This window comes from Nomascus leucogenys, chromosome 16 (assembly GCF_006542625.1).
Source record: "Nomascus leucogenys isolate Asia chromosome 16, Asia_NLE_v1, whole genome shotgun sequence".
Lineage (NCBI taxonomy): Eukaryota > Metazoa > Chordata > Mammalia > Primates > Hylobatidae > Nomascus > Nomascus leucogenys.
In genome coordinates this window covers 73,539,891-73,611,979 of record NC_044396.1, presented here as the reverse complement: position 1 = coordinate 73,611,979, position 72,089 = coordinate 73,539,891, and the positions used below count along the sequence as shown (strand labels likewise).

Below are 72,089 nucleotides of genomic sequence, written 5' to 3'. Positions count from 1 at the left end.
TCTCTCTCATTTTGTTTTTAATGATTCACAAGGTCTTTTTTTTTTTTTAACCAAGTTTTCCTAATCACAACTATCCAAAGTGCCAAGAGAATACATGACCCACTATTGTGATTTAATTTCTTTTTATGATGCAGATATTTATCTAGAGATTTTCTGGTCAAAAGTCACAACTTAATCATAAAGCTGATATGTATATATCTGTCCATTCTCTAGCTGTAGTTCATTTTATAAAGATTATGCACACATATAAGTGATAAAACATGGCATATAGCTCTGATTTCATTGTTGCATATCAAGAAGTACACAGTACTCTGGGGCTGGGTGCGGTGGCTCACACCTGTAATCCCAGCACTTTGGGAGGCCGAGGTGGGTGGATCATGAGGTCAGGAGATCGAGACCATCCTGGCTAACACGGTGAAACCCTGTCTCTACTAAAAATACAAAAAATTAGCCAGGCATGGTGGCGGGTGCCTTTAGTCCCAGCTACTCGGGAGGCTAAGGCAGTAGAATGGCGTGAACCAGACAGGCAGAGCTTATAGTGAGCTGAGATCACGCCACTGCACTCCAGCCTGGGTGACAGTGCAAGACTCCGTCTCAAAAAAATAAAAAACAAATATAAAATAGAAAGAAGTACATGGCACTCTGACATTACATACAAACAGCAACAACAACAACAACAATTCTTGGGCCCCCTCTATCACTAGACATATAAAAGGTATATGAGAAGTGATTTGCTAATTTTTGATCAAAATTAGCTTTAACAGAATATGACATAATACCCAATAGGATATCATCTATCATTTTCTACATGACTCAAATATTCTACTTCCTTTTTCACTTAGAAAATTAAAGAAATATAATTTCTATCTTTTCTTATATTTGTATGCCCTTCTCCTCTGTTGTCCAGCCCTAATTTGCTAAAGTGTACAAAATATAACTTACCTGGCCGGGTGCGGTGGCTCACGCTTGTAATCCCAGCACTTTGGGAGGCCGAGGCGGGCGGATCACGAGGTCAGGAGATCGAGACCATGGTGAAACCCCGTCTCTACTAAAAATACAAAAAAATTAGCCGGGTGTGGTGGCGGGCGCCTGTAAGTCCCAGCTACTCGGAGAGGCTGAGGCAGGAGAATGGCGTGAACCCGGGAGGCGGAGCTTGCAGTGAGCTGAGATTGTGCCACTGCACTCCAGCCTGGGCGACAGAGCAAGACTCCGTCTCAAAAAAAAAAAAAAAAAAAAAAAAAAAAAAATATATATATATATATATATAACTTACCTTTGTCCAAAATATGCTTACTATAAAAATAACAGCCAAGAGTCAAGATGCTTTAGTGCCTATTTAATTCAGTGTCTATATTTTAAAGAGATTGGAATGGATTTTTAAAAAACAAAAACAAGTTGTTTAATATGCTCAAATTGGTTTTTGTCCCACTTTATTGTATAATTTCGATCCTAATCTATTGTATCATTAAATGTACAACACTGAGCAAGTCAATTTGTCTCTGAGACTCTCAATTTCCCCATCTAATAAATGAAGAATTTCTAAAAATGTCCTACTAGCTATATCTCTCTATGACTCTGAAATTTAGAAAAAAAAAGTACTCAGTTTTTTTAAAAAAATGGTAATTTAACTATATACTTTGACCCTAGTTAATGCCACTAATTTGAGAAATCAATCAAGCCTAAAGTAATAATCCAAATGAAAGCAAGAACTTGGCTGGGCACGGTGGCTCACGCCTGTAATCCTAGCACTTTGGGAGGCTGCGGTGGGTGGATCACGAGGTCAGGAGATCGAGACCATCCTGGCTAACATGGTGAAACCCGGTCTCTACTAAAAGTACAAAAAATTAGCCAGACGTGGTGGCGGGTGCCTGTAGTCCCAGCTACTTGGGAGACTGAGGCAGGAGAATGGCGTGAACCCGGGAGGCGGAGCTTGCAGTGAGCCAAGATCGCGCCACTGCACTCCAGCCTGGGTGACAGGGCAAGACTCTGTCTCAAAAAAAAAAAAAAAAAAGAAAGCAAGAACCTACATGCACACAGATGTTTACCATATTGTTCTTTATAAAACCCCAAAAGGAGGAGGACGTAAATATTTGAGGACAGGAGAATGGTTAATCGAATTAGGTGGCATCCTCAACAGACTTTTTTTTTTTTTTTTTTTTTTTTTGAGACGGAGTCTTGCTCTGTCTACCAGGCTGGAGTACAGTGGCGTAATCTTGGCTCACTGCAAGCTCCGCCTCCCGGGTTCACGCCATTCTCCTGCCTCAGTCTCCCGAGTAGCTGGGACTACAGGCGCCCGCCACCACGCCCGGCTAATTTTTTGTATTTTTAGTAGAGACGGGGTTTCACCGTGGTCTCGATCTCCTGACCTCGTGATCCGCCCGCCTCAGCCTCCCAAAGTGCTGGGATCAACAGACTATTTTACAGCTGTAAATGATATTTAAGAAACAACATAAATTTTCTTATATTAATTGAGAAAAGCAGACTTTCATATTGTGTGTATTCTATGGTTTCATTGATGTGAAAATGTATATACATGCGGAAAATGGCTTGAAGGAATCATAGTTTATTCTATTTTATTAGAATGATGAGAAATATTTTTTAATAGTCCAGATATTCTGTGATATTATTTTCATATAAAAAATTAGTTCCCAGTTCTTTCTTCAAGGGGCATACTGTTTCCCTTTCTCAGAAGATAATCAATGACCCTCCAAGACTTGAGAGGAGTGATCTGAGTTTAGGAGATAGTAGAACCCACCTAGATCATGGTGAGTACTCTTGAGAAATCTAGATATGCAAATTAACTTGGTAACGGGTTTTGAATCTCTCTAGCTGATATTAAAAATGGAAAGAAGATATAATCCAAGCTCACAAGTTTACAGTTTGGAAGGGGAGACAGTTACACAATTAGCAAATCACATTATGGGCCATAAAATAAGAACTAAATTAGAGATGCATATATCATGCTATAAGAGCACAGAAATTTAAGAAGTGGTGGGGAGATTCTTTACAGAGAAGGGAGAATATGAAGGAATTATAGATAATACCGAAAAAAATTGGAGTGGAGTATGGGAAGGGCTTTATAGACAGAAGGAGTAGCACAAAGAAAGAAAAGGAGACTGAAACTGTCTTTATAGTATAAAACAATCAATGGTCCTGTGACTGCTCTAAGGAACCAAAAGGGAGAAACTGATTGTTAGCTAGACAAGAGTCTATTTGTGATAAGCCTTGTAATGTCATGTTAATTTAAAGTTTAGGCAATGAGTAGCCATAGACATTTTGAAAACCATGGACAGATCCCAGGAATTCAAGATTGTTTAACATTTGAAAAGCAATCAATGCAAAACCTTATTTATACAATACAGAATAAAAACCACATGATCATGTCCATAGACACAGAAAAGACATTTAACAGAATCTTACATCCTTTTATGATTTTAAAAAACACTCAGAAAACTAGAAATAGAAGAAAAAAATTTTAATCTCATGAAGGACATGTAGGTTAATATGACACTCAATGAGAAAAGGTTGAAACTTTTCCCCTACAATCAGAAACAAGACATTGAAATCTGCCCTAGCTACTTCTATTCAACGTTGTGTGGTGGGTCTAGCTGTAGAAATTAGGTAAGTAAAAGCAATATACAGCATCCCAAATGAAAAGAAAGAAAGAAAACTATCCCTATTTGAATATGACTTTATCTTGTATATAGAATATTCTAAAGAATCCACTAATTATTCAAACTAATGAACTAATAATCAGAAAGGTTGTAGTATATAAAATCAATATACAATAATTACCTGTATTTCTCTGTGCTACCAATGAATAAAAAATGAAATTAAAGAAAAAATTCTTTCATAATAGCATAAAAAATAATTAGGAAAAGACCTTAACAAAGTAGTGTAAGACTTGTATACTTAAAGCAACAAAACATTGTGTTGCAAGAAATTAAACTTTAAAATAAATGGAAAGACATCCTATGTTTATGTATTGTAACATCTAATATTGAAAATATAGAAATACTCCACAAATTTACAGATTTAACACAATCCCTATCAAAATCCCAGCTGGATTTTTTCAGAAATTGATAAACTGACCCTAAAATGTTTATGGAAATCCAAATAACCCAGAATAGCCAAAACCATGCTTACTAAGGTCAAATTGAAGGACTCACACTTCCCAATTTCAAAATTTAATACAAAGCTATACTAATCAAGAATAGTGGTACTGGCACAAGAATAGCTATTTAAATAGAATGAATTAAAAGTCTACAAAAAAAAAAAAACAACACCTCACATTTGGTTACATTTTTGTTAGCTGACTTTTAACAATGGGTTATAAGATAATTCAATGGGAAACAAAGTCTTTGCGACAAATGGTGCTGGGACACCTGTATATCCACATGCAAAAGAACGGAGGGGAGCCCGTATGCCACATGTACACAAAAATTAATGTTGATCATGGATTTAAATTTGAAAGCCAAAAATTATTAAACTTTAGAAGCCACCTTAGGAGTAAAATCTTTATGACCTTGGGTTTGGCAATATATTTTTGCATGCTACACCAAAAACGTTAGCAACAAAAGAAAAAATAGATATATTTGGTTAAAACAAAAATTTTATGTTGCACACTGTACCATCATGATAGCGAAAAGACAACAAACAAAATGGGAAAAAACATTGGCAAAGCATATATTTAATAAGGAACTTGTATCCAGAATGTATAAATGACTTGTAACCCGGTAATAAAGTGACAAGTAGCCCAATTCTTAAAAGTTGGCAAAGGATCCATACCTGTATGGATACTAAATATATGACAGAGATGAAATTATAGAACGATTGGAAAGAAAAGGCTTTTTAGTAAGTATGCTGGAACAAGTTTAAACTCATATGGCTGAAAATGACATTGAATCCCTATCTTATCCAATCAAAAAATTAATTTTCAATTTAACTAAAATCAATTTAGTCAATGTTCATAACTTATTGCCAAATATAAAAGGCAATCCTATAAAACTTTTAGAAGGAAATATGGAAGACTATCTTTACCATCTTGGTGTAGAAAATTATTTCACAAAAAATTATCAAAGGACTTTTATTGAAGGATAAAAGAATGATAAAGTTTACTACATTAAAATTAAGGGTCTCAATCATCATAAACTCCATTTTCAAAAGTGAAGAAATGGTCAGGCACAGTGGTTTACTCATTTACTCATTTACTCCTGTAATTCCAGCACTTTGTGAGGCCAAGGCAGAAGGATGGCTTGAGCCTGGGAATTTGAGACCAGACTGGGCAACATAGGGAGACTCTATTTCTACTAAAAATAAATAAATAAATAAATAAATAAATAAATAAATAAATAAATAAATAAAATAAATAAAATAAAATAAAATGAAATGAAATAAAAATGAGCTGGGCATGGTGGCACACACCTGTAGTCCCAGCTACTCCAGAGCCCGAGGTGGGAGGTATGCTTGAGCCCAGGAGGTGGAGGCTGCGGACAGCCATGTTTGCACCATTGCACTGCAGCCTGGGTGACAGAGTAAGACCCTGTCTCAAAAAAAGAAAGAAAAGCAAAAAAGATTAGGGCACTCATGAGTTAAAGACTTTTGGTGAAAGTGCTACCACCCTGGCTGCAGAACAAGTGCATAACCCAGAGGCAAAGGGCTCTGCACTGCTGAGCCTGCTCTTATTTTTTCTGAGCTTCCCGAGTGGGGACCCAGGATCTTTCTCTCCCTGGCTGCTGCTGCCACTGGAGTCACCACCATGGTGGCACTGCCTCTGCAGGGCCACCTTCACCTCTGTTGCTTGCACCAACTATTTCACCACTGTTTGCTTTGCCACCGCCACTACTGTAAGAGTTGTAGCCAGAAACCAGAATAAAGAAGAGAGTTTCTGATTTCCTCCTTCTGACTTTCAATCTTTTTCTGGTGCTTCCCAGAAAAAGCACTTTGAAAATACAGCTTACAGGATCAAAACTTCCCTAAAATACGTAGCAGAGTACAGAATAAAGGGAATCAAGCTGAGAGTAAATTAATAAATAATTGGCATACTCTCTTAAAGCAAGTTCTTATCATTCTTTATTCCTCAAATTTCAACTGATTACTTGACCCTCCCTCTGAGCCACTGTTGGTGCAGTTTCGTCCTTTTAGGAATCCTTAGCCTCCTGCCTGCGAATTCCTACGATCCAGTGTACCCTTCAAGTCCCCATTCAGATAATGTTTGGACATAACACGCTCCTCCCAATTTTGAAGATTATCTTTCCTGGCCCTGTTCACCCACTACACTTTCAGAGTGAACTCCTGTACATGCTAATTTAATATATAAATCTTCACAAAGAGGACTAAAAAAAATAAGGCCTATTCTTTTAATGAGATTGAAGTCCCAGCTGGGCGCAGTGGTTCACACCTGTAATCTTAGCACTTTGGGAGGCCCAGGAAGGTTAATTGCCTCAGCTCAGGGGTTTGAGACCAGCCTGGGCAACATGGTAAAACCCCGTCTCTACTAAAAATACAAAAAATTAGCCAGGCATGGTGGTGCAGCTACTGGGGACACTGAGGCATGAGAATTGTTTGAAACCAGGAGGTGGAGGTTGCAGTGAGCCGAGATCATGCCACTGCACTGCAGCCTGGGCAAAAGAGTGACAGTTTGTCTGAAAATAAATAAATAAATATAAAAATAAAGTCCCTCTATGTGGAGAATTAGAAAACCATATAAGCAAATATAGTGTGTTAAGTTTTATGTCAGACGTATGAGTTATGATTAGGTTTGGCCATGTGAATGGAAAATAAATCTCAGGATCTCAAAATCACTAAATGGAAGGGAAAAGTCAAGCTGGGACCTGCTTAGGGCAAACCTGCCTCCCATTCTGTGCCTAAAAAAGATAGCCAAGTACCTGTCTCACAATTTGCCCAAAAGGAGACAGAGGACAGACAGAACTCAAAGTCATCCCTCTGCTCACTGAGATAAATGCATATCTGATTGCTTCCTTTAGAAAAGCTAATCAGAAACTCAAAAGAATGCAACTATTTGTCACTCATTTACCTGTGACCTGGAAGCCCTCTCCCCGCTTCGAGTTGTCTTGTCTTTCCAGACAGAACCAATGTACATTTTATCCATACTGATTGATGTCTCATGTTTCCCTAAAATGTATAAAACCAAGCTGTGCCCCACCATGTTGGGCACATGTCATCAGGACCACCTGAAGCTCTGTCATGGGCCCATCCTTAACCCTGGCAAAATAAACTTCCTAAACTGATTGAGACCTGTCAGATATTTGGGGTTCACAGCTGCATTTAAAAGAAAACCCAACATAGCTTATAAAACATATAAATACATTTCTCTGTCATGCAAAAAATTATTGCCAGTAGAATAGTTCTGGTCTGATAGGGCGTCTCCACTAAGTTCTCAGGAATCTATAACACAGGCTGTTGAGGTGTTTAGTCCCATAGGAAATGGAAGATAGAAGCTAAGAGTCAAAGCATCACAGAGCTATGACAGACTTCAGATTTCTAATCCAACATTCTGTGTTACAGATGATGACATTCCTGTTTTTCTGCTCTGATATCCTCAATACATGGCTTCCACACTCAAGGTCATCTCATAGACCAAGCTATAGTAGCTCGTGGATATCTAGCCAACACATCTTATAGGATAGGCCATCACAAGGAGGAACACAAAAGGGGAAGTCCTCCTCACTGAGTCAGGTCCCTTTGGTAGCTCCCATACAGTACTTACACTCACATTTTATTGGCCAAAAATTAGTCACATGGCCACATCTAGTTGCAAAGGATACTGGGAAATATATTATCGTAGTATGTACAAAGTTACCCCAAATAAAATTGAAGTTCTGGTTCTAAAAAGAAGGGAAGAATGGATACCCATTGGCAACAGGCATTCTTGGCCACAAGCACAGTGTCCTGGGGTCAAAAACTCACATTTGGGAAACCAGAGAAGGATTCCAAGAGGAAATGATTTCTGCACTCGTCCTAGTTCACCCTGATTGAGAATTACATGTATACATGTCTGTCTTCCCCATAAGACCGTGAGCCCTGAGAGCAGGCACTCTGTCCTCTACATATCTATAACCTCTCAGAGGAGAGCTTTTTACAAAACAGAGCCTCTATTTTTGATGAACTGAGATGAAGGCGATGAAGTTTTTGAAGAGGAAGAGGAGAAGGTGTGTCAGCTTTGCTAAAACTCTTACTGTCTTTTAACTTCAGGGAAAAAAATGCCTCAGGTTTCATATCACAAAGGGAGCTTATAAAAATAACCCTTTGAAACATTTGTAACCTTGTAACAATTAAAATGTCTTCTTACTAATGGCTGATCCACTTTTTATTCATCTCAATGAGCAAAAGTCCTTCCTCCAGCACTGTAAACCCTAATCTCCACCCCCAGCAGTCCTAACTTAGCCTGGAGCCTTAAAGAAAAGCCAAATTCAAACTCAGGTTAAATCATAGGCTTTATGTAGGTAGAAATAGTGACTCAGGTTTGCAGAAACCATGACTTGCCATCCTTTCACAGAACACAGCTCTTGGAATAGGTATGACTATAAAACCACATTTGGACACAGGTCATTACAATAACTGATTCCCAGATGAATCACATTAACTATTTCCAGATTTATGGGGTTATCTAAAGTTGAAAATGGCAACCACTACTTAAAAGAGTTCAAAACCCAAACTAAGACAAGTCCTGACAACGGGGAAATTTAAGAGCAGCTGCTAACAGACCTTCTCTTATTTCATCCCATTTGTTTTAGCTGGTTTGAGATTATGCACAAAAAGAATATCTTTGTGAGATGACTACTGATTTACCCAGAAATGAAATCCAAGCTCTAACAGCTAGTTAACTTCCTATTTTGTTTCATTTTCTATGACTAAGAAATGATTCTCTATACAGATGTTAATTATAGCAAAGCTGATGGAAACTTGGCTGCCATGTTCAGACACTGACCAAGCCTGGATCTGGCTATAGACCTGGTTCAGTTTGAACCCTAGATTATATCTTGACTCTCTGAAATGCCTCTTCCCGCTTTCCAATTCCGAGACAGCTTGATAGAGGCATGCCACAGCTGCTTCAACTCCGACATTTTTGCATTATCAGTTGAGTGTGGAGGAGAGAAAGCAGACTGAACTCCTTCAGATTCTGCTTGGTAGATGTGGAGAGTCAGGCTGGAATGTGGATTTCTGAGGATCCCTAAAACGTGTTCTTAAGTGCTTTTCAACAAACGAGCTTCTTGGAGCTTTTTCTTATCTCTTGGGAATAAGAGATAATTTTTTCTATTATATTTCTGGTTTTCAAATGTGATGATTTGTGAGGAAGCTACAAAGCCACGAAGTCCAACTTACTGTTTAGGACAGTGGAACTATCAAACAGGACAAACTGATAAGCTCACAAAGTCAGGAAATCTAAAGATAACTAGGAGTTGCTCATTCATCTCTTCAGCATGAGAAACACTTTAAGCACATCTTGAGGGAGGAAAGAGACAAGCTGCCCTTAAGAACAGAAGATGCTCTTTTCTTTAGGTAGGTCTCCAAAAATCACCAGCCCAGAACCTAAAATCCATAACACCTAGGCTGTTGAGGTGTTTAGTCCTGTAGGAAACAGAAGATAGAAGCTAAGAGTCAAACCACCACAGAGCTGTGATGGATTTTAGATTTCTAATCCAACATCCTTGTGTTACAGATGATGAAATCAAGACCCAGAGAAATGTTTAAAATCTATTCCCAATACACATCACTAATGGAGAAGGATAGAGATCCAACACCAATTTCAGTACCTCAGGAAACCCAGCTATTTATTGCCACTTTTAGCATAAACAACGCTGCATGTCAACTGATGCATAATTTATCTGCTTTTGACTGGAATCACATCAGCTCGGTCCATTGGTTTCTCATGGTAAGATGAAATAAGAATCAGATGACTATAAGATGGTCTAATGGAAAAAAAAATACGAGTTTAATTTTGGCTCTATTAACCCTTAGCAAATTGGGCAAGCCACATAAAATCTCTAAGCCACAGCTTTTTCGTCTACGAAACAGAAGATAATTCTCACCTGAATTGAAAGGATTCCAGATGAGGTATGAAAAGAAGTCAACATAGCGTTTTGCCCTGTTTGTGCTCAACAAATAGTAATTATTGTTGTTGTTGTTAAGTACCAGAAAGACAAATTGCCAAATTGAAGTTGAGAGGGTAACTCGCTGAATCCTTTCTCTACAGATTGCCAACTTTACAGAGAAACTGTTTTTTCCGTTTTTGAAGAAACCCTAGCTTGTCTACCTGGGAGCTCTTATTCAAGCCTTCACTTAAGCTCTTGAATCCTCCAATGAATTACAAACCTTCTTGTCCCGAATTACACTGTGTTCTTGGTTACACTTGCATCCCACATACATTTATTGTGTTCTAAATGTTTCTGGGGTTGCCATGGTTTCAAATACTTATTTCTAATCTGCAGCAAAAGTTTGAACTAAGGTTACTAGTTAAAGGAAGGGAGGGGACATGATCATGACAGATTTTACTGTTTTATATATGGTCACAAGTTACCAATCAAACCTTATACTTTTCTTATTTATAAAATGGAATTATATACCCACCTCATGTTCTTCATATTTATAAAATAGGACCATTATATACCCACTTCATAAGTTTGTCATGAGAATTACAAAAACTAATACATGTTATAACATGTAGCTTTCAGTGTATCAGGTATTTAATACATATGATTATTCTTTATTCTCCAGGATGTCCTATCATAAACACTACATTACCATTAGTCTGGTTAGCTCATCCTATCATAGACACACAGATATTTTTACCTTTCTTTTCTCTGCTCTCTTTCCAGGCAGGTTTCTCCCCCTCTCCTTTTTAACTACTTAATCATTTGTGATTAACAAACAGTAAGATTTCTTTTACTACTGGCTTTTTGTTACTGGCTTTATTTCTTTTTATTACACCACCTGAACTAAACTGCTAAATCATTGGGTACACAAGAAAAGGTCCCAGAGAGGACAGACTGTCAGTCTTAGTCATTTACATAATTCCACTGTTGAGCAAAAAGCCAGACATGTAATAGGCATTCAGTATGTATCAAGAGTTACACATGTGACTTTAGAATCTGAAATCTTCTTGCCACCTTTGGACCTCAGACAGGTTACTTAACCTTTTCCATCTCAATTTCCTTATCTGGAAAATAGAGAAAACGGTGGAACTTTCCTCTCTGCTGTGTTGAGGATTGTGAACTGAAATTTATGGGAGGTCATTGTTTTGGGCTGAGCCCCAACAGAATGGACAAAATCAAAATGGAGCCACTTACACTAAGATTCCACACCATCAAACCAAAACCACATTGTTTATCTGATCTTCTGAGAAATCAGGAGACAGATCATAGTCAAATTCCCACGCAGGCCAGTTTTAGCCAGCATGAATGAGGAAATCCCCTCTGCTTTAACACTAATAAGGAAAATAACCAGAAATAACCTAATGTCAGCCAATCTGCTTTTTGTATTATGCATTTCCTTATTCCTGCTCAAGGTATCTGATAAAAACCAACCATTCTGCCATGACCGTAGGAGTTCCTTATCTAAGTCTTTAGATGAAATGCTGCCCAGTGCATAAACAGCTAACAAAGACCAATTAGATCTTTAAATTCAATTTGTTGAAATTTTGTGTGTGTGTGTGTGTTTTTTTTTTTTTTGAGACGGGGTCTTGCTGTGTCACCCAGGCTGGAGTGTAGTGGCATGATCACTGCTCATTGCAGCCACTAGCTCCTAGGCTCAACTAATCCTCCAACCTCAGCCTCAAAATTACCTGGGGCTACAGGCACATGCCACCATGCCTGGCTGATTTTTAAATGTTTTGTAGTGATAGGTCTCTTTGTGTTGCCCAGGCTGGTCTCAAACTCCTGGGCTCAAGTGATCCTCCCACTTCGGCCTCCCAAAGTGCTGAGATTAAAGGCATGAGCCACCATGCCCAGCCAAAATTTTGTTTTTTAATAAGATAAAATGTAAAATGCTTAGCAGGTTGCGTATGTAAAACTTTTACATATTCATAGTCATTATAACTAAATAACTCTTAAAGTATCACACATAATTGGCAGAAAATGCGCAGGTAATATGATATTATTTACCCTCTAGATCAAGGATTAGATGAGCTAGCTCAAGGCTTTTACAAAGAGGTTTAGATGGACAGCTCTCTCCTCTGACCCTTCACAAAAGGGCACCCCAGCCAAACCACACTTTCCTGTTACGATAACAATGCGTTTGTACTGGCACTTTATTTCATTTTGAATGCCACTTCCTTTTCAACTTTTAGAAATCCTATCCTCCTTTCAAGATCCAAACTGAATACACAGATCATCATCATGTCTTCCTGGATTCTCCAGCCACCTGCCTCCCACAGTCCCCTTCTCTCCCTTCAAAATACGTCTCCCCAACTTCCACTATTCCGTGACAACCTGCTCACACCTCCCTGGCAGCACTGAATATAACTACTTGGCTGGCTTCTATGGCTTATCTCTATTAGATTATAGAGACTTCCTGTCAACCAAGTCATCTTCATTGTTTATCTCTCAGAGTAGAGAACACAGCAGGCCTCTGTTCCATTCCATTGGATACATTGGATTGATTTAGTTGGAATTGACAGCAGCTTGTGAAATCATTTGCCTTTGCTGTGTCTCACTGCCTTGTTAAATTGACAATTTAGCCTCATTACATCTTACTGGAAGTGTATTGTCAGTTTCGTTTCTAGAAATTTGTAATTAAAACAATAAATGGATTGAATGGGGTGGGGCTGACTTAAGAGTGATTATAAAGGGATTTAAAAGCAGTATTGTAGAGACAGGCAAATCAGTACTAAGACTCCACCTCACCTTATTCTCGGTTTTGTAAAGTCTCTATTCTTTTTTAGGAGTGAGCTGATGAACTGAACAGAAGTTTTGGTGTAATCAACAAGCTGCTTGGAATATGCATGAACTCCCCTAATTTTATGGATGCCTTTAATTCTGAAAGCATCTTCTGGGAGAGCTTAGCCTTTTCCATAAGTTTGGATTTGAAAGCAAGCAGAATGGAAATAAGTCTGTGTGGTTCACATGTGCTTTCGTTTTTGTGCACTTAAAAGTTTTTAAAGAACTTTTTTTAAAAAAACCTTCTAATATAACTCTTCTATAAAAGTCATACTTAAAAGAAAATGTTTAATGATTTAAAAAAATCTTAGAGAAAAGAGCCTCCCATTACATTTCTTTCTTTTTTTTTTTTTTTTTCTTCCTGAGACGGAGTCTCACTCTGTCACCCAGGCTGGAGTGCAGTGGTACAATCTCTGCTCCCTGCAACCTCCATCTCCTGGGTTCACGCGATTCCCCTGCCTCAGCCTCCCGAGTAGCTGGGATTACAGGCACCCACCACCATGCCCAGCTAATTTTTGTATTTGTAGTAGAGATGTGGTTTCACCATGTTGGCTAAGTTCGTGGTCTTAAACTCCTGACCTTGTGATCCATCCACCTCGGCCCCCCAAAGTGCTGGGATTATAGGCGTGAACCACCACGCCCGGCCCTCCCATTACATTTCTAAAAAATATTTGCACAATTAAAATATCTCCATGTGGGCTGGGTGAAGTGGCTCACGCCTGTAATCCTAGCACTTTGGGAGGCCAAGGCGGGCAGTTCAAGACCAGACTGGCCAACATGGTGAAACCCCGTCTCTAGGAAAAATACAAAAATTAGCAGGGTGTGGTGATGTGCAGGTGTAATCCCGTCTACTCAGGAGACTGAGGCACCGATCCCTTGAACTCAGGAGGCAGAGGTTGCAGTGAGCTGATATTGCATCACTGCACTCCAGCCCAGGTGACAGAGCGAGATTCTGTCTCAAAACAAAACAAAACAAAACTCCACGCACATTGGTATTATATTTTAATTTTTTTAAAAGTATATGGACCTCTTTCTGATTTTTAATGTCTTGAAAGTAAACACTCTTACTCATTCCCTATAAAGTAGTATTTTGAAATAATATCTCAATTGACATAAAATACATGTTACAATGAGAAAATTATGAGCCATATTAACATTGTGTGAATAATTGTAAATGAACTCATCACATTTTGAAAATGCCCCTTGAAGACTAGTGTATTTGTCTGTCTTACACTTCTAATAAAGACATACCTAATGAGAGGTGACAGCATGCTGGCTGCCCTCACAGCTCTCGCTGGCTCTCGGCTCCTCCTCGGCCTTGGCGCCCACTCTGGCCGCGCTTGAGGAGCCCTTCAGCCCGCCGCTGCACCGTGGGAGCCCCTTTCTGGGCTGGCCAAGGCCGGAGCCGGCTCCCTCCGCTTGCGGGGAGATGTGGAGGGAGAGGCGCGGGCGGGAACCGGGGCTGCGCGCGGCGCTTGCGGGCCAGGGCGAGTTCCGGGTGGGCGTGGGCTCGGAGGGCCCCGTACTCAGAGCGGTAGGCCTGCAAGCCCGGGGCAGTGATGGCTTAGCACCTGGGTCAGAAGCTGCTGTGCTCGATTTCTCGAAGGGCCTTAGGTGCCTCCCCGCAGGGCAGGGCTCGGGACCTGCAGCCCGCCATGCCTGAGCCTCCCCCACCCCCGTCCCCCCCCACAGCCATGGTCTCCTGCGCAGCCCGAGCCTCCCCGCCAAGCGCGGGTCCCTGCTCCGCTGCTCCCTGCTCCACTGCTCCCAGTCCCATCAACCGCCCAAGAGCTGAGGAGTGCGGGCGCCCGGCGCGGGACTGGCAGGCAGCTCCACCTGCAGCCCCGGTGTGGGATCCACTGGGTGAAGCCAGCTGGGATCCTGAGTCTGGTGGGGACTTGGAGAATCTTTATGTCTAGCTAAGGGATTGCAAATACACGAATCAGCACTCTGTATCTAGCTCAAGGTTTGTAAACACACCAATTAGCACCCTGTGTCTAGCTCAGGGTTTGTGGATGCTAACACTTTGGGTCCACGCTGCCTTTATGAGCTGCAACACTCACCATGAAGGTCTGCAGCTTCACTCCTGAAGCCAGCGAGACCACGAACCGACCGGAGAACAACTCTAGATGCCCACCAAGAGCTGTAACACTCACCGCGAAGGTCTGCAGCTTCACTCCTGAAGCCAGCGAGACCACGAACCGACCGGGAGGAACGAACAACTCCAGATGCGCCACTTTAAGATCTGAAACACTCACCGCGAAGGTCCGCAGCGTCACTCCTGAGCCAGCGAGACCACGAACCCACCAGAAGGAAGAAACTCCGAACACATCCGAACATCAGAAGGAAAAACTCCGGAAACGTCGCCTTTAAGAACCATAACACTCACTGCGAGGGTCTGTGGCTTCATTCTTGAAGTCAGTGAGACCAAGAACCCACCAATTCCAGACACACCAAGACTAGGTCATTTATAAAGGGAAGAGGTTTAATTGACTCACATTTCCACATGGCTGGGGAGACCTCACAATCATGGTAGAAGGCGAATGAGGAGCAAAGTCATGTCTTACGTGGTGGCAGGCAAGAGAGCTTGTACAGGGATCTCCCATTTATAAAAGCCTCAGATCTTGTGAGACTTACTCACTACCAGGAGAGCAGTATGGGAGAAACCACCCCCATGATTCAGTTACCTCCACCTGGCCCCGTCCTTGCCATGTGGGGATTATTACAATTCAAGGTGAGATTGAGTAGGGACACAGCCAAACCATATTAACTAATGCACTGCATGAGTCTGTGCCTCCTTTGAGGTCTAAAAATTAAGCAACTTTCTCAGGGTTATGCAACTGAACGTATTCTCAGTCTCTCTATGCTTCCCAATTATCTGGGATACTATTGGTACCTCTCTCATAAAGTGGACATGAGAATTAAAATAGAAAATGAGGCCTGGTGCAGTGGCTCACGCCTGTAATCCCAGCACTTTGGGAGGCCAAGGCAGGCAGATCACGAGGTCAGGAGATTGAGACCATCCTGACCAACATGGTCTCTACTAAAATACAAAAAATTAGCCAGGTGTGGTGGTGCACGCCTATAGTCCCAGCTAATCGGGAGGCTGAGGCAGGGGAATCGCTTGAATGCAGGAAGCAGAGGTTGCAGTGAGACAAGATTACACCACTGCACTCCAGCCTGGTGACAGAGCGAGACTCCGTCTCAAAAAAAAAAAAAAAAAAAAAAGAAAATGCACATAAAAGGTTTAGCACAGTGCCTGATTCCTACGAATACTCAATAAACATTTCTTTTTATTGCTAAAAAATATGTTGTTTCCACTCTTTTCTTGATGTAAAGATAAGAAAGGGATGCCGTCCTTTCTCCTTTATTTAGAAGAAACAAAAAAGCTGAATTAAAAATATCTTCTAACTATTGATGGCAGGAAATTGGGCACTCAAAGCAAATAAAAATTTTTATGTTTCTGAAACTGCAGTTAACCAAAACATTCTATTAATTTTGACACTTAAAAGGCTAAGGATTCTAATTCCCAAATGGAGTCTGGAGTCTTACATTGATCGCGTAAACTTCCAGCTTGGCGCTCAGGTGGCCTAAAGGTTATGAACCAGGAGGGCAGACAGTGGCTTTGAGATGGCTATCCTGGATCTGCAACTTGAACAACCAGTTTTCACTGTCTCGATCGGCCTGCTTCTTTGTCTTCAAAGCCACTTCTATTTATTTTTCAAGAGTTCAAAAGTTACTTCCTCTCTGTGTTTTCTATTTGCCCCACACACTTTCAGAAGGATGGATGACCCCGTCTCAGCGTTTCCACTGCGCTCTCAATATTTCTGTATTATCTACTCTGAACCTGCTCTCTACCTCTATCTACTATATACTACTCCATACCTCCTGCACTCTAGACCTTCATCTACTGTATATCAACTATATCTATTCTATACCTACTTCCATTACAATACGTCTCTATTAGTATAGAGATTAATGTGCTCTTTATTTATTTTTTGTTTGAAACAGAGTCTCACTCTGTCACCCAGACTGGAGTGCAGTGGTGCGATCTCAACTCACTGCAACCTCCTCCTCCAGGGTTCAAGCAATTCTCATGCCTCGCCTCCTGAGTAGCTGGGATTGCAGGTGTTTGCCACCATGCCTGGCTAATTTTTGTATTTTTAGTAGAGTCGGGGTTTCACCATGTTGGCCAGGCTGGTTTCGAACTCCTGACCTCAAGTGATCTGCCCTCCTTGGCCTCCCAAGGTGCTGGGATTACAGGCGTGAGCCACCACATCTGGCCTCATTATTTATTTTCTAAACATGAAAGTAGGACTATTGTATCTGACCATGTTAATATGTATATCCTTATTAAATGATGTTTTGGAGATTCAACAAAGATTGTCTTTCCAGAAGCTGGAGGACCTAGGATTTAGGTTGTTCATTAATTGTGTCACCATGAGGAGGTTGCTTAATATTAGACCTTAGTTTCATTCATCCAAAATGTTAATTTGGACTATATATGCCCTGTGATCCCTTTCAGTTGCAGAACACTATGAGTTTGTAGCATTAAGTAAATTAAAATCTGCACTTCTGTTACCTCTTTATTTCAAGAGTTAGAAGACCAGGGCTCAGAGAATTTCAGCAATGTTAACGGGACTTAGCAAATACAGCCTGTCATTTTAGAGATGGGCTCTGGAATCAGAATGCCTAGGCTGGAGTTTCTCCTCCACCACTTGCTCTATGATTTTAGGCAAGTTGCTTAAACTTTCTGTGCCTCTGTTTCATTATGTGTAAAATGGGAATAATAATGCATATCTATGGCATATAATCTTGATATAAAGATTAAACTAATTAACACGTGCAAAGTGTTGATTCATTCACAAGTATCAAATGTTAGCTTCATCTTACCCTGATAACTCATACCAGTTTACAAGACAGCGGGTCCTGGAACTTAGTCTCCTTGCCACACAGATAGTGCTTTTGAAACTATGCCACATGCTGTCTAATATGGTGGTTTAATTAATTATCAACATATACATATATACAGTGAGATTGAGCCTGCTGTGTATGCAGTACAGTGCTAAGCACTTTACTCTTTAACTCTCACGATGATTTTAATGTGAATATTACAGGTCCACGATACCTTAGGTGTAATTTCAAAATCAAAGAAGCTCCAAACACCGAAAGTATTTCAAAATTCATTGGATGACTTGAACTCCCCTAGAGGCAAAATCTGCCTTGATTGACATAAAGCTATTTATAGACATACTTTATTCCATTTAATGTGAATATTTATCTGATTCACTACAGAAATATTATTAATAATATCTTTGGTTGTCTTTCTTTAGAAATAAGAGCCTTGCTCCTTTGCCCAGGCTGGAGTGCAGTGGCACAATCATAACTGCTGGCTCGAACTCCTCGCCTCAAGCGATCCTCCGACCTCAACTTCCCGAGTAGCTGGTACTACAGCGGCAGGCCACCATGCCCTACTAATTTCTTTTTTTAATTTTCTTAGAGGGTCTTGCCATGTTGCCCAGGCTGGTCTTGAACTCCTGGTCTCAAGCCATCCTCTTACCTCCCCAGCTTCTGGAGTAGCTGGAATTACAGATGAGAGCAATATCCTTTATAATGCAGTACTGTCCCAAATCACCTGAGAATGCTAATATGCATTATTACATTGTTAGATAATTATATGATTTGGATCTGTGCCCCCCCCCAAATTTCATGTTCAATTGTAATCCCCAATGTTGGAGGTAGGGCCTGGTGGGAGGTGATTGGATCATAGACGCAGTTTCACATGAATGGCTTAGCACCATCCTTTTGGTGCTGTTCGTGTGATAATGGGTGAGTTCTCATAAGATCTGGTTTTTGAAAAATGTGTAGCACTTCCCCACCTCTCTCTCTTGCTTCTGCTCCAGCCGTGTGAAATGGCTGCTCCCACTTTACCTTCCACCATGATTGTTAAGTTTCCTGAGGTCTCTTTAGAAGCTGAGTAAATGCCAGCATTATGCTTCCTGTATAGCCTGCTGAATCATGAGCCAATTAAACCTCTTTCTTTATAAATTACCCAGTCTCAGGTATTTCTTTTCAGCAATGTAAGAATGGACTGATACAGATGATATACAGTGTTTGCACCTCCTTGACTTTCTATCGTTCAAAACTTCTACATTCTCTCTTTTCAGGATGAGGGAAATGTTTAATAACTGCGTTGTGGTGATAGCTATATACCTCTGTAAATTTACTAAAGATCAACTTAAAAACAAATACATTTTATGGTATGTAAACTATACCTTAAAATGCTATCTTCATAAGACCATTAAATTGGAAAACATATATAATTATTAAGAATAATAAGGTTAATCAGGTACACTTGTAACCTTTCAAGGTTAATATCACCACTGGCTGTGGTGTTTAGTGTTTTTAGCCTGAAGTAGGGCTTAGCTGATACAAATACTTTAGTGCCATCCATCCAGGGTTTGAATTTGTAATGACATGAATGGGACTACTGTTACAATTTTCACAAAAGAGAAAAGAAAAGACAAATATTCTAAACAGAATAGTAAAAGGAACGTGAAAAATTAATGAAATTGAAGAAACAAAATAAGTCCAAATACCATCTCTTTCCTACTTTTCCCTGAGTTATCCCACTCCATCAGAATTCATTTTCTCCCTCTGAGCTTCCACAGAATTGTATGTCTCTATAATGAAATTGAATAACTCATTCCAGTCATCTGCATCTATTATACAGAATAGGGGCTTACCCTATACAGCAAAGACAATTTGTACTCATTTTTACATTATTCATGGTGCCTAAAAAATGCATAAGTAGGAGTTTAATAAACATCTAAATTATATTGAACCATTGTCTCAATAAAAGTTTGTACACAAAAATGTTTTTCTTCTAAATTCCAAAACACTTCTGGGTTCCAATAGTTTTAATTAAGGCATGATAGATCATTATTATCACATCATTTTATAAAAGCAGAAACCAAAAGCTGGAAATTTTAAGTTACTTGTTTAAAATGACACAGCAATGACTGAGTGTGGTGGCTCATGCCTATAATCCCAGCACTTTGGGAGGTCAAGGTGGGGGATTGTCTGAGCTCAGGAGTTCGAGACCAGCCTGGGCAACATGGCAAAACCTGTATCTACAAAAATACAAAAATCAGCTGGGTGCAGTGGTGTGTGCCTATAGTCCCAGCTACTCAGGAGGCTGAGGTGAGAGGATTACTTGGGTCTAGGAGGCAGAGGTTGCAGTAAGCCACGATTGCACCACTGCACTCCAGCCTGGGTGAGAGTGAGACCCTGTCTCCAAAAGAAAAGAAAAAATAATAAAATGACGTGGCTATCAAACAGTGGAGCTGGTATTTCAATCTATGTCTAGCTCACTTAGAACCCAAATCTTTATCTGCTTCTCTTGAAGATATTTGCAACTGTGAGTACAATATTAACAAATAAGTCATCTTGATTTAAAAAAATTCTCTGTAATAAATTAGTCAGTGTTATAGACATGTAAAATTTTCTAATAGAGTTGGAAAAATTTTTAAGTTTGGGGGGTCAGAACATTATTTGATTTACTTTCTTCCCTTCAGAACCTACCTGTTCTAAAGGAATACTCAAAACTATTGAATTTTTATTATTTTTCTTTAACTATTCTCTTTAAACAGTAAGAATTGTGTTATTAATATGTGAGCTAAACAAAACAGTCAGAAATAGATAAGCTAGTAAAGAAAACACACACAAAAGAAAATAAAAATGTTTATCATCAATTCTGTTTTTCTCTTTTTATAAAGCACTTTAACAAATTATCTCCTAAAGTCTATCTTAGCAAGATGAGTTGGGTCCCTTGCCACGATAAGAGGCCACAAGATGAACCATCAGATTTAAAAGGCAATAAATATACTACAGTCCAGTTTCCTGGGAAAGATAAAATGTTTTCAATTTGACTTCCTCTCTATCCCTAAAATTACTTCGGAAAGAAAATACTGATGAATTCCTCATTGGTCTTTTTCCTTTGTATGTTTTGTTAGTTGTTTTTTTTCTCAAAAAGAAAAAAAAACTGGCTGTGAAAAGTTATTGTTCATTAATGAAACTCAAAAAGTTGTCATATCCCTTTGAAGTTTAAGACAGCATCTGTTCCAGTGTCCAGAGAGTAGAAAGTTAACATCTCCATCACATGGGTTTGAATGTCAAGTTACTGCCACCCAGAAGTTGCAGGTGCAAGGATATAGTTTTGTTTTATAAAGCATATTTGTGTGTGTGTGTCTGTGTGTCTGTGTGTGTGCGTGTGTACAAAATAAGGACCACGTCTCAAAAAAATTCATGTTTTTAAGTAACTTGCAAACATACTGATGTTTATTAAGCTAAAATTGTCTTCAGGTGAATTTTTCTCAGTTATCTGTCAAAAGCCATTTAGCGTTCAGTCAATAATCATCTGGGTCCTATCATAGAAAATGAAAACTTTCTAGTTGACAACTTCACTTTACCAGTTCAGCTAATTGAAAGAAATATATTTAATAGTGGGAAGTCAGATTTAAGCAGCATATAGAAGATGCTTGTATCTCTTCTCTTTCTCAGTCAGGTTTTTAAAAGTTCCATTCAAGTATTATAAAAATAACGATAAATATCATATTTTAATTTTTTTTTTTTTGAGACAGAGTCTCACTGTGTCACCCAGGCCCAGGATGGAGTGCAATGGCACTATCTCAGCTCACTGCAACGTCCACCTCCCAGGTTCAAGTGATTGTTGTGCCTTAGCCTCCAGAGTAGCTGGGATTACAGGCATGTGCCACCACACCTGGCTAATTTTATATAGAGATGGGGTTTTTAATAGAGATGGGGTTTTAATAGAGATGGGGTTTCTCCATGTTGGCCAGGCTGGTCTTGAACTCCTGGCTTCAAGATATCTACCTGTCTTGGCCTCCCAAAGTGCTGGGATTACAGGACTGAGCCGCCGCACCTGGCATCATATTTTAATTTTAACTTTATATATATTATGTATATGATTAATTTGTCAGTATTTTTATATAGAGCTTTTTTTTTAGTTTTTTAAGGTATAAACTTAGGTCATTTATTTGAGGTCTTTCTTCTTTTGTAATGTAGACATTTATTACTATGAACTTCTCTAGTAGTACTCCTTTTCCTGTATCCCATAAGTTTTGGTAAGTTGTTTATTTCATGGGTCTCAAGATATTTTCTAATTTTCTTTTTGATTTCTTATTTGACCCAATGATTATTGAAGACTGTGTTGCTTAATTTATACATATTTGTAAATTTTCCAGGTTTTTTTTTTTTTTTTTTTCGAGATGGAGTCTCACTCTGTCACCCAGGCTGGAGTACAGTGGTGCGATCTCCACTCACTGCAAGCTCCACCTCCTGGATTCACGCCATTCTCCTGCCTCAGTCTCCCAAGTAGCTAGGACTACAGGCGCCCGCCACCACGCCGGTCTAATTTTTTGTATTTTTAGTGGAGACGGGGTTTCACCGTGTTAGCTAGGATGGTCTCGATCTCCTGACCTCAAGATCCGCCCACCTTGGCCTCTCAAAGTGCTGGGATTACAGACATGAGCCACCGCGCCCGGCCCAGTTTTCTTTCTTCTATTAATTTCCAGTTTCATTCCATTGTATTCATAAAAGATATTTGATATGACTTTAGTCTTTTCAAATGTATAAAGACTTGTTTTATGACCTAACATGTAGTATATCTTGGCGAAAGATCTGTGGGCACATGAGAAGAATGTGTATTCTGCTGCTGTTGGGTGTAATGTTTCGTATATGTCATTTAGGTCCATTTAATCTATAGTGTTATTTAAGACCTCTATTTCTTTATTAAAAGCCCAGGGCTGGATAGCTCCAGTGGTGAATTATTCCAAATATTTAAAGATAAATTAATGCCAATTCTTCTCAAACTCTTCTAATAAATTGAGGAGAAGGGAACACCTTCAAGCTCATTTTGTGAGGCATTACTCTGATACCAAACATAAAGGAATCACAAGAAAAAGAAGGAACAACAACTATAGACAAATATCCCTGATGAATACAGATGCTAAAATCTCCAACAAAACATAGCAAACCAGCCAGGCATGTAATCCCCACACTTTGGGAGGCCGAGGTGGGTGGAACACCTGAAGTCAGGAGTTCGAGGCCAGCCTGGCCTACATGGCGAAACCTTGTCTCTACTAAAAATACAAAAATTAGCCAGGCGTGCTAGTGTGCACCTGTAATCCCAGCTACTTGGGAGGCTGAGGCAGGAGAATCACTTGAACCTCGGAGGCAGAGGCTTCAGTGAGCTGAAATCGTGCCACTGCACTCTAGCCTGGGTGACAGAGCAAGACTCTGTCTCAAAAAAACAAAAACAGAAACAAAAAAAAATAAATAGCAAACCAAATCCTAAAATAAATTTAAAATATTATATACCATGATAAAGTAGGATTTATCCCTGGGATTCAAGGATAGCCCAACATACAAAAATCAATTAATGTGATAAAGCACATTAACAGAATACAGAAAATAAACCACGAGATAAATCACATCATCTCAATAGATTCAGAATAAATGTTTGACAAAATTCAAAACCTTTCACAATAAAAAGTCTCAACAAAGTCGAATCAGAAGGAAATTACTTCAACTTAATAAAGGACATTGATGAAAAGCCCAAGCTATCACCATACTCACAGGTGAAAAACTGAAAGCTTTTCTTCTAAGACCATAAAAGATCAGGAACAAGCCAAGGATGACTGCTCTTACCACTCCTATTTAAAATAGCACTACAAGTCCTAGCCAGAGCAATTAGGCAACAAAGAAACAAGTGGGAGCTAAATGATGAGAATTTATGGACACAAAGAGCGGAACAACAGACACTGGGGCCCACCTGAGGGTAGAGGGTGGGATGGGAGGAGGGAGGAAATCAGAAAAAAATAATATAACTATGGTGTACCAGGCTTAGCATCTGGGTGACAAAATAATCTGTACAACAAACCCCTGTGACATGAGTTTACCCATATAACAAACCTGCACATGCACCCCTGAACCTAAAATCCTATATAACAAACCTGCACATGCACCCCTGAACCTAAAATCCTGTATAATAAACCTGCACATGCACCCCTGAATCTAAAATAAAAGTTAAAAGAAAAATACAAATCAGAAAGGAAGAAGTAAAATTGTTCCTGTTTGCAGATTATATGGTCTTATATATATAAACTAAAAACTCCATTAAAAAAGTTTAATAAATAAATTTAATATAGTTGCAGGATATTAAATCAACAGCAAAAAATCAGTTGTCCTATATACTACCAACGCATTATGTGAAAAGGAAATGGGTGGGGGGGCTGGGTGCGGTGGCTCACACCTGTAATCCCAGCACTTTGGGGGGCCGAGGTAGGTGGATCACGAGGTCAGGAGTTCAAGACCAGCCTGGCCAAGATGGTGAAACCCCGTCTCTATTAAAAATACAAAAAAAAAAAAGCCACACAAACAAAAATTAGCTGGGCGCAGTGGCAGGCGCCTGTAATCTCAGCTAGTCAGGTGGCTGAGGCAGGAGAATTGCTTGAACTCGGGCAGCAGAGGTTGCAGTGAGCCGAGATTGTGCCACTGCACTCCAGCCTGGGCGATAGAGCGAGACTTCATCTCGAAAGAAAAAAAAAAAGAAAAGAAAAGAAAAGGAAATAAGGGAAATAATCCTATTTCAAATAGTACCAAAAAAATAAAATAGCCAGGCATAGTGGCTCATGCTTATAATCTTGGGACTTTGGGAGGCTGAGGCAAGAGGATCACTTGAACCCAGGGGTTTGAGACCGGTCTGGGCAACATAGCAAGATCTCATCTCTACTTTAAAAATTTTTTTTTAAATTAGCTGGGAATCGTGGTGTGCCCCTGTGGTTCCAGCTATTTGGGAGGCTGAGGCAGGAGGGTTGCTTGAGCCCAGGAGGTCAAGGCTACGGTGTTCATGCCACACTGCATTCCAGCCTGGGCAACAGAGTGAGATGCTATCTCTCAAAAAAAAAAAAAAAAAAAAAAAAAAGAATAAAATATCTAGGAATAAACTTAACTAAAGAGGTGAAAAATCTGTATACTGAAAAGTACAAAACATTGATGAAATGAATTTAAAAGATACAAATAAATGAGAAGGCATCTTGTATTCTTGGACTGGAAGACTTACTATAATTAAAATGCCCATACTACCCAAAATGTTCTACAGATTTAGTGCAATCCAATCAAAATCCCAAAGGCATAGTTACAGAAAGAGAAAAAAAAAGGATCCTAAAATTCATATGGAACCATGAAAGACCACAAATAGCCAAATCAATCTTGAGAGAGAAGGACAGAGCTGGAGGCATCACACTTCCTAATTTCAAAATATATTACCAAGTTACATAACATAACTGACATAAAGACAGACATATAGACCAATGGAACAGAATAGAGAGCTCAGAAACAAATTCACACAAATACAGTCAACTGACTTTCAACAAGGGGGTCAAACATACACAATGGGGAAAAGATAGTTTCTTCAACAAATGGTACTGGGAAAATTGGATATCCACATATAAAAGAATGAAATTGGACTCTTATACCATACACAAAACTATACTCAAAATGGGTTAAAAATTTAAATGTAAGACCCAAAACTATAAAACTGGAAGGAAATTAAGAGAAAAAGCTTAGTTTTGAGGATGATGTCATGGATACAGCACCGAAAGCACAGGTAAAAAAAACAAAACAAAACAAAACAAAAAAAACAAACATATAGAATTACATCAAACTAAAAAGTTTCTTCATAGCAAAGGAAACTAACACAGTAAAAAGGCAACTTGTGGAACAGGAAAAAATCTTTCCAAACCATATATCTGATAACTGGTTAATCTCAAAATATACAGAGAACTTCTACAACTCATTAGTAAAAAACTAAAATGTCAATTAAAATATTAGCTAAGGACTTGAATAGACATTTTTCCAAAGACATACAGGCTAACAACGATATGAAAAAAATGTTCAACATCACCATTCTCCAGGGAAATACAAATCAAAACTATACAATAGCATCTCATACCTGTCAGGATGGCTATTATCAAAAAAACAAAAAACAAGTATTGCAAAGATGTGGAGAAATTGGAATCCTTGCACGCTGTTGTTGGGAATGAAAAATGTTGCAGCCACTATGAAAAGTAATATGGAGATTTAGCCGAAAAACTAAAACTATAATGTATTTCAGAAATCTTACGATTGGGTATTTATCCAAAAGAATTAAAATCAGAATTTTGGCCAGGCATAGTGGCTCATGCCCATAATCCCAGCACTTTGGGAACCCAAGGTGGGAGGATCACTTGAGCCCAGGAGTTTGAAACCAGCCTAGGCAATGCAGTGAGACCCCATCTCTATAAATTGTTTTTTGTTGTTGCTGTTGTTGTTTATTAGACGGGTGTGGTGATGCATGTCTGTAGTCTCAAGTACTCAGGGAGCCAAGGTGGGAGGATCCTTTGAGCCCAGGAGTTTGAAGCTGCACTGAACTATGATTGTGCCACTGCTCCAGCCTGGGCAACAGCCTGTGCAACAGAGTAAAACTCTGTCTCAACAGACAAAAAAAAAAAAAAAAGTAAATTAGACAAGATATTAGCATTCTTAGTCCATTCAGAACAAAATATTTTAGAGATTTTGTCACCAAGCAGACCTACCCGAAAAGAATGGGCAAAAGATGTTCTCTAAATAGAAAATAATAAAAGAAGGAATCTTAGAAAATCTGGAAGGAAGAAAGAACAAGAGAAAGAGTAAAGACATGAGCAAGTGCAATGCATTTTCTTTTTCTGCTTGGGTTTTCTAAATTATGTTTGATAGTGAAAATAAAAGTTACAACTTAAATGATATGATTCTAAATATATGGAGAAGAAATTTTTATGACAATTATAAAAGGTGGAGGCTAAAGGGAGTTAAAGGGAGGTAAGGTTTTTACATTTTACTCAAGTTGATTGACTCTCAATACTAGTAGTCTTTGTGATAAGTTAGGTATATATAATGAAATATATACATTAAATAAGAGTATATGTATATACAAGAGATAGACTGAAAAAAATTATAGATGAAATTTTTAAAAACGTTTAAGCACCCCATCAGAAGGAAGGAAAATAAAATACAGAAATGGAAATCAGAGAGAACAAGCAGAAAATAAAAATTTAAATGGCAGGCTAAAGCCCTAATATAATAATAACATTAAATGTAAATGGTCTAAATACATAGATTAAAAGACACAGATAAGCACATTGGAATAAAAAACATGACACAAGTATAGGTAGTCTATAAGAAACTCATTTCAAATATAATGATACAGGCATGTTGAAAATAAAAAGACAGAAAAAGATATACCATGCAAACATTGAAAGAAAACAGGAGTGACTGTATTAATATTACCTAAAATAGATTTCAGAGCAATGAAAATTACCATACACCAAGAAGTACATTACATAATAGTAAAAAGGTCAATGTACCAAGAAAACAATAATTCTAAATGTGTATGCATCAAACGACAGGAATGTAAAATCTGTGAAGGCAAAACTGGCAGAATTAAGAGGAGAAATAGACAAATTCACAATTATAATTAGAACCTCAACATATCTCTCTCCACAATTGAGAAAACAACTAGACAAAACATCAGCAAAATAATAGCACTCAAAAACATCAAAATAATAGAACTCAAAAACATCATTAGCCAACAGGCTCTAATCAACATTTACAGAACACTCCATCCAGCAGGAGCAGAATATATTCAAGTACCCACAGAACATACACCTAGAGCCGGGGGTGGTGGCTCGCACCTGTAATTCCAGCACTTTGGGAGGCTGAGGCAGGTGGATCACCTGAGGTCAGGAGTTCAAGACCAGCCTGGACAACATGGCAATACCCTGTCTCTACTAAAAATACAAAAATTAGTTGGCCATGGTGGTGCATACCTGTAATCCCAGCTACTCGGGAGGCTGAGGCAGGAGAACCTGGGAGGCGGAGGTTGTAGTGAGCCAAGGTTGGGTCACTGCACTCCAGCCTGGGCAACACAGTGAGACTCTCAAAAAACAAAACAAAACAAAACACAAACAAACAAAAAAACCATACACCTAGAAAGACATATCGTGGTTCATAAAACAAACCTCAAAAAATTTAAAGGAATGGAAATTATAAAAAATGTGTTTTCTGACCACAATGAAATCAAACTAGAAATTGATAACAGAAAGGGCAGAAAGTCACCAAACATATGGAAACTAAACAATTACATTTTAAAATAATCCATGGGTCAAAGAGGAAGTATTAAAGTACACTTAAAAACACACTGAACTAAATGAAAACAAACAAACAAAAAAATCCCAGCATATCAAGATATGTGGGATATAGCTAAAACAGTGCTGAGAGGGAAATTTTTGGGCTACATACTTACATCAGAAAAGGAGAAATGTCTAAAAAGCTATGAGAATTTTAAAAAATACCTAGCTATTAATTTGTTTTCTTATATAGTCTTATAATCCTAGTTGCTACTTCATTCTACTACTACTACTAGTTTGCAACTGTATTTGACTATGAGACAAAAAAAAGATATTGCTAATTGGCAAAGTGAATAACAAATCAATAAATAAAAAAAACATATAAGCCTCTGCTATGTAGTAGCAGTGGTAGAATAAGGTAACACTAATATTAAATTACTATCCTGGATTTCGTTTGGTGTATATTACCTATCATTTCCAAATTTCTACTAGTTTTTTCTTAATTCATTATATTTTGTTTGCTTAAAAAAAATCTGTTTAGCGAAAAAAAAAAATAGACTCGTGAGTGTGTTGTATTTGTGTTAGCCAGACTGAAATTCTGTCTCTTGTTTCCAAGTAAGCTTGACACATTTATATTCATTGTAACTGCCATTATAATTTGATTTACTTTTACCTTCTGGTTTCATATATTCTGTTTATCATACAATTATATTTGTGGAAACAAAAATGACATTTTAGATTTGTGCACTTCACATACCTCATACTGATGGCTCATATGATATTAATTTATGACCAGAAGACCTGTTTATAAATACTGAGGACCTAAACAAAAGAATGATACATGAGCTAGAGAGGGGAGATTGGATTTGAAAAATATTTAAAGGTCAGATTAAAATGATTTGATTGTTAATCGAATGAGGGAAGTAGCAGACGAGAAGCTAATCTCTAGCTGAGAAAACTTAGTAAAGGTTGGCACCATACAATAAATGAAGTAAAGTTACACCAAATATCCCATTCCTCTCTCTACAAGTACTGTCCCTTCAGGGCCCTTTCTGTGGGAACTTGGAATTACAATGAGCTATGATCACACCACTACACTCCAACCTGGGCAACAGAGAGAGACCCTGTCTCTAAAAATATATATATGTATGTATGTGTGTATATGTGTGTGTGTGTGTGTGTGTGTGTGTTTGTTTTATTTTTTATTTTTTGAGACAGAGTCTCACTCTGTCGCCCAGGCTGGAGTGCAGTGGTGTGATCTTGGCTCACTGCAACCTCCACCTCCCGGGTTCAAGCAATTCTTCTGCCTCAGCCTCCTGAGTAGCTGGGACTACAAGTGTGTGCCACCTTGCCCTGCTAATTTTTGTATTTTTAGTAGAGACAGGCTATCGCCATGTTGGCCAGTCTGGTCTCGAACTCCTGACCTCAGGTGATCCATCCACCTCAGCCTACCAAAGTGCTGGGATTACAGGCGTGAGCCACCACACGTGGCATGTATATATATGTTTTAATATATGTCCATGTGTACATATATATGTGTGTATGTGTACATATATGTATATATATACATGTACAAGCACACATGCACATATGTTGCAAACTTGACATCTATATATATACACATCAACCCAATTGCAAACTTGACATATATATGATTGTATATATGTATATATGACATATATATTATATACACACACAATTGCAAAATGATATATATATGTACATACACATAACTATAAAAGATGATGACTATGATGTGAAAGTTAGTCATGCAGTACTGTCAGAGCTAAGAGACGGAGAGATGAGTTAGAATACTGAAGTGGACAGAGATGGAAAAAGTGTAGTTTAGGCAGAAAGAGTAGTTCGGGACTGAGAGGTATTGTAATGAAAATGTGCACTAACTTGTTTAATATCATGTACTGTAAACAAAAAAAATTTTGCAGTTAGGTTGGAAAGTTTAAGGTCAGATCAGACTAAAGAGTTTGGAGGACAGGGGTCCACAAAGAATGGTGCAAGGGGGACTGATTGCTGGAGTTGTGGATGAGCTTGAATGTGCAAGCTAGGATATTCAAGGCATGTGTGCAAAGTCCATCATGTTATGGGATGTGGCCATAAGTGGAGAAAAAAGAGGCATGGGCTGAGGGCCAGAGGCAGGAGACTGGTACCTGGGTGCTGATGGCTGCTAGTATGTTCTCCTTGCACTGTGGTTCTGGCATAGTATGCTGAAGCATTTGAGAATTCTAAATTTCAAATAGGTCTTGCAAAGTTTTTTGTCAAGGTAGGAAGAACTAATTTTGGCAAATATTTTGCCAACTTGTTTTCTAACTATTAGGCATTTAGACATATGGCATATGAGCCACTGTTAGTAGTCTTGTGCGGAGCCCTGCAAATGCTAATGACAAGACTTGTGCCTGGACTATAGTAAATGCTTAACAAACTCTTGGTGAATGAATATGCAGCAACAGTGAACACGATGGCTCAAAATAAGGAGAGACGGCCGAAAGTAGACCAAATTGGCCAGAGGTGAAGTCTTCTGCTAGGGTTCTAATGTGATAGCAATATAAATTCAGTTATTTGGAGGAGAGTTAATAAGTCATGTCTGAGTTATTCTATTTAGAAATATTTTTTATTTTATTTAGAAATTTGAATTGAATGAAAACATCAATAAAAACAAAGGTATCCTTTCTCTTTGCTCTAAAACAAAGGTGTAAAGACTCAGTTTTAGCTAACTATTTATTCTCAGACACTCCTAGAAACTTGTCAAAAACCCTGGCACAAAAATTCAGTTTGGCCTGAATCTCTGACTTACTACTGTGTGTGACCTGGATAGGTTGCTTGACCTCCTCGCACCTCAGATAATTTAGTTGGAGGCATGCGATGAAGCAAGGGTGTGCTGAAAACCAGATGAGAACTCTGTTAATTTCCCTGGGTAAATTACGATAGGGAAGAAAGAAAACAACTATTTCTTTTTTGTGTGTGTGTGTGAGATGGAGTCGCTCTGTCACCCAGGCTGGAGTGCAGTGACGCGATCTCGGCTCACTGCAAGCTCCACCTCCCGGGTTCACGCCATTCTCCTGCCTCAGCCTCCCGAGTAACTGAGACTACAGGTGCCCGCCACCACGCCAGGCTAATTTTTTTTTTTTTTTTTTGGTATTTTTAGTAGAGACGGAGTTTCACCGTGTTAGCCAGGATGGTCTCGATCTCCTGACCTTGTGATCCACCCGCCTTGGCCTCCCAAAGTGCTGGGATTACAGGCGTGAGCCACCGCACCTGGCCAAAAACAACTATTTCAAAGAAATATTTTAAACTTGTCTTTTAAGCCTTTTGAACGTGGAGTTTCCTATTATTTAAGTAGACATGGTGAATAACGCGTATAGTAAATTCCTTCTAAACTACATACTTACAGCTGATAATTAGTACTTTAAAGGGATTTTCTTTGGGAATTAAAAATCACGGCCGGGCGTGGTGGCTCACGCTTGTAATCCCAGCACTTTGGGAGGCCGAGGTGGGCGGATCACGAGGTCAGGAGATTGAGGCCATCCTGGCTAACATGGTGAAACCCCGTCTCTACTAAAAAATACAAAAAAATTAGCCGGGCGTGGTGGCGGTCGCCTGTAGTCCCAGCTACTCGGGCGGCTGAGGCAGGAGAATGGCGTGAACCCGGGAGGCGGAGCTTGCAGTGAGCCGAGATTGCGCCACTGCACTCCAGCCTGGGCGACAGAGCGAGACTCCGTCTCAAAAAAAAAAAAAAAAAAAAAAAAAAAAAAAAAAAAAAATCACATTTGTAGCTTTTAAGGCTTCAAGAAGTCTGGACCAGCTTTTTACATTTTTGAATTCTGAGCATAATCTAGAAGTATACAATAGCAGGAAGCCTACCAGAATAGGAGAAATTGAAAATCTTCATTGTAACCAAGGAGCAAGTTCTTAGGGATGAGTACATGTGTCATCTTTCAACCTAACAGTGTTTTCAACAACACCCATAATTATGCAAACATTTATATCTTGTTTATCAGAGCTTTCAAAGGATAATTTTATTTACTCCCCACAATGAACTTCTAAGATCTTACTACCGTGTCTATTTTATATAGAGGGAATATAAATACAGAGAAACTGAGGCTTAGAGAGATTGAGCAATTTTCCCAAGACCATGCAGATAGAAGTGTGAGGGTGCCCCAAATCGGTAGTTCAAGTCTAAAACCCTCAATTTTATATTTGATATTGTCTCACCTGCGACAGAAATCACTGGATTCATGTGCCAGCAGATAACCTATGGATTACATAAGCCTCAGGGTGTTCAAGACAAACATACTGTCATTAAAGAGAAAAAAATTTGGAATTTACAATCCTATTCTGCAAAAATAGGCATTGTTACTTTTTTGTTATCCAATTAGCGTTAAGGACACAAATATACCTTTAAAGAGGTATGTGTAAAAAGCTTAGGAACCTTGTGTTTCCATCTACAACACTCCCCAAAGTACAAGTTCCCAACCTTCAGAGTTTATATAAGAATGACCTGGGGAAGTTTTTTCAAAGTAGACATATTCCCAGAACCCACTACTATAAATTCTGATGAACTGGGTCTGGGGTTTGGACACAAAATTTATATCTATATATTTTTTTGAGACAGCGTCTCGCTCTGTCACCCAAGCTGGAGTGCCGTGGCGCGATCTCGGCTCACTGCAAGCTCCGCCTCCCAGGTTCACGCCATTCTCCTGCCTCAGCCTCCCCAGTAGCTGGGACTACAGGCACCCGCCACCACGCCCAGCTAATTTTTTGTATTTTTAGTAGAGACAGGGTTTCACCGTGTTAGCCAGGATGGTCTCGATCTCCTGACCTTGTGATCCGCCCACCTCGGCCTCCCAAAGTGCTGGGATTACAGGCGTGAGCCACGGCGCCCGGCCCCAGAATTTATATTTTTAACAGCAGCCAACTCATCGCAATGGAGGCCACTCTCAGACCACTTTGAGAAATACAGCTTTACATTCCTTTTCACCTCTGATTCTTGAAGCCACCTGGCTTTTCAAAACAAACAATTGCTTAATTAGAAGCCTGATGAATTTGTTGTGAACAAACAACAGGTGCTGTTTGCAAGAGATGAGTAAGGAACAAAATCAAACTAGGTCCTGGTTCTCTGCCTACACATAATATATAGTTGGAACCATTGAACACTAAGTTCTCAATCCCACACTCATCTGGATTGAACTTGGAAACCTTAAAATACTAGAAAGAAAATGCTATGAGAGAGAACACAACTATAATTCACAAAAATATAATGTATTTGGTAAGCTTCTCTATTGCTTGCTTTCATCCTCAAGTTACCCTGCTATGGCTTCCATGGTAGGCAGGATGTGACTAATACCTGGAGTTGCACTTCTTAATGGCATTATTAGGACTGCTAGTGACAGTACCAGCCCTGGAATTGGAATAATTGCATTATTAGGACTGCTAGTGACAGTACCAGCCCTGGAATTGGAATAATTGCATTATTAGGACTGCTAGTGACAGTACCAGCCCTGGAATTGGAATAATTGCATTATTAGGACTGATAGCGAGAGTACCAGCCCTGGATTTGCAATTGGAATGATAATTCTAACTGGGTCTTGGAGCTAACACCTCTCTTGGATAAAGGTAGGAAGTCTCACTTTACTGAATTGGTTTAGGTCCCCTCCACCCCGACAAGGATTTCAGCCACCTGTGTGTGTGAAAAACAGGCTTCTTAATTTGAAAACTTGGAATAGAGTTTGGATTTTCTTATTCTCCTAAAAATATAAAATCAGGTGTCAATACCTGGGAAAAGGGAAATGTAATGGATTCTTGAAATATCTTATATTCCCAGTTTCTTAGCTTTCTCCCAAATGACTAAGATTTCTTTAGTTTGATATTCTCTCTCTCAAATTGATGCATCAAAAGAAAATTAGTGTAAATCATTAGAAAAAAATTAAAGTTGGCTTAACATTTTTCTCCCTTTGTCTTCTTTTTAAACTTGTTAAGTACTCTGAAGCTTGGGAACTTCTCCTTTAGGGATGTTGTAGATGAAAATACAAGTTTCCTAAGCTTTTTACTTTCTAATTAACTAGGAAGATTATGGATTTCTTAGTCTTTCCAAAGACCGCACAATATTTCTATCGGACAAGAGGCTTTTTAATCTGTCCATGAACATGCCTGAGGGATGGCAGTTTGTAATGTCCCCAGAATTGTGAGAAAATTTTCAAATGCATATTTATTAATTTGGGAACAGGGTCGCTTTTTATCCCAAATTATCAAAGAAGATTCTTTTACCTAGAAAAGCTTAACAACTACACGCTCTAATAAGAAACAAGTCAGTTTCCAGAAATTAAGCACACCTTTTTGGGGTTTAAAAAAGCTGGAGGCCAGGTGCGGTGGCTCACGCCTGTACTCCCAGCACTTTGGGAGGCCGAGGCAGGCAGATCACCTGAGGTCAAGAGTTCTAGACCAGCCTGGCCAAAATGGTGAACCATCATCTTTACAAAAGTACAAAAAAAAAAAAAAAATTAGCTGGGCATGATGGTGGGTGCCTGTAATCCCAGCTAATCAAGAGGCTAAGGCAGGAGAATCGCTTGAACCTAGGAGGCAGAGGTTGCGGTGAGCCGAGATCGCGTCATTGCACTCCAGCCTGGGCAACAAGAGCGAAACTCCATCTCAAAAAATTAATAAATAAATAAATAAATAAAAAGCTGGAAAGCTTGTTAAGCTTTTCAGGAATAAGATAAAATGCCATATGATTTCCAAGGAAGATTATTTCTATAATGTAGATACTTAATCTGTTTCCCCAATTGAGATTATTAGCAATTGCTATGGACACACACACATATTTTAAAATCTTATCTTTAGAGATTACAATTAAGGCCACTAAAATATCAAAGGACGATTAGATTACAAATCTTCCCCTTGAGAAGCACTTTCTGCTATTGTTGATTTGTCCTGTAAAGCACAAACTTTTCTTGACAGAAGTTGCTAACATTTAAATTAAGGATAGTTTTGTCCTTTTCTACAATCTGGGTCCAGAAAAATGCAATTGATAAACATGTTATTTAGGCTATGTAAGATAACTTTCTGCCCTTAGATCTGAAACACACATGAATCTGGAGATAATTCTTAAGATTTAAATTGTTCAATAATATGAAACTTTGCTCCTACAAAATTATTCAGTGATCTAATGTGAAGTTCAAAAATACAGGACTTTCTTTTTCAATAAGTGATCCAGATGGCTATATTTGATGATTTTGTTGTCAATCAGATCACAATTATTGACCTTAAATACTTTTGAATACCTACCCACCATTTAGGGTACAGCTTTAGTCATATAATATTTTAAAGCTAATTTCCTCATCTGTGGAAAGGACTATTGAGAGATGATTATCAAGAGTTTTCCATGACTTTTGGATTTTTGTTCCTTTCATTTTCACTTTGATAATCCTTAAAAAATAACTCAAGTCAGGTGAGGTGGCTCACGCCTGTAATCACAGCACTTTGGGAGGCCAAGGTGGGCAGATCACCAGAGGTCGGGAGTTCAAGACCAGCCTGACCAACATGGAGAAACCCTGTCTCTACTAAAAAATACAAAATTAGCCAGGTATAGTGGCACATACCTGTAATCCCAGCTACTCAGGAGGCTGAGGCAGGAGAATTGCTTGCACCCAGGAGGCACAGGTTGCGGTGAGCCGAAATGGAGCCATTGCACTCCAGCCTGGGCAAAAAGAGTGAAACTCCATCTCAAAAAACAAACAAAAAACTCAAATAATATTCAGAGTCTAATTTGAAAGGATCAAAGATTGACAAATTACTACTCTTGATATAGTGAAATCTTCAAAAACTACAATATAAATAAAATGATCTTCCTCTACCTGTATCAATGAATCAATGAGTATTTTAATCTCTTCCAATCTGTTCATTCCAATTTCTTGAGTGTTTGATAAATGCTTAGATCTCTGTCTCTTCACATTTTAAAATCTAACGACCATCATTAATGCAGCCATACCATCTTCAAAATTTTCTCTGCATTAATTCTAGAGCCATGGGAGCTCAGCCTTGGAATTAACACTAAAAGGCAAATAGTCCAATTTCTATGAGATGCTGGAAATCCCTTTGCCTCACACAAACTGGAAATAGAAAACTAAATTTCAGGTTAATTCTTTCCCATCTTTACACAGTCAGACTCTTAAGAAATTCCATCATTTGCGGAGCTGAAATATGATGTGTTTTAATCCCCAGTTGCATACAGACAGTCTTGGGATCATAGGGCATATGCTAAATCTCACATGTGTATCCAAGGCATATAAGTTTCCTAGTGTCTCTTGCGTCCTCTGAATCTTCTGTGTCATACTAAGCATTACTAATTCCTACAGCCATGCATCGTGAAACAGAGTTGCTATCAATATTCCTGTTCTTATTGCTAGATATCTTCTCAGTGTGCAAAAGTTTGTCTATATTCTAAAAGTAAAACAATCAGATTTGTACACTACTGCATTTGGTATGCTTAATACAAACCAGTATTTTCTAATGTGGTTTGTAGATATTTGGGTGACCCTGAAGCCCTTTCAGGGCATCGAAATGATTTTAATATTAATTCTAAGGCATTTTAATCTTTCATTTTGTTGACATTTATATTGATGATGCAGAGACAATGATGGGCAAAACTGATAGTGCCTTAGCTGGAAAATAGTGGTAGCAAACTGTACTAACAGTCATTCTCACATGCTTTACCCCCAAGCCCTCACTAGGAAATAAATGGCAAGTTTCATTTAAGAAGATCTTGATAAAGCAGTAAATTGTTGTGTTTTTGTTTTTGTTTTTTTTGAGATGGATTTCCGTTCTTGTTGCCCAGGCTGGAGTATGATCTTGGCTCATCACAACCTCCGCCTCCCAGGTTCAAGCGATTCTCCTGCCTCAGCTTCTCAAATAGCTGGGATTACAGGCATGCGCCACCATGCCCAGCTAATTTTGTATTTTTAGTAGAGATGGGGTTTCTCCATGTTGGTCAGGCTGGTCTCGAACTCCTGACCTCAGCCTCCCAAAATGCTGGGATTACAGGTGTGAGCCACTGTGCCCAGCCAATAGTTTTAATTTTATTAAATTTTAATCCTTGAGTATTTGGCTTTTTAACATTCTGTGTGAAGAAATAGGACACAGTAAAGACGTCTGCTGCACACCAAGCTACCCTGGTTATCTAGAGGAAAAGCTTCCTCGTGTGATTGAGTTGCAAGCCTAGCTGGCCACTTTTATCATGGAACATAATTTTTACTTGAAAGACTAATTAACAGACAAACTACTATTATTCAAATGTGGGCATTTGGAAGCCATTTTTTTTAATTGAATGAAGTGAACCTGTCACCACAATGCAAGCAACTGACAGCATTTGTTGCCAATGATAATATGTGAGCTTTCAAGAGAAAATGAGAATTTTGGGGAACTTGTATTTGCCACCATGGGCATGACAGATTCTTTATATTTGAAAACACTGGATAGGATTGGTGGTAATATTAATGATTGTGAGCTTTTGTGTTATCAAAAATGAAATGTGTCAACACTTAGAAAATCTGCATAACTCATTGGACCTGGCCGGGCTCAGTGGCTCACGCCTGTAATTCCAGCACTTTGGGAGGCCGAGGTGGGCAGATCACAAGGTCAGGAGATCGAGACCATCCTGGCTAACACGGTGAAACCCCGTCTCTACTAAAAATACAAAAAAATTAGCAGGGCGTGGTGGCGGGTGCCTGTAGTCCCAGCTACTCGGGAGGCTGAGGCAGGAGAATGGCGTGATCCCGGGAGGCGGAGCTTGCAGTGAGCCAAGATCATACCACTACACTCCAGCTCTGGGCGATAGAGTGAGACTCCGTCTCAAAAAAAAATAAAAAAAATAAAAAAAAATAATAATAAAATAAAAATAACTCATTGGACCTGTATTTTTTAGATAATCAATACACAATATTACAAATTCATAAATGGTTATAAAAGATGCATTTAAAGTGTAAGACAGAACAACAGATTTCAATGTATTATCAGAGTACATAAACAGATTTGAATGTATTATCAGAGTACACAAAATTCATTCATACTGAGTACACACTGACAGGCCTTGCTAGGCTTCCTCACTCAGTCAGCTAGCATTAGATTATGCCCTTTTTGTCCTATTCTATTTCTACCTGGCTGTCCATTCTTTGTCAAGCATAAAAACAGACAATTTCTTCTGTATCTTTGGGTCTTCATTCTAAAGGCCACTGTGTACACACATTAAATAAATGTATATGCCTTTTATCCTATTAATCTACTTCATGTCAGTGATTTTCAGCAAATTTTCAGAGGGCCAAGCCCTGGGCCAATTCACAACATTGCAGCTTACCAAGTTGTGATGTAGTATAAAGGAGGAACATCTAAAAAAGCCTATGTAAATACTCTTCCATTTCCCAATTATATATGTGTATGACACCAGATTTTTTTCATATACTTCAATCAAAACAACAATTGAATGGAAAAGCAAATAGGAGAATCCAGCTGTCTTCTATCAGATAGACAGCAAAGAGATTTGCAAAAATGGAAAACAATGCCACTTTTCTCACTTTAGGTTTTGAAAAATAGCTATTTTCACAAAATGTTATTAAGTTGGTATGTAACTGCATTTATTATTACTTTAAATGACTTAAGTATTTTAAAACTTTTTAAGTCAGCTTTAATGTCTAATGCGGTAAATATTGATAGATACAACATATAAACTTTTTTTGAGGTTCTCAATAATTATTAAGAGTATAAAGAGTTTATTTACCAAAAGTTCTAGAACCACATATACAGAGGATTATGAAGGTACTAAATCCTTGTTCTGGATACTTTATCTCTCAGACATAAAAACATGTTTTGTGCTGTGGGATGGAGGTCAGCAACAACATATTGCTAAGTCACATCTACTGAAGTGAAAACTACCATGTTTTCTCTGTTGCCTTGTACAGGTGAAAACATAACAGGTATGGGTTCCATAAGGTACATTTTAGGATGTCAAAACCTGAAAGGGATGGGTGAAAGGATGTCATCTTCTGATCCAAACAGCTCCTGTAAGATAGAAAGCTAAGGGTGAGTTATCTAATGTTATTCAGTTGGTTGGTGCCATAGCTTATTTGTGAAACTGGATCTTAATGTCTCTTAATTTGGTGCTTGTGAGTCAGTACTCCATGACCGATAGTTGTAATTTTGGCCTGAGACTCAGAAAAGAAGTTGCATTAAACGTGAATGTCTAGGATATATTCATGGGCACTGACTAAGTCAATCTAAAAGAGTGAAGGGGCCAGGCAAAGTGGCTCACACCTATAATCCCAGCACTTTGGAAGGTAGAAGAAGAATTGCTTGAGCCCGGGAGGAGTTTGAGATCAGTCTGGGCAACATAGTGAGACCCCATGTCTATAAAAAATAAAAATAAAAGAGTGAGGGGACAGTAGAAAGCTGAAGTAGGTCAAATAAGAGAACCTAGAATGAAACCATGGTTAATGCTCACCAAGAATAATTTAAGGAAGAGAAGGCCAGGAAAAGAGAGCAGTACTAATGTTTTTCTGAATACCCAAAATGTTGCAGGCACTGAGCTAAGCTCTTAATATAATTTAACACATTATATAATCAAAACCACTTTGTAGCTATTTTCTCCATTTATCAACCAGGAAATGAAGATCCAGAGAGGTGAAATATGCTTCTAGGATCTCACAAACAGCAAACATCAAAGATAGGATTTGAATGTAAAGTCTCTCTCAAACTTGAAAGTTTGCTTTCAAATAATTTTCACCTCTGGCTTCACATTGTATGAGTCTCTTACCCCTTACTTTGGGGTGGAGATGGGAGGATGCCAGAAATGTATAGCTGTATAATCAGCTTTTACATCCATTTGCAGTCAGAGAACATTTTACTTCTGTCTCATGGGTCATGAATTACAAGTCAGAGGCGAGAAACAACAAATGTGTTTTTCTATAATAAAGAAAACCAGTTTAGTAAATGTGCTTCTTGCTTGAACTATTAGCACAGCCAGTTAAATGCTAGTAAGCAATAATAGGTATTCCCGCATTACGTATCATATTCATGAAAGTTTAGAGCTGGGAGGTTAAGTGTCCCCCTGGGGCCTCACAGCGAGACACTTGGCACCCGACAATTTCCACTCTACCTCTAAATCAGTTTAATCCACGTTATATGTCAGAGTACAGAAGTTAGGTTATATATTTAAAATTATAATTTAGCATTTGAAAACTACCGAAAAACTGAATCAGGAAGCTCGAGTCTGATTAAGCGGGATGAAATTGTGCTCTGAAATTTAAGCCAGTCTCTCGAAGAGTTGAACCACCTAAGGCGGAGTTCAAACAAAGGCTGAAGAGTGAAGGTTTGCTGGGGGAAATCAGTGGGTTCCCCTCAGCAGCGTGAAGTCATCAGGCCAAGGTAATGCTTCCCAGAGGTGTAACCGCTGCGTGTGGGGGTGGGAAGGGGGGCGGAAACGCGCAGTACTTTGCAGGTCGGCCCCTGGGGACTGGGATGGCTGACTACCTGGTATTGCAGTAAAACGCTTGACCTCTAATCACATCCCCCAACACTACACCTTGTGCGACGTGGTGAAAGCATCATTTCCAGTTTATTCGATTTTTCCGTTTAGACTTATTCATTACAGCCCATATATGTGATAAGGACTAAGAACCCAGACTTCAAGGTCCTGTCGAGTTCCAAAGAAGTCTACCCCTCAGAAGATCCTTGGAAGGGGAAGAAGGAAAAAAGAGAAAGAAAAATCTGTTTTACCGTATAACAATTTCAGCGCAATCTCCCAAGACCAAGTTGGTTAATTTGTAAAGTCACTCTCATTTTTTCCTAAACAGTGCCACCTACTGTGCATTGTAAGTCATCAGCAGGCTTGTTGGCAAGGACCAAAAGAAAGAAAGGAGGCGGCGTGGTAGGGGGAGGAGTAACCAAAAAACGCACTCTACCTAGCCTTGGGGCATTGTGAAAACGACGAGGAAAGGCCATCTCCAAGCAAGACATATTTTTACTCGTTAACTTTGCAGAAGGCTTGCAAGAAGCGAAAGCCAGTTAAGCCATTTCCTTCAAGATGGCTAAATATAAGTCCTCCAGAAAACAATTTTTATTATTTTATTTTTAATGCGCGCTGTTTGAGTATTTTTACGTTAGGGGACCAGGTTGAGCAAAAACATACATATAATTACTTTTCTATTTTTTCCGCCCACCCACGGCAGAAACCTCTTTATGAGAAAGGCTTTGACACTTGACGTCAGCTCAGAAACTTTTGAGTTGGCGGGAAGAAAGGGTTAACAAGTGGTGGACCAGCGCGGTCTTTTTAGAGTCCCAGCAGGCTGTCGAAGGCTCCAGGTACACACACACGCGCACACTTACACACACACACGTGCACACACCCCTCCCAACTATTCCTCCTTGGGTCGGTTACTTAGCTGAAGGGCACCATTTGGCTTTAAAACAAATTACTTAAGCGCAACAGGGAGTTTATCGCTTGGAGGGAACTTGTAACGCGGGAGTTCAGGGAAATCCAAGAGGCGAGGGCTCCCACCTCCGCCGCCAGAGGAGAGTAGGGAATCAGGTGGTGGCCCCCTATGTGTCTTGCATTTCTCTGCACACGTTAGCAATCGTTAATTGAATTCATTGGAGTTTAGAACCGGCCTCTAGCTCAGAGAAGGCTTTGAATGGCCAATTTCTTTCTCTCCCTCTCCCCCTCCCCGCCTCCCGCCCTCCCGCCCGCCCGCGCTCCCAGTTCCCTCCCCTCAGGGTTCCCCAGTCCACACCTCCCTCTCCACTTCCCTCACCCCCCCACTCCCTCCGCCGCCCTATTAAAACACCCACCAGCTCACTTGTTAAGACCCCCTTAAGTTGGAGGAGGCAGAAAGGCAACAACGGCGAGGAAGGAGAAGTCAAGACGTCTGGAAAGAATTACCCAGTCCTGGCTCCGAGCAGCCCATTGAACCAGAGACTTGAAACAGCCCCAGCCAAAGACTTTTCTCCCGATTCTGCGCTTCCTGGGTTCTGCTGAGTCTTCCACAGCCTTTTTTTTTTTTTTTTTTTTTTAAGACGAAAAGGAGATTTTCTGTTATCGGGGGCAGAAGGACTGAAGCAAAAAGAAAAAAAAAAAGAAAAGTTAATTTATTTTTAAAGCATAATTTTTGTTTTAAGAATTAGACTGAAGTGCAAAGGAAACATAAAGAGAATATTAGTGAAATTATTTTTTAAAGTGGGGAAGAATCAAACATTTAAGACTCCCCTAGCCTTTTTAAATGTTGTTTTTAAATTTCTTATTTTTTTTGGCCGGTCGTCTCAAATTCATCTGATCTCTTATTACCTCAATTTTGGAAACTGCCCGCCACCGACCCTCCAGGACCACACAGACAGGCTGAGGACGACTTTATGACCAAGAGCTGAACAAGGTACGTTACACTGGCGCGTTTTGGTGAAGGATGAAAGTCCTCCAATAGGCCAGGGAGAAGGAAGAAATTATCCATATAATTGTTTAAAAAATTTTAAGCCAGTTTCGATAGAAAAGTTGGAAGTTTAAAAATTTCCAACAGACTGAAGATCAGGGAATATTTCAGGTCACTGTCAGGCTTAGCAACATAGCCCTCTTTTCCCATCTCTGCGGCTGTCGCCAGAAATCCGCTGCCTTTCTGGAAACACAGGTAACCTCTCTGCCTGGGGAAGGCTGCACGTCCCCAGATGTACTTTTCCATTTTGCATCTTCCGGAGCAGCAGAGGGGCTCCTGAGTTAGGAAACAAGAATTCCCAATGTAAGGAAAATGCATTCTGCACAGCCGCCCCCACCCCTTCCCTTCTTTTTTTCCCACACACACACACACTGTGGGGAGAAAAGCTGGAATAGCCCAGCGCGTTTTACTTTTAAGTGAGAATGTCGCGTCTTGCTGGGAATGCAAAGGGTTAAGCAATCTGGGCTTCCAGCTCCGACAAGCTGGGACCCTGGAGAAGGAGGGTCCTTCTCTACCTCCTCGCAGCTACCATCCCCTCTCGGCCACTCCCCCCTTTCCCGGGCCTCCCCTCCTTTGCACTTCCCGCACCCCATTAAAGTGTCAGGCTCGTCAGTCTGGGCTCAGCTCAGCTCCGGAAGCCTTACTCGGGCCAGGGGTCCCTGACGCAGGCGGTGGCACCCGCAGATGGGAGCGGGAGGAGGGCGCGCATCCCTCGTCTGCGCGCCGGGCCAGCCCGCCGGCCGCCCGGGGGCAGGGCGTGCGTGGGGACCGCGCGCTGCGCTTCGGCAGCTGCAACGTCCCCAGAGCCAATTCCGACGTGGCACCGCGCACGCCGGCGCTCCTCTCCTCAGCTGCAGCTGGGGACACTGCCCGGTGGGAGATCTGGGGGCGCCGTCTCGAGCGCCCAGCCGATGAAGGGGGCGAGGGGCCTGCGGGAGCTGGGGTGGAGGTGGGAGGGAAGCCAGAGGCTGGGTTGGGATCGATAATCAACACCTTGGGCGGAATTCGTCACGCCAGTTCCCGCCCAGTGTGAGCCAGGGCTCCGAAATGGGTCCCTGTGAACAGGAGGGCGGGTCTGAAAGGAGGGTCTGTATGAGGGTGAGAACCGGGAGGCGAGAAAGCCTTTTTCTTCTGACCACGGAAACGCAGCCGCGGGGGAACGGCGCTGAAAGGATAATTAAAGCTGCAAAGAGGCGCTGGGAGCACAGGGGCGGTGCCTGGGGAGGAGGGCTTGCACGACCCGGGTCCTATTACACAGTCTTAGGTGCCAGTTTCCCCTAGCGCCTCTCCCTCCGTCCCCCAAACGTCCGCGCTGAGTACTTGGACTCAGGGACACCGCGCGCCTCTGGGGCGAACGAGCTGCAGCAGCCCAGCTACGGGAGGGAACGTGTAGAAGCCCCATCAGCCCCTCCCTGCCCGCTTCCTCACCCTTGGGACCGTTGCTGCCTGTTGGGTCTCAGGAGCAATTGCCCAGAAACGCGACGCTGCTCCAACCCACGTGTCTGGGCTGGGATTGCCTTTGACGTCACACGCAGGGGGGAGGTGTGACGCAATAGATAGGGACGCCCCGATTGGCCACCAAGGGCTTCCCCCAACTGGAGGCTGAGTATATATAGACCATCAGCTCAGTGTTAGAGTAAAGAGAAGGAAGTTAGTAGATGGGCTTTGCTGAAGGGGTGAGGCCGCTTGTTAAGAGGGAGACAACTTCACTGCTCATTGTACATTCCAAGGCTTTGGCTCAGATTTCTCACTGCGGTTAAGGCATATATGATAAGTACTTCTGGCGGTATTAAACCAGGTTATTATTTTTTAAAAAGGTTATTTTAAGAATAAAGCTTTTAACAGTCAACACATATTTACATTCACCATGCTAGGTTTAAAATTAAAATATGTATTTCTATAGATCCAAGTCCGTCAACCTCTTTGTAGACACAATTTTAAGTTTTATAGTTCTATGACTTGAATTGAAAAGAACTTTTAAATTCTGAATTTTTATTTCCTTCCAATGTGTGCAAGTTGACTCATTCATTAAATTAGTTTTCACCACATTTTTCTAGAGCTTAATAAGATTACAGTACAGCTGAGGTACTGTATTTTGAGTACCCATCATACTCCACCAAAAGTTTTCCCAATAGTTTGGCGATTCTTTTACATTTTCAATGGCAATTTAGCACTTCAAGGTACCTGTTGCATTTATATATTATGTTTTGTATGTGTTTCCAATTCTGGGACAGATAATTCTGATTTTTAAGTGGACATTTCTAGAACAAAATATTGTAACTAAAGTATCATCTCCCCTATTTCTTTTTTCTTAGATATCACCTGAGTCAGGTAAATAGAAAAATATATTGTAGACGTGCTGACAAATGCATATTACCTGAGTTGCTTGTACTGTACCTGGAGTCGAATCCCTTTATCAAAGAAAGTTATGCAGTTTATAAAAATTCAAGGACTTAACAAATCAGTGACTAACATTAAATTCTAATGTCACTTTCCACAAAGCAAAGATATTTAGTCAGCTACCTTCCTGGAAATTGGGAATTGTGCAACAAGTGAGTAAGAAACTGTTACTAGAAAGTAAGTTAATTGGAACCACTCATTTTTGTTAGGTCTGTAGAATATAGCCCCATAGTATTGAATTTCATAAATACTTTCCCATACATGGTTTCCTTACTAGGTAAGATTTTTTAAAAAACTTTTTTCTTGAATTTTTAAACACTTGTCACTGGTTCATTCATTTCCTATTGTTGGCACTCTGGGGAAAGTCCTTTGTCTATGGATCAAAGTAGACATACCCTTTTTCAAAGTTATATTACACAGTTACTTTCAAAGTCTAAGAACAAGTAGTTTGTTACATTATTAGCTTCCTGGCTCTTGTATGAAGTGTGATCCCTGAGTTAAAGTAATGAGAGGACAGAGCATAACCCCCATGTCTCCTTCTGGGTTCTCCTTTTCTCCCTCTGGTTCCATACCAGAGTTGGTGGCAGCTGGTATGCCAACGGAGTGGAGGGACAGTTACCTGTAGAGAAAACTCATTTCCATCATCCCAACTTGGTGTTTTATCCTTCCCCCTCTAGCAGCAATCGGTGTAGAGTAAGTATTATCCTACTGCATACAGCTTTAAATTATTTAAGCATATTTTGCTCACGCCTATAATTCCAGCACTTTGGGAGGCTGAGGGCAGATCACCTGAGGTCAGGAGTTCAAGACCAGCCTGGCCAACATGGTGGAACCCCGTCTCTACTAAAAATACAAAAATTAGGCAGGTGTAGTGGTGGCCACCTGTAATCCCAGCTACTCGGGAGGCTGAGGCAGGAGAATTTCTTGAACTCGGTAGGTGGAGGTTGTAGTGAGCCAAGATCTCACCACTCCACTCCAGCCTGGGTGACAGAGTGAGGCTCTATCTCAAAAAAAAAAAAAAAAAGTCCATTTTGAATGGTCATGTGGAGTTCATATATATACTGCCTTTCCCACAATCTAGGAGAATGTTACTGATGAGAGTCAATTAAATATAACAAGGTCACATTGTTAAATATTTTCTTATTTAAGTTAAGTAAATTTATTAATGAATGCCTCTTAACTGAATACATCTGTACTGCAGATAATTAAAAAATGAGTTAAAAGTGTATTTAATGAAATTTTAAAATATACTGTAAGACAAAATATGATCTGGCCCATAAGAAACAACAGCTATTGTTTATCACATGTCTAGTATGTTTCAGGCACTCAACTAGATGATTTACATACATATATCTAATCCTAATCTGCAAAGAAAGTTTTATAAGTAAAAGAACTTTGCCTCAGAAAAGTTAAGCAATTCACTCAAAGTGAATTAATAAGGGGTGTGGATGGAATTTAATTCAATAATTCTTGGAATATAATACCCTTGAATTGAATTCATGCTAATTTATGCTGCAGCTGCACTAGTCAAGTTTTATGGGAGTTCAAATTGAGAAGTCACATCTGATTGAGAGAGATCAGTAAAGATTTCCCAAAGAGACTTGGCATTTGTGCTACATTTGGTTCTGTGGGTAGGGTTTTGACCTATAGATATAATTCCCAGGAGCCAATGTAGGTACATATAAAACTAAGATTCCATGTCAACTCATTTGGTAATTTTTTTCCCCTACCCTGTGAACTAAGTTTAGGATGGTGAAGTTCAGGAACCAGTAGAGCAGTTGGAAGAACACACATCCTAGAAATAATTTGTTAATATACATGGTGCAAAGGAAAAGAAATCTGAAACCTACAGTTCTGAACCCAGACACCGCTGGGGTGACAAGTCCTGTAAAAAAGGCTTGTATACTAACCTTGGAAGCTTGGCTCAAGGGTCTTTGCTAGGATAACTGCAGTGGGACTGGAGAGAAAAAGGCAGACTTAAAAGCCAGAGAGAAAAAGAAGGTCAGCGGGGAGAAGGGAGGTTGGGAGGGGGAGTTGGGAGGGTTCATGATTTGTGTTCCGGGGGTAATGCCCTGCAATGTGAAGACTGCTGCAGGGAGACTTCATTTGGGTCCTCCTATCTCAGATTTGTACTTACGGACAGCAGCAGAGGGAATACACACCAGGGATGGGTATCAATGTGAATGAGGTCATGAAAGTCTTATTTTACTTTAACCTAGTGGTTGCCAAACTTTGTTATATAGCTGAATTGCTGGAGGAGATTTTAAAACTTGTGAAGACCTGGGCACAGCCCATATCAATGAACTCAAAATGTGGGATCCATAGATAAGTAAATTTTATGGATTTGCGGGTAATTTGCATATACAGCAAAATTTGGGAACCACTACTTTTTAACCTTTTGTTCACCATACCTTCCTAATCCACTCTTAGCCAGCAGATAGCTACCACCTGACCTGAGTATGTCTGCTTAGAAGCAGATTTCTATTATCCTTGCTATTGTCACCAGCCTAGATAAATATTCCCAATTCTAATTATCATGCATATGATTTAAGGCCTATGGCCCCTTCTCCCATACAACATGAGTTTATGCATAAAGACAGCCTATGTTTTAGAACCAGTTCACGCCTTCATTAGAGAAACATTCTTTAAATGTCTCATCATCTTTTGTGCCTTTGTGTGTTTAAATACTTGGCCAAAAGTTGAAAAGACACTGAACTTAGTCTTCAGTGGATTTTCAAATATAACGTGAAGAGACACAAGTGTACTTTACAACTTAAGTTCAAAGATATTAATTGAATTGTCCAAGGACACATGACTTATTCATAGAACCCTCAAGTGGTTTGTCTGAGCCAGGTTGCTAATATGAGGCAGAGTGCAGACTTGAATCCATTTCTTCTGATTCCCAGTCCTCCTATTCTTTTCATCATGCCATAGTTATTACTTGTTAACCCAAAAGTAATGGGTTAAATGGAAGGAGAGTCAGGGTTATTAGGTAGTTACTGGCAGGGAGCTAACATCACTAAGATCTAATTGTTGATAGTTTCTTTTTAAAATATGTACTTAGATTCCTTTTTTAAATCTCACAATCTGTTTTATGAGTCAATATGATTAGCTCCATTTTATAGATGGAGAATGACGAGTGTTGTATAACCTGCTCGAGGTCATCCAGCCACTAAAAGGAAGAGCCAGTATTCTATCCCAACTCAGTCTGGTTCCAGAGGTCAAATTCCCTGAAATTGATAGTAGATGGCAGAGCTGGGATTTGAACACTAGTATAACTGACTTCAAAATATTTGCTAATCTGGTTAATACTAGATAATTTATTTAGTTGAAGAGACAAGACATACATGCACACATGCTCACAAGTCATTAGAGCCACAATATAAAGCAGCATATGGATTAATGGACAATAAACACTGTAAGGATACTGGAATTCAAGATGATAAAAGTTGATGCCCCAAACTTGACCCCTGAGCTCATAAGATATCTCAGATTGCAACTTACAATCCCTGTAAATGCTCTTGGGGACAATCTGCCTTTTCTATCTTTGCTTTCCAAAGGCCTTCTAGACCTGTTCTGGGACTCCCCATAACCATTGCCTTTAGACATCTGGGTGAAAAATTATGGAGATGGTTTCTTAAAAAAAATGACTATTTGAGGGGTACCCTTAAGGGCTTGGTTCTCTCTAGCACATATTCACTGCCTCTGCAGTAAAGATTGGGGTAGGACCTGTGTCTGTCAGTCTACATTGACTGCCTGAGTCCAAATGGGCTTATTTATTTATTAAAAATGTATTTATTGAGTCCCTGCTATGTGCCAAGCCCTGGTTTTCATGCAAAGACAAACCAAATAATTGAACTACACAAGCCCCCCTGGCCATAGAGTATGTACAGGTATACTCTACAGCCAACGGCCATATATATATGCTACTTAGAAAATCAAGCAGGTTTAGGGGAGAGAGCATGGCAGGGGGCGAAGAGAGGGCAAGGGTGGAGGAGTTGCTTTAGAAGGACAGATAAGCTAAGGCCTCCCAGAAGAGGTATCATCAGACCTAATTGTAGTCTTTCCCAGATGCTGACTCAATAAATTTGAATTCATTTCAGCTTCTCCCAGATCCAAAATGGAAGGACCACCTTATGAAAACTAGGGTAACTCTGGCTGGGCACGGTAGCTCACACCTGTAATCCCAGCACTTTGGGAGGCCAAGGCAGGTGGATCACCTGAGGTCAGGAGTTTGAGACCAGCCTGACCAACATGGAGAAACCCTGTCTCTCATAAAAATACAAAATTATTTGGGCGTGGTGGCACATGCCTGTAATCCCAGCTATTCGGGAGGCTGAGGCAGGAGAATCACTTGAACCCGGGAGGCGGAGGTTGTGGTGAGCCGAGATCGTGCCATTGCACTCCAACCTGGGCAACAAGAGGGAAATTCCATCTCAAAAAAAAAAAAAAAAACTAGGGTAACTCCATTGAACTCAATTCTCACTGTTGAACTGGGGCAGTGAGAGTAGATGTTATTCTCCTTTCATCCAACGTTTCGCTCTCTGCTTAATATAAAAAGGTCAAGGGAGAGGAAATGGCTTCAAGGTCTAGTGACCTGAAGAGTCCCACTGGGTATATGAGCCAACAGCAAGGCCGTGTATCTGCTCCACAGGTGGAAGAAGTGGGAACACTAGTGCCTTTTTTATGGTAACACAGGATTTTGGCTGTTGGCATTAGGAGCAGAATTGCTATTGCATAGATGGAACCAGGCTCTTCCTTTGAAACAACCACTTTTCATGTCCATGAGCCCAGAATCTCAGTATTGGCTAGCCTTGTGTTTGTACTTGAGTGAGTGCCAATTTCCCATTTTCTATAACAGTAGGGAAACAATTTTCAGGCCAGGTGTGGTGGCTCACGCCTGTAATCCCAGCACTTTGGAAGGCCGAGGCAGGCGGATCACCTGAGGTCAGGAGTTTGAGACCAGCCCGGCCAACATGGTGAAACCCATCTCTACTAAAATACAAAAATTACACAGGCATGGAGGTGCATGCCTGTAGTCCCAGCTACACGGGAGGCTGAGGCAGGAGAATCGATTGAACCCGGGAAGGGGAGGTTGCAGTGAGCCGAGACTGCACCACTGCACTCCAGCATGGGAACCTGGGTGACAGAGCGAGACTCCATCTCAAAAAAGAAAAAAAAAAGGTAGGGAAACAATTTTCAAAGTTTGTTTCTAATCTTTCTTTATACGATGACATTTTATTAGCCAGAAACAAAAGAATGCCACCTATTTTGTCATGAGGATTCAAATATATTCAGCAAATTTATTGAGAATAATTATCTGGCATTATGCCACTGTGTGGATCCAACTCCTAGTTTTTTGACTATGACAAGTTAATTAAATACCCAGAGTCTTGGTTTCTTTACTATATGCAGTTATTTGTAACATGAGATTAATAATGTGCTTACCACCCAAAGTCATTAAGAGTAAATAAGATTATGCTTAAAAGAAAAACTTGCCCCACTGCCTGAAACCTAATAAATGATGAATAAATGTTAGCTGCCATTATAATAATGATGAGGAGGAGGAGGAGGAAATTTGCACTCATGCATTCAACAGATATTTACTGAACACCAGCTATAAGCTGGGCAGTGTTTTATGTCCTTGTGACACATTAGTGAAAACAGATTATATATCTCCATTGACTTTGTGGAGATATATATAATGATATACATTATAGTATAGGAAGCTGTTCTTTAACACTTGGTTTGGCCTAATTCTCTGGAGAACGTAAGTTAGTAAATATTTGGTATCAATTATTAGGCCAAAGTCTCATACTGGGGGAAAAATATTGAGTTTTTAATTTTAAATATTTAGAGAGTATAGATTTCAAAATCATCTTTCTACCTAGTAGTAAGTAGTTATAATTTAGGATTGAACTAACTCTATTTTCCAATTTAACTATAAAGTCTTATGTCTGACAAGGAGAGTATGCTTATGAAACAGAGTATTTGAATTGGGGATTGTCTCAGAAAGTCTAACATATGGTGCCCATATCAATGCAATTGCCCAGGGGAAATTAAAAAGAAACACGTCCTATGTGTCATTCCCTGAGATCAATGTATTCCCTCAGCAAAGCTGGCTCTAACATGTGCCTTTTGCCTTTTGGCCTGTACCAAGATGCTGTGTGTGCCATACTAGACAGCACTGAGATATCTCGCATAAATATAAAGTTTCACTTCTAGCCACGTTGCTGTAGTATGCTAGTAACTTTTCCTAAGCTTCAGAAGGACATTCTGTAGAGTCTTATGATGTAAGAGGGTGTTCCCACTTCAGCTGTGGCCAGCAGATGCTATGTCAACACTCTCTATGTCCACGTGTGCTGATAAAAGCAAGGAAAATGTGAATAATGGAAAAGAATGGCAGGCAGTTCTTTTGCTGGCTATGGTGATTTTAAACACAAGCTAAATACACACTTAAGCTTCTCCCTGGCAAAGTGATTTAGTCCCCTTGAAATTTTTCACTCTTGTGAGAATGACTCATGTCTTGGAAATGACAAGTTCCAAGTCTGGTGCTCCCAGCACCTTCAGGCTTGGTTAATGTACCATGTGGGAGTTTTCAGCATCCCCTCAGCTGTGTTAATTAACAAGAGATGCTGTACTTGCCTGCCTTTCACTGAAAACTCAGCATTTCACCATTCCCCAACAGTCTAAACTTTCTACTTGGGTTAAGGTTACATTTATCAGACTCCTACATTACACGCTATGGTGTCCCATATAGTTGCTAGAAGTGGAACACCAATTTTCTTTTTGTTATGTTTGCTTTTTCGCTTCCTAGTTAACTGATCATTTAAGCTGCAATGCATTTCTGGTTTTTAAAAACACCTTGATAAACACTGTTCCATTTTGCTCCTCACCACAGCCCTGTGGGGTCTTTGACAAATTCTGTTATTTCCATTTAACAACAATAAGAAAGTGACGTCCGCAAGCTAGAATCCTGATCTCCAGGGCGCTTTGCATTATTTAAGTTATACTAGTGGAGTACACTAAGCCCCGAATGCATAATGGACAAATAAAAATCCAGAAATTATTTTGTGCTAACATAAGAGTCCTTGGCAGGTATTCCTGTTTGGTGGGTGGCTCCCTTTCATATGGCAATCCAAGGACCAAGCTCCATCTATCCTGGGGCTTTCCAATTCCCTAAAACATTGTTGATATGTGTATCAAGCCTGTGGAAGGGCCAGAGAGATGAGAGGAGGTATATTCTCTTTCTTAAAAGATCTTACCGGAAGTGGCACATCTCAGATTTCCAAAGCCTGGAATGACGTGGCCACACCAAGTCTATGCTCAGGAAGGAAAGGTAACACAGTTGGTAAGAAGCCACACTAAGGTTTCCCAAAAGTACAGTGCAGATCCCCTTAGGATCTTCTCAATGTACAGTTGCAGGGAATAGCAGGTGACTGTGTGAATGGTGCCTCTTGGAGCTGAGCAACGTGGTGGCCATGCAGCTGTTAACAGTCTAGAGGATACTGTGTAAACAGTCAGTGTTAAGTTTACGCGTGGATTAGGAAATTATAAAAAGCACATCAAGCAAAAGATTTTGCAAAGGTAATTGCTTAGTCTAAGTTTCTATTTAAAATAAATTTATTTAGCTTTTAAAAATCAATTGAATTAAAAACTTTAAGCACTGAATATATGTAAATATGAGAAAAGCCCAAAAATGAATGCAAATGACTAAAGATGAAGATATTGCATTTATACCAATTATATTTTCTTTGATAGTTCATCCTTGGAAGAGGAGGAAAATAAAACTCCAGAAGGAAAAAAATAAAATAAAAAGGGTTGCCAGCCACCACTTTAATGCTAAGCACTGGAAATGCTTTGGGAAATATGAATCCTTTGGAAATAACAAATGTTTTGTGAAAAATGGTCCTTTTGTCCTTGAGTTGTTTAAAACTTTTTTCAGGAGATAGACAAAATTTAGGGACGACTGCAAAACTGACTATTGAGTGGAAATGTGTTTCAGGTCTAATGTGCTATTGATTTTAACAGGATGGAAACTCACTTGCTGAAATAAATCATGATGTTATTTGTCCTTTATTCACTATTTCTACAAACATTTATTGTGTTTACTGTGTTCCAGTAAGGTTCGTGATGCTCAGGATCTAATCATCTAGTATTGGTGATGGCGGATGGAGGAGATAGACGTCGGAACAAAGGAGTATAATTCAGAATTATGGGGGCTTTGATAGACATCTATGCAGGGTATTTAGGGATGGAAGATTTTTAGTGTCAGTGGGGACTTCAGAAATAATCAATTCTAAAATCCCTCATTTAACAGATATTTTTACAAAACAACAACTGAGACCCAGAGAGGTATGGTGACTCACCCAAGGTCACACAGTTAGTTAATGAGCTAGTACTAGAATCCAGTATCCTGATCTCCAATTTCATCTGGCTGCATGGAAAGGATGTAAGTTGAGGAATACGCATTGGAGGTGAGATTAAATTACACGTGAGAAATTTAGCAAGATCTCCAGTGGATTTTTTTCACTGGCCAGTATCAAGTTGTGAGGGGACTACATGGAAGAATGACTGCTTTGAAACTTCAGGGTCCATGCCTGGCTATGACCACATATGTAGAGTACAGCCTTAGGCAAGTGATGTAACACATTAAAGCAATGTATGCAGTATTTGTTTAATACATTATGGTTTTCAGTAGTATCCTGTACCATCATCTCCTTTGACTCTTGAAATAACTCTCTGAGGTATGCTAGAAGGGCATCCTTATCCCTATTTTGCAGATGAGCAAACTGAAGTGCAGAAAGTCACACAATGAGTTGGGTGAGAAACTGAGTGTTAAACTCTCCCCATGATACTAGGTATATAACAAGTGTTGGACAATCATGGTTAACCAAGAGTATCATTTGATTATATTACAGATGCATTGTGAGAGGTTTCTATGTATCCTGAGAATAATTGGAACCACACTCTTTGGAGTCTCTCTCCTCCTTGGAATCACAGCTGCTTATATTGTTGGCTACCAGTTTATCCAAACGGATAATTACTATTTCTCTTTTGGACTGTATGGTGCCTTTTTGGCATCACACCTCATCATCCAAAGCCTGTTTGCCTTTTTGGAGCACCGAAAAATGAAAAAATCCCTAGAAACCCCCATAAAGTTGAACAAAACAGTTGCCCTTTGCATCGCTGCCTATCAAGAAGATCCAGACTACTTAAGGAAATGTTTGCAATCTGTGAAAAGGCTAACCTACCCTGGGATTAAAGTTGTCATGGTCATAGATGGGAACTCAGAAGATGACCTTTACATGATGGACATCTTCAGTGAAGTCATGGGCAGAGACAAATCAGCCACTTATATCTGGAAGAACAACTTCCACGAAAAGGGTCCCGGTGAGACGGATGAGTCACATAAAGAAAGCTCGCAACACGTAACGCAATTGGTCTTGTCCAACAAAAGTATCTGCATCATGCAAAAATGGGGTGGAAAAAGAGAAGTCATGTACACAGCCTTCAGAGCACTGGGACGAAGTGTGGATTATGTACAGGTAGGTCTCCACATTCCTGCCAGGGCAAACATACATTTAAATAAAGCAGCTTTTGTATCTGTCCAGTCATATGCTATAGCCCATCCTTGTCCCTTCTGAACACAGTACTTCTTTCAGTTCATTTGAAAACAGCATGACTGTTGAAAGCACATTTTGAAAAAGAGAAAAAAAAATCTTGTAAAACTGTTGAGACTATCTATGAAAATGCTTAATTTGTGCTGTGTTATTGGTTAAAAATCAGGATTATTTTGACAGGAGACCCTTCCTTCCCTTCTTTCCCCTTCTTTTACCTTCTCTGCCCCCTTGGTTCTGCCAAGTCAAATCCAGCGTCATTTTCCACACTCTAAAACTCTCCAGCTTTGTAAGAAAATAGTGTCTGCCTGAGCAGAAGGGTCTTGAGGAAATCTGCAGGCTGAAGGGAGGCTATAAAATGTTTTTTGCAGAGACTGGGCAAAATGAGGGTGGTGAGAACAATTTTGATTTAGAAGAGCAAAAAAAAAAAAAAAAAAAAATTAAAATTGAGAGAAGGAAAAGGAAAACAAAAAATGAGAAAAAAAAATCTTAGAGCAAAAGCAAAGTAATGTTTATTTCACTCTCCAAACAGCATTACCTCACTCACTGCAACTTGACCTTTGAAAGCATTTGTGATGGTGTTTGCCTGCATGAAAATTAGACAGGCTGTGTCTCCCATTAATTTCCTGACAGCTCACTATAGGGGTTCTCCTCTCCTGGTTCTCATTGAAGCTTCCTTCTTTAGAACATTAGTAGGGTCCCTGTGAGTTTCTAATTTTAATTTTCTGCAGATACTTTATAATAATTAGATTTTGGCCATGATGATATTGAGAGGGGAAAAATGTCTCTGGTTTAAGAAAGGCCCTGGGATGTTCTTCCTCTCCTCTAGAATTTCTAATGAAATTCTAGTTTTTAGAAGACCCATCCTATTCTTTAGGGTCCTTTACTGCCACAGAGTCATGCCTAGTGGTTGTCAGGTAGTGAGACAGGAATGGACATTGGCTTTAGAGTCAGTTGACCAAAGTTCTAATCATAGAGATTACTAGCTGGTTGACCAGGGGCAAGACCACCTCTCTGAGTCTCAGTTTTCTGGATAGAATAAATTAATGTATTCCAAGTGTTTAGCAAAAGGTATTTGTGATATTATCATTGATATAATTAAAGCTTTTTATATTAATATTGTTATTATCATTTAGTCCTTGCTCAAATTATAGTACCTGTCAATTGCCACCATATGACTAATTTCAACTGATGTCTGAAGAGTTTAGAGACATTTCTTCATTATGTTAATCTCCCTTCTAGACAGCTGGGAGCATTTCTCTGTCGTTTCTCCCAATTTCTCAAAGGTAAAACTTCCAAGTTAAGGTAGTTTCAGTTATCTTTGGACATTTGGTATTTACATAGTACAACTTTGGGCTTAGATGAGAGGATAATAGGCTATTTTCAAAGGGAAAGGATGACTGGGAACTTATAGAGGATATGAAAAATGAAGTTCTGGGCTTTAAATGAGAAAACATCTGTTTTGATATTTTGTCTTTAATTTTAGTTAAAACAATTGCTATGTTTGTCATTTCTAATCAAGGCCTCATTGTATGGGTTTTTTCTTCCTTTTCTTTAAACCTGCTCCCAAACCCTCTTCTCCCATCATTTTTGTTTTGAATTTTGTTTGTATCCTTGACAACTTTATGCTGTGCCTGTCCAGGAAAAAAGTAATACAAAATAGGAAATATTAGAATAGGTCTCCTGCTAGAGCCCTAATCAGGCTTGAGAACTTTTCTTCCTCCAGGCTGAGATAGGGGAAGTCTCCAGATATACTGATATGACCAGCAGCTTTTAACTAGGCCCTGATGCCTCCTGGGACTCTCAGCAGGTTCCAAGCACTCACACAGGAGTACAAATCTCTTAGCAATCTGAAACTGGTAATTCCATCTTTTCATCCCTCAGTAAATCCCCTGATATTTAACCATGTTTGACCTATAAAAATGGCAGTTTCCTAAGGTTCAATCCACAGTACTAACCACTCCCATCTTCTATTATAACTGTCCCAGGGTTTGAGAATTGCAAAGCAGAAACCACAGAAAGACAAATAAGGGAAAAAGGGTTTGAGGATGTTGGCTGCTAAGCATTACAAGTGATGGAACTTGGAGTGCAGGCTGGGTAGGGAAAGAAGGAAGCAAAGTTCAGGTGGTAATACACAAGAGAAAATGGGGGCTGGGAAAGAAATTGACCATGCTTACAAACTTGCTGGAGAATTCTGCTTAACTGTGGAGAGAGATGGCCAAAAGGATTGGTTTCCAGTTGCAGCCGAATCCTTGGCACTCTTCAGCACTCTTTTCACTTGGTCTTGAATAGATGCCTTGCTTATTGCTCTCATAGCCTATTATTTCATACCTTCACCACTTTCCCAAAACCCTATCCAAACTCCTCTCTGCTTAACTACTAACAGATGACCTTGCCTCCTACTACAGAGAAAATCGAAAGTACTAATTCTGAATGTTGTCAAGATCATCTTTACTCTCTTCTTAAACTGTTTCAAGAGTATCCAACCTCACTTCTTGTCTCAAAGCTATTCTTTTGATCTATGCTCTTGAGACCACTGGGCCTGCTTCCTCTTGTTTCCTCGGGAATAAAGCTTTATCAGTTACCAGCTCTAACTCTGTCTCAGCTTTCATCTCTAGTCTTCTCTACTGACTGCTCTCTCGGCCCTGTAGCTGTTCAAATAATTAATGCTGACATAGAACAGTGAGGGAGTCACTAGTCAAGGAGAAACCCAGTGTGGTAGCAAATTTATCTGATGATGCTGGTGGGTGCTTTCAGAGATAAAGAAGATAGAAAACAGAGGAAGGGAAAAAATAAATTGAGAAAAGAAGTTAAAGAGGGCCAGTGTGGTGGCTGACGCCTGTAAGTCCAGTGCTTTAAGTGGCCAAGGCAGAAGGATTGCTTAAGCCCAGGAGTTCGAGACCAGTCTGGGCAACTTAGGGAGACCTCATCTCTACAAAAAAAAAAAAAAAAAAAAAAAAAAAGCTGGACTTTGTGGTGCACGTCTCTAGTCCCAGCTACTCGGGAGGCTGAGGTGGAAGGATTGCTAGAGCCCGGGAGGTTCAGGCTGTACTAAGCCATTATCATGCCAGCCCGGGTAACAGAGCAAGACCCTGTCTCAAAAAAAGGAAAAAAAAAAAGTTGAAGGGAATGAATTTTTTTTTTTAAGGGTGACAAAGATTTTTAAAATTCAGAATCAATGTGTTTTCTAGAGAAACTTTGTTTTAAAAAATGCATAGATTCTGATCTGTTCTGAGTATGGCTTAATGTTGGACAAAAGTTTGTACCTCTTTGAAATAGTGTTTATATTGGCTTTTTTATTTACAAAAGTAACACAGGCTTATGGCAGCATGTTTTAAAAGTATTAAAAAAGTACAATGAGCAAAATTAAAATTATCTTAAACAAATACCCAACTGATTGACACTTTTTCAATGTATATTTTTCTATTTTTCCCTTGTTTTTAGAACACGTTAGGATTATGTTAATTTTTTATATCTTTTTTTATGTGATGTTATCAGAAAACTTAAAATATATTTTGATGTCTTGATTATATAATTGCTTTATTCCTATCTCTTACTGAACATGCATATTACCACTCAAGTGGCCACCAGTCTATGAGACAAAGGAAAACATAAAACAGTATCCCCTGATGTCTGCATTAGGGACTTCCTAGGTAGAAAATATATAACAAATATGAACATCTTCTAAGCTGGAAGATTATGGGAGGAAATGTTATTATTGATTTAATCTCACAGCATTCTACATATCCAGAATTCTTTGAGTGGGGAAAAAAGTAAGGCTTTATTATTCATAACAGTACAGTTGACTGTGATTATTACTGGATTCTGTATCTGTAAATTTGTCTACTCAGTAAAATGTACTTGTAACCTTAAAATCAATAATTGCAGTCATTAGGTGGTCATTTGCTAACAAGCACACAGTGGCAAAAAATTTGAGTCATCCAATGTGCATGTTCCAGCTGAGGTCAAACAAGGTGATGCTCTGGCTTCTTGTTTCAGCTTTTATACTGTAAACAATTATCCTCTTCATGGTCTCTTTAGTGCCACATTTTTCCCTTTTTTGTGCTTTTCCTTGGTGATGTAGCTGTTTAACCTGGCCTCGAACTGTAATGCTGAAATGCTATCTAGCGCTCCTAAGCACAAGAAGACTGTGATACACCTCATGGAGATGAATTTCCTTTAGGCATGAGATATCGTGCTATTGGACATGAGTTCAATATTAATGAACCAACTATATGTATATTAAATAAGGTACATATAAACAGAAGCACAGATAAAACAAGATTATATGTTGTCAAAATGTTGTGGCCAGAGGTTCGGAGGAACCTAGCCCTGTGTTTCTGCTAGAAGCACATTTTCAGTATTTTCCAGTTCAGTGTTCCTGGCAACTTCATGTAATATAACTACCATAAATAATGATATTCAACTGTGTATAACCTTTGACTGGTTCCTGTTCTGTTCTGTATAGAAAGCCTGAGCAACTTGAAATATTCTGAGGGCCAGTATTGAGAATAGTAAATTTATTTGTATCTTTCATTTTGGAGGATAAGACTAAGAGCTCACTGAAATAAGAATGAGGAAATCTGAATTCTATACCCGACTTTGTTGTTTACCTGCTATGGTCCTGGCCTTAATGAATCATCAATTGAGGTAGTAGACCAGATGATCTCTAAGATCTCTTTCAGCTCAAGATTCTTAAGTTAGTATTGGTGTAATTCTTCTGACATCTTAATTATATCTAGCAACATACTGAAGCTCTGCTAGAGCAAGATCAAAAGAAAAAGGGATATCAGAATTTTCATTTGTTGGTTACTATCATGTGTCTCACTCTCACTTTTAATCTGCCTTTTCCCCCCAGATTTCTTCTTGAATGTAAATCTTGATTTAAGGGCATCATTATGAGCTTTCCTGATATTCCCTTCTTTAGAATGAGAATTCCAAACATTTGGAATAAGGGTCCTTCATGGTTTAAGCCTTAGAGGTGACAGCATTTGGTTTCTCACTTTTCCAGCTGGCTCGTCACCTTTGTTTTGCACCTTTTATAACTTTCACTCATTTTCAACTTTCCTAGAAAGGAAAAGAGAATAACCAAATGACTCCTTTTTTTCACTTTAATAATTGGAAGAGATTGGTTGTTGGAAGGCAGAAATTATTTTATAATAATTTGGATAATTCATTCTACTAAGGAAGGCTTGTATATTCCTAATTCCTTTTAAGAAGAATTACAAACAAGTACCAAACTGCATAGGTGTCTATAATGTAAAGGCTTTCTGTTGGCTAGATTTGAGTTCCTGTACCATAAACCAAATTACTGCAAGAGAAGAACCTCCTCCCCATCTCCCGTTCCTTTCACAAAAGAAAGATGACGTTTTCATTGAGGACTTTTTTCTTTTTTTTCTGGAATGGTTTTACTCATTAATTTCAAAAAGCTTTTGTAGCTCTAAAATGTTTAGATTTTATGATTTTGTATTTGCTGCTTAATTGGAGGCTGCTTAACTTAGCTATGTGTTTATATGTAAATTCTATTCATCTAGAATTCATATAAATAGAAAATCAAGATTAAAAAATAAAGTTATACAATCTTGACAAAGTCTTAGAAGTTTGTTGTAATATAATTAATGAACATGCACTAGAGCTTTGGATTTTTTTTTTTTTGGTTGTATGAGAAATTTTAAATTGTGTGTAATATTCCATCTTTATAAAGTCAACTTCTATCCTGTTTTGTTTCCCCCAAATCTTGCATGTATTGTGGCCCACTTTTTAGTATATATGAGTTCTATTTATTGAGCATTTACTGTGAGCTAGCCATTATTAACAGCTTTACATACATTATCTTATTAACTAACCATTACACGAAACTTATGAGGTAGATGTGATTATCCATATTTTTCACCTACAGAATGGAAGCTTAGGAGGTAAGGAGTCTGTAGTGAAGAAACGAGTCCAAGTTTACATAACTGGTTAATGGTGGATTGGGATCCAGATGAATTTGATTCCAAGGCCTTATATAGTACTTTTTTTGTTTGTTTGTTTCAGTAGTGTGTTTGCTCTGAGGTTGTACTGGTAGGAGTTCAGTGGGAATGGTAGCATCTTGTATTTACTAAGTAAGTATTTGTGGAATGTTTTGTTCCTGCCATTACCCCTTTTTACTAGAGAAACTGGGCTGGGGGGAATGCAGAATTTGTATTTACTTTTGGGTTAAGCTGTGGGAGGAACCAAGAACAAATTCTACACATTCTAGAGATTGTCTCATTGGGTCAAGGTTAAGATGAAGAGTCAAGGTTAAGATGAAGGGTGAAGGTTAAGATGAAGGGTTAAGCCTTACAAGCAGGAAAAAGGTGAAGCCTTTTTCAAAAGAAAGAGATTTGATTTATTTCCAACCTGTTTCCTCATTGGAGGCAGCCAGAGTAATTAAGATTTCTCTCTTGCTGTGTTAGCTGTCAATGCCCTTTGAAGTGGTATGGGAGGAAGTGAGGAGATCCATCAGTCTGAAAAAAAAAGACATTAAAAGTAAAACATGGAGATTTGGCATTTTAGACTTGGATCTTAAAATCTGAAAGGCATCTGGTAGAATAGATGACAGTATTTCTACAGGAGATTTTTATTTAGATTGTTGTGAGATAAATTAACTTTAAGATTAGTGAGATAAGGCCGGGCGCGGTGGCTCACGCTTGTAATCCCAGCACTTTGGGAGGCCGAGGCGGGCGGATCACGAGGTCAGGAGATCGAGACCACGGTGAAACCCCGTCTCTACTAAAAATACAAAAAATTAGCTGGGCGTGGTGGCGGGCGCCTGTAGTCCCAGCTACTTGGAGAGGCTGAGGCAGGAGAATGGCGTGAACCTGGGAGGCGGAGCTTGCAGTGAGCTCAGATCGCGCCACTGCACTCCAGCCTGGGTGGGTGACAGAGCGAGACTCCGTCTCAAAAAAAAAAAAAAAAAGAAGATTAGTGAAATAAATTAGAACAGACAGGAATGCTATAGACGCTTCCAGATAAATTTGAGTTCGTTCATGTGGTAAGATATTCTGTATATGTAATCAATTCCTATGTTCCTATTAGTGACTGTTACTATTGAGCCATGTATTTGTGATAACTGACATAATCCTTTAGGTGTGGATTTACTTAGAAAGTATGAAATATTGAAGACTATTACCTTACACTAATGGAATACTTCTCTACAGTCCTTTGTAATTCACAAGGTACTTTTATTTGCAGTGTCTCACAAATGTCCCATGATGATGGCAAATGGCTCATTCAAGGTTATAGAAGTAGTAAGTTACAGGACTTCAGACTTTAATTAAGGCTTCTTGATTTCATAGGTACTTGCTCTTGTAATAGGCAAAATCTTGGCTGTAGAAAATCTAATTTATTAATATCCTGCACTTTAGGCTTTTCCTAACACAGGGAATTGGAGACAGCTTTTGCAAAATCTTCTAAATTAAAATTGGGCTTCAAACATATTTAATCTCAACTTCACTGTTATTTTTAAGAAAGCAGAACCTTCCCCCTGTAACCAGTTATTTTTTACCCAGGGTTGGCAAACTTTGCTTATAAAAGGCTAAATAGTAAATATTAGGCTTTGCAGGCTATATGTTCTCTGTTGTAACTAGTCAATTTTGCTGTTGCAGGGTGAAAAGCAGCCATAAAGAGTAAGTAAATGAGCAGGCAAGGGTGGATGCATGCCTTTCTGAGCTTTCCTTTCTGATACAGCATGCATCCAATAAAACCTTATTTATGAACACTAAAATTTTAATTTTATATAATTCCCATGTGTCACAAAATATTCTTTTTTTGATTTTTTTTTCAACTATTGAATAATGTAAAACCATTCTTGGCCCATGACCCATATCAAGACAGGTGGCAGGCTAGACTTGACCAGTAGGCCTTGGTTTGCCAATCCCTGTTTTGGATAGGGAGAAAATGGAGGGAATTAACTCTTGGCTGGAGTAGTGAGGCAGGAAGAGTGATGGTCTTATGCAATTTAGTGAATGATTCTGTGGTTAAGACTGAGGTGGCTGGTTCTTCTAAATAATGTGTTCTTGTCTTGACATGTTTCATTTACTCAAAAGTTGGTGACTTGCTTCGTTTCCATATCTCCTAGTGAGAAATCATATAACTAGTGATCATGTGGTTTCAACAAATTACACGGATACACTTAGTGTGGCCAAAAAGATGTTTCAGTTTGTTCTTTTTCTTGTGTGCAAATCCTGTCCTGTAGTTTTTCCTTATGTGAGGTTCAGTTCTCCTTGAACTGGTGCATGTCTCCCACAGATTGTAATCCAGGGCTAAATAGCTGACATTCATGAAATTGCATACTTACTATTGATGAGTGAGGAGATGGCTAGAAAGCCTGTTCTTGCTGTATGGATTTTAAGAAGGGCTAAAATTATGGTCTTTACACCCTACTGAGTAAATTCCTTTGTGTCCATGAATACACATGCTTTCACAAACTGTCAAAGACCATGGCTTTCTAGCTGGCATTCTATCACCAAACAGCATCCAGTAGTTGAAAAATTTTAAAGCTGTTAAATCCCATGATAATAAACCCTTTCCCAAGAGATTTCTGAGCTTTCCTTTCTGATACAGCTAAATTCACCATGTGAACAATCTCTCTCAGAGAACTTCTGGCACTTTGCTATTGGAAATTGGGAGGGGCAGGGACCAATTTAAATATGCAGAACCTCATAAATTTGGTTCCAATGTAGTCATTTCAAAGAGGCAGTTCTCCTGGCTTGCTTGTGCTCAGAAGCAGACGGAGTTATTTGAACATTAACTCTGGATTGCCCCTTTCCTGTTGTTTTTAGTCTTATTTTAGCCTGGTTTTACCTTTTCCAGCTTGAGTCAACAGAAGTGGGTGTGGTCATAAACTCAGGATGCTGGAGGCTAAAGATGAGTTAGACTTTCTGCCTTCATCTTTTTCTAGCCTCATTACAGACCTCCTGCCCAGCTCGTAGCCACATACAACCCAGGGATAGACCGGGCATGGGAGAGGCAAAACATCACTTTCGGGGGAATTCTTCTAGGTTCCGGAGGCTTGAGATGCTTGGCTACAGACCCAAGTGTCAGTAAAATCCTGTTTTTTTACAATGAAAAGCGAATGCCTAGCTTCTGCCTAATTTTTTGAACCTAAATGGAATGACAAAAAGACAATCAATAGGGTTTCATTTAGAAAATGAGTTCTTCTAAATAAGGAGAATAAAGTTTTAAAAATTCAGAAGTTAACCTCAAGATTGCTATAATTAAACCTAGAAGGGTGATAGGTTCACTTTCCGATGCCCCATATACTCCACGCATTATGATTTTTATGCATTTAAATTGCTGTTTTCACCAGCATTCTTCATTAACATGAAACCTTTTCAGAAAAAAAGCTAGTAGTAAAATTGAGGTAGATACTTTTATTTTTTATTTTATTATTTTTTTGAGATGGGGTCTTGCTGTGTTGCCCAGGCTGGTCTCAAACTCCTGGGCTCAAACAATCCCCCCGCCTTAGCTTCCCACTGCTTTTCCTAACGCAGGTGTTAGCCACTGCACCCAGGCTAGATGCTTTTAAAAATGTTGGGATCCCTTAGTTACTAATATGAAGGACTCATGCTACATGTATCTAACGTCTCCTTTAATTCTGAGACTTTATGCTTCTACTAATTGATTAATTCCCTTTTTTTTTTTAAATTCAAAACTGGTATATCAAACCCTATTTTCTGTAAGACAGGGTCTCACTTTGTTGCTCAGGCTGAAATACTATGTTTATAGAGTGGTTTGCAGAACTGTTAAATAATTTATTTTGATATTAAAGAAATTGGCTAAATCTTGATTCAGTCCAACCAGTACAGTCAGACTTGATGGCAGAATAATGGGAATTGCAGATAATAAATACTCAGTCTCTGCCAATCATGCCATTCATTGTCTGAATGGGGATATCAAGCTGATTAATCACATGACAATTCTGATCAATTTATATTTGTTAGGACTTTGCTGCATTCAGCAGAAAATAATATGTCCAATTAGTAAATGTTGCAGGGATAGGGAGATGGGGACTTTTTTTCCTACTTTTTTTCTATTTCTGATTTTCTCTGATCATATGGAGGAAGCTCCATTGGCAGGTATAACCCATCAGCCTTTTCCAGCAGTTTCACTCCTTTCCTAAGAGAAAAGGAGTGACTTAATCTTATTAGTGAGTGTGGAAGGAATAAAGGGAAGCCCAGCTCTTTCTCCCTGGCTTTTGGGAGTGGGCACTCCCCCAGGAACAGGTATCAGCTGTACCTATTGAAGGGACATACAGTGTGTCTGCAGGAGGCTAGTCCCACTGAGAGCCTCTCTGGGACTGGGTAATTCTGGGAGTTACTCAGAATTATGAAGCCCACTTTTCCACATATAAAGCCCTATTCTCCATATCAGCTTTGTAAGCGTACAGGTAATAGTTTGGTTTTCCATTTGCCTTATTATTCTTCTGTTTAATTTTTCAATTGATTTGGAAATCAGTCTGAAAAGAAAAGCACAGTTTATAGCCCTGTGCCCTTGAGACTCCAATAGAAATATCTATTAGGAATACACAGTTATAAACTAATTCCAACAATTTTCTTGAAGTTGTGGTTGGTCTGGTTTCAGACTTGCTTTTTTTTGGCTCATAGAAAGATTGTGTTTAAAAACAACAATGGGCATTTCTAGAATAGCTTAAAGTGATTTATATCCACTTTTAAATTCAGAGGGCTAGACGAACACTTAATACTTTAGAATAAAAAAGTGTTGAAGGTCCTGCGAATCCCCTTCCTGATACAATGTCATTTGCTAAGCCCAGGTCATATGGACTTTAGAACTACACAGGCTTTAGAACTACACTATTGCTTTAGAATTATACAATCCTGTGTAGGAGAATGGCTCTCCTGTCATTTATTTACCGTATTAAAATGAAAGGTAAAATCATTATTAAATATGTCTCCCTTTCAATAATGTCATAGAATTTTCTTATCATTCAGACCTGAAAGACAAAAAGGCCTAAAAGCTTTATTGAAGGTAACTAGAAAACATTCTTTTTTTTTCTTAAACAGACCTCTAGGGGGACCAACCATTATAGTTTGCCAGGACTGGGGGTTACCTGGGATGTGAGACTTTCATTGACAAAATTGGGAGCATCTATGGCAAACTGGGACAAGTTGATCACGCTACAAGTCATACTTAGCACATCACTTCAGCTGTTCTACCCAGCAATGTCATTAACTTAAATATTGAGTTTGCCGAAAAATAGGCTCTTTGTATTGGCCATGATATAACAAGGCCTCTGTTATCACCATGATACTTGCTTACTGAGGCCTTGTGACAGTAAGATGAGGACACAGTATGTATGCGAAATTTTGACTACAGGGAATGTATTTATAGTTCTTCCTTTTCTTTAACTCATTTTTCATTTTCTTCTTTGCAGGTCTGTGATTCAGATACTATGCTTGACCCAGCCTCATCTGTGGAGATGGTAAAAGTTTTAGAAGAAGATCCCATGGTTGGAGGTGTTGGGGGAGATGTCCAGGTACATGGCTTCATTTTTTTTGTTTTGCATGAAATACTTTTAAGAGCACTTTGACTCATTGATTCATTGAACATACACTTATTAAACACTAACTCTGTGCCAGGTGTTGTTCTTGGTGCTTGAGACACATTAAAATGTGCCTCGGATCTGCTTCACTGCCTCTTTTCCTATGTAAATTGAAATATAATTTAGAACTTTCTTGCTTAGTCCTGGGGTATAACCCATTTCTGTAGTAGCTGATAAGTTATATGCAACTTAAAATAAATGTGTAATGATTTCCACTATATACATTTGGGCCATAACTTAATTATTTCATGTTCTGCTAAAAATTATTTCATTACAAGGATTAAGAAATAGAAGTATGAGCCGAGCGCAGTGGCTTATGCCTGTAATCCCAGCACTTTGGGAGGCCGAGGCGGGTGGATCACCTGAGGTCAGGAGTTCGAGACCAGCCTGACCAATATGGTGAAACCCCATCCCTACTAAAAGTACAAAAATTAGCTGGGCGTGGTGGTGTGCGACTGTAGTTCCAGCTACTTGGGAGGCTGACACAAGAGAATTGCTTGGACCTGGGAGGCAGAGGTCATGAGCCGAGATCATGCCCCTGCACTTCAGACTCGGTCTCAAAAAAAAAAAAAGAAATAGAAGTATGGTTAAGAAATTGATATATATCTTATACCTATATACCTAAAGGATGATCAATATGTGGTTGATTAAAAAAAATCTGAGTCAAAAAGGAATAATTAAAAAAAAAAACAGACTCAAATGTATACTAGTGAGAAAGGCAAAGAATGGAAAAGCGGTTTTCCAATATTGTCCATCATTTGTTATTGATGAAGAAACAATTAATGAAACAAATTAATGGAGGTAATTTGACATTTGTGAGATGGAAAAATGAGTATGTGAAAATATGTGAAGATTAAAATAAGATTCTCTTGCAAATATGAGGTTAGATTTTAGCAAAAGGTAAGAAAGCACATGGAAAATAGACTTTAAAATTTAGATATTATCATGCTATATAACCCATTTTATATATATGGTTTGATAGCAAAGGCAAAGAAATTACATTAGAAGGGACAAAGAAATAGCCTGGTGATTTAAAAAAAAGGAAGCTTGCAAAATCCATAAAATTGAGACAGAGGAGAGAATGTAGAAATATTGCCCCAAAAAAGCTGAGATAACTTTCAATAGCCTTTATATAAAGCATTATTTCACAATTCAAATTTTGCAGGAAGGCCATGGGAAACTCTCCTATTGCTGCTATTGCAAAAAAGTGTGGATAAAGGAGAGGAAAAGTAATAGCCAAGGATAGGATCAGTTTGAAATTAACCAGCACAGGAGGAACTGGGACCTAAAAACATTCAAATCTTAGATGTTATGAAAGAGTGCCTGGGAAAAGAGTTTACAGATTGAGAACTAAAGCCTGAAAAAAAATCTCAATTTGGCCAGGTGCGGTGGCTCATGCCTGTAATCCCAGCACTTTGGGAGGCCGAGGCAAGCAGATCACCTGAGGTCAGGAGCAAGACTAACCTGGCCAACATGGCGAAACCCCGTCTCTACTAAAAACACAAAAATTAGCCAGGCCTGATGGCGCACACCTGTAGTCCCAGCTACTCGGGAGGCTGAGGCGGGAGAATCACTTGAACCAGTTGCAGTGAGCCGAGATCGCCCCACTGCACTCCAGTCTGGGTGACAGAGCGAGACTCATCTCTAAATAAATAAATAAATAAATATGTCAATATGATAACACAACAAACAGAATAAGAATAGCAGAAAGAGGGTAGAGAATGAAATAGAAAAAAATATTCACCACCAAAGAATCGCAACGCATGCATACAACGTAACAAATAGTAACAGAATCAGAGAATCAGAGAAAACATAAAATAACCACGCCAAAAAGAGGAAGGAAGCCAAAATAGGAGGATAAAATAACAAACCTTACTCCAGGTAGTAACCTCAGGATGGAACAGGTTTTGCCGGAATTTTTAGCTAAAGCTTACCTATTACTTATGTTTTTCTTCTTGCAGATTTTAAACAAGTACGATTCCTGGATCTCATTCCTCAGCAGTGTGAGATACTGGATGGCTTTTAATATAGAAAGGGCCTGTCAGTCTTACTTTGGGTGTGTCCAGTGCATTAGTGGACCTCTGGGAATGTACAGAAACTCCTTGTTGCATGAGTTTGTGGAAGATTGGTACAATCAAGAATTTATGGGCAACCAATGTAGCTTTGGTGATGACAGGCATCTCACGAACCGGGTGCTGAGTCTGGGCTATGCAACAAAATACACAGCTCGATCTAAGTGCCTTACTGAAACACCTATAGAATATCTCAGATGGCTAAACCAGCAGACCCGTTGGAGCAAGTCCTACTTCCGAGAATGGCTGTACAATGCAATGTGGTTTCACAAACATCACTTGTGGATGACCTACGAAGCGATTATCACTGGATTCTTTCCTTTCTTTCTCATTGCCACAGTAATCCAGCTCTTCTACCGCGGTAAAATTTGGAACATTCTCCTCTTCTTGTTAACTGTCCAGCTAGTAGGTCTCATAAAATCATCTTTTGCCAGCTGCCTTAGAGGAAATATCGTCATGGTCTTCATGTCTCTCTACTCAGTGTTATACATGTCAAGTTTACTTCCCGCCAAGATGTTTGCAATTGCAACAATAAACAAAGCTGGGTGGGGCACATCAGGAAGGAAAACCATTGTTGTTAATTTCATAGGACTCATTCCAGTATCAGTTTGGTTTACAATTCTCCTGGGTGGTGTGATTTTCACCATTTATAAGGAATCTAAAAGGCCATTTTCAGAATCCAAACAGACAGTTCTAATTGTTGGAACGTTGCTCTATGCATGCTATTGGGTCATGCTTTTGACGCTGTATGTAGTTCTCATCAATAAGTGTGGCAGGCGGAAGAAGGGACAACAATATGACATGGTGCTTGATGTATGATCTTCCATGGTTTGACGTTTGCAGTCACACACAACACCTTAGTTCCTCTAGGGGCTGTACAGTATTGTGGCATCAGATAATGCCACCAAAGGAGACATATCACTGCTGCTGGGACTTGAACAAAGACATTTATATGGGTTTATTTTCATTCTGCCAAAGTAAAACAATACATCAACAAGAAGAAACTCAGATTTAACCTGTTATTTCTATGAAAATGGGATGAATTCTTTGTTTATGCACTTTTTCCTTACTGTGCATCCGCCTGAAAGTGTTTTGCCCTATATACCTCACTAGCCATGCTTTATGTGGGTTATCATGGAAGAAAAGGATTTTGGAAACTCAAGGAAAAGTTCTTTCAACCTATACAACCTAACTTATGGACTGTTTTGATAGATAATTTTTTTTTTTAGGAAGGATTTTCTTTTTAACTTTACCAAATGAAATGCCAAAGGAAGTTTTAAAGGCCGTTGGCTGTGCTGTATTTTGATATAATTGTACTGTTTTTAAATTTTGTATGCCAATCTTAAAGACAAATTTTGCATATTCTCTATTTTACTTCTCTGCCAAAATAAACCTGTTCTTCCTTTTTTTAAAATAAAATAAGTTCTTAAAAAATTTATACTTAAAAAATCCTGCCCAAAATGTGAAGCTTGGTTGACTGATGTTCATGATAGAAAGAATAAAATGTTTCTCTCTCTCTACCTTTTAAAATTGAATAGTTTATTTCTGTGAAAGAAGTATTTAAACTTTCAATATTTTAACTTTTTGTTTTTATGTCTTTTAGAAAAGGCCAATATACCTATCACACTTTGGAAGTAAAAATACACACTTTCGTGTGTACCTAAAAAAAAAAATCATTGAAAATCAAGGCCAAAGGTAGTGCAATTTTTTCATAAGATTTTTTAAAAAAGGGAATGATAGTCTTTGAAAGAAAGCAGTAGGCATCCAGCACTGGACAAAACATGGGTATCAAAGATGAATAATCTTTGGAGATTCTGGCAGTGTTTTCCCAGACCAAGTCAACTGGAAAGTGGAGAAATTATCTGTATAATTTTGGACACATACAATGCAGTTTATCAAAGGTTTTGTTCTGTGGCCTGAATTTACTGGGTCCTACCTATACATTGAACATGTTTTGCCTGTCTTTTTTTTCAACTTGCCAGTTCACTTTACATGTTAGTATAATGTTTACACGGGTGAGTTGGATAATTTATAAAACATGTAAATTCAAAATTGGCAGACAGAATCACCAAGTATCTATCCTCTTTTAATTTCAAATGAGGAATTTTGTTTTTCTGAATTACACAGATCATCACTTCCTATTTCCTGTTCTGGGCCTGTATAAAAATGTCTACACAGTAGAAGTGACATCAAGGTTTAATAAGTATATCAATGATTGGCACATATAAAAATTGTTGAACCAAATACTCTGAACTTGGCTAGTTCAGTTACCACAAGGCCTCCATTATCCAGTTTTATTTTTTACACAATTGACCTTGCCTTGTAGCTGGTGCTGTGTAGACCTGTATTGAAAACACAATCGGAATATATGAATAATGGAATAAACAGCATTATGGTGAGGCAGAGACACATGGAGAAGTGTTAAAAAAAAAAATGGGCTTCCTGCCTTTCTGCCTCTTTTTTATGCAGTCGTCTATGTTACATCTATCCTGCCTAAGAAAAAGCTGCACATCCTACCTTCAGAGTACAAAAGGTACATCTTCTGAAACTCAAGACTCTCACTGATTGGAGAGCTTGTGGAAAACAAACACACCATGCCAATAAATGAGACGAAAACTTGAGTTTGCCTTTTTAACTATTTATGTTCTAAGTTAAGCTTTGATAACATTCAAATGTCAAATTCTCTCATTCTTATAAAAAGTTGAATTAATTGCCTGTATTTATTTTAGCAATTATTCAATGTATTTCCAGTATAGGATGTATAGTATAATTAATTTTTTGTAAATAAAATATTTTTGATAAGATTATTGCCTTTTTTTCTAAGGGAAGGGGGAACTTTGTTTTCCTGATTATAATGGTATGAATTTAGGAAGGGGGGTTTTAAAAAAAATGATGGTTGGTAAAAAGGAATATGTCATTTAATGTTACTTATTGTTAGATATAAATCCCCAAAATTGGTGTGGTTTGGAAATCTGGAAAACCAGAGAGGAGAGAGACTGCTTAACTATCATTACTGTTGTCTATAATCTTCTCTTTCTTCTGCTTCCCTTGAAAGCAGCACAAATTTAGACAATTTTTTTAATTATAGTAACTTATAGCAGGAAAAAAATCAAAGATATGCAGAAATATAAGCAAGCTTGTTTATTTCAGCATTATTCAAAAATAATAAAACCTTAACCTAAAATCAAATGATGAGGGCAATAATTAAATAAATCATGGCATTTCTAAAAAATGGGATGTCATTAGCTATTGAACACAATGTTTTCAGAGAACACGTGGATTTTGGAGAAATGTCACATTAAAAAAATAACCATTTTGTACAGTAACATCCCAATTTTATAAAAGTGAAGATGTTTAAACATGATTATCTCTAATACTGGGAATGACTGATTTATATTCTGTATATGTTTTTGTATTTTCCAGATACTATAAATATGTTTTTATAAGCAGGAAAAAAAAGACAATAAATACCGACTTTTTAAAAAGTGAGTTGGGACATCTAACAGCATTTTCTGATTAGAGGAGCTTTGATAGTAATTATCTCATTTTACCTCTTATCCCTCAAATTCATCTTATTTCCCAGTTCTATTGTGTTACTCTGTTTTCTAAGAATCCTTCATTACTTTTGTACTGCTACATTATAAACTATAGCCACTGAACATTATTGTCAGATAATCCAGAAATATTGATGGTTCTAATCTTAATAATTCACTGATAAAGTCACTTGGTGACAATCTTTTAATGTAAAGAGACTTAAAGTATACATTTTAGGACTGGGCAGGGTGGCACATGCCTGTAACTCCAGCAGTGTGC

At 39.1% G+C, this 72,089-nt stretch overlaps 1 protein-coding gene and 1 long non-coding RNA gene across 2 annotated transcripts; one reads left to right on the top strand and one right to left on the bottom strand.

Moving 5' to 3' along the window:
- Positions 1 to 39,005: 39,005 nt before the first annotated feature.
- Positions 39,006 to 42,056, bottom strand: LOC100604833. Its single transcript, XR_004026170.1, has 4 exons — positions 41,977 to 42,056; positions 40,704 to 40,851; positions 39,936 to 40,084; positions 39,006 to 39,184 (listed from the first exon to the last, which is right to left on the bottom strand). It is a non-coding gene; the product is annotated as an uncharacterized LOC100604833 (long non-coding RNA).
- On the top strand, positions 41,983 to 71,080 carry HAS2 (hyaluronan synthase 2). The gene is made up of 4 exons (XM_003256164.4): positions 41,983 to 42,546; positions 53,922 to 54,548; positions 66,037 to 66,138; positions 68,166 to 71,080. The coding sequence occupies exons 2-4, from the start codon at positions 53,922 to 53,924 to the stop codon at positions 69,093 to 69,095; spliced, it is 1,659 nt and encodes a 552-aa protein (XP_003256212.1). The 5' UTR covers positions 41,983 to 42,546; the 3' UTR covers positions 69,096 to 71,080.
- Positions 71,081 to 72,089: the final 1,009 nt, after the last annotated feature.

Excerpts from the sequence above, each read along its gene's own strand:
- HAS2 (XM_003256164.4), top strand. The coding sequence starts at position 53,922 with ATGCATTGTGAGAGGTTTCTATGTATCCTGAGAATAATTGGAACCACA. Across the intron at positions 54,549-66,036 it reads GAAGTGTGGATTATGTACAG|GTCTGTGATTCAGATACTAT; the intron begins GTAGGTCTCCAC and ends TCTTCTTTGCAG. Across the intron at positions 66,139-68,165 it reads GTGTTGGGGGAGATGTCCAG|ATTTTAAACAAGTACGATTC; the intron begins GTACATGGCTTC and ends TTCTTCTTGCAG.